At 41.9% G+C, this 69,902-nt stretch overlaps 6 protein-coding genes across 11 annotated transcripts; 3 read left to right on the plus strand and 3 right to left on the minus strand.

Moving 5' to 3' along the window:
- Positions 1-1,413: 1,413 nt before the first annotated feature.
- On the minus strand, positions 1,414-8,080 carry prlh2r (prolactin releasing hormone 2 receptor). The gene is made up of 3 exons (XM_050062306.1): positions 8,019-8,080; positions 4,345-5,243; positions 1,414-1,740 (listed from the first exon to the last, which is right to left on the minus strand). The coding sequence occupies exons 2-3, from the start codon at positions 5,239-5,241 to the stop codon at positions 1,414-1,416; spliced, it is 1,224 nt and encodes a 407-aa protein (XP_049918263.1). The 5' UTR covers positions 5,242-5,243; positions 8,019-8,080.
- A 6,144-nt stretch (positions 8,081-14,224) lies between these two features.
- On the minus strand, positions 14,225-16,956 carry ccdc32 (coiled-coil domain containing 32). Its single transcript, XM_050061557.1, has 4 exons — positions 16,823-16,956; positions 16,284-16,549; positions 15,476-15,629; positions 14,225-15,002 (listed from the first exon to the last, which is right to left on the minus strand). Exons 2-4 carry the CDS (start codon positions 16,534-16,536, stop codon positions 14,813-14,815), a joined length of 597 nt encoding a protein of 198 aa, XP_049917514.1. The 5' UTR covers positions 16,537-16,549; positions 16,823-16,956; the 3' UTR covers positions 14,225-14,812.
- Positions 16,957-17,013: 57 nt separating this feature from the next.
- pcmtl (l-isoaspartyl protein carboxyl methyltransferase, like) lies at positions 17,014-21,084 on the plus strand. Of its 5 annotated transcripts, none has more exons than XM_050062654.1 (9): positions 17,014-17,123; positions 17,422-17,557; positions 18,761-18,865; positions 18,995-19,026; positions 19,143-19,247; positions 19,343-19,463; positions 19,558-19,643; positions 19,976-20,145; positions 20,358-21,084. In XM_050062654.1, the coding sequence occupies exons 2-9, from the start codon at positions 17,440-17,442 to the stop codon at positions 20,392-20,394; spliced, it is 774 nt and encodes a 257-aa protein (XP_049918611.1). In that variant the 5' UTR covers positions 17,014-17,123; positions 17,422-17,439; the 3' UTR covers positions 20,395-21,084. The 5 variants fall into 5 exon arrangements, with proteins under 5 accessions (XP_049918611.1, XP_049918612.1, XP_049918613.1 ...); XM_050062655.1 differs by having other exon boundaries at positions 17,079-17,123; positions 17,390-17,557; XM_050062656.1 differs by lacking the exon at positions 17,014-17,123 and adding an exon at positions 17,129-17,215.
- A 1,363-nt stretch (positions 21,085-22,447) lies between these two features.
- On the plus strand, positions 22,448-26,638 carry rpusd2 (RNA pseudouridine synthase domain containing 2). 2 transcript variants are annotated; one of them, XM_050061672.1, is made up of 4 exons: positions 22,448-22,533; positions 22,674-23,135; positions 24,832-25,128; positions 25,518-26,637. In XM_050061672.1, exons 2-4 carry the CDS (start codon positions 22,683-22,685, stop codon positions 26,322-26,324), a joined length of 1,557 nt encoding a protein of 518 aa, XP_049917629.1. In that variant the 5' UTR covers positions 22,448-22,533; positions 22,674-22,682; the 3' UTR covers positions 26,325-26,637. The 2 variants fall into 2 exon arrangements, with proteins under 2 accessions (XP_049917629.1, XP_049917628.1); XM_050061671.1 differs by having other exon boundaries at positions 22,448-23,135; positions 25,518-26,638.
- A 1,076-nt stretch (positions 26,639-27,714) lies between these two features.
- On the minus strand, positions 27,715-47,775 carry disp2 (dispatched homolog 2 (Drosophila)). Its single transcript, XM_050062841.1, has 10 exons — positions 47,555-47,775; positions 40,616-40,760; positions 40,142-40,419; positions 39,978-40,007; positions 39,731-39,854; positions 37,515-37,630; positions 35,980-36,095; positions 35,073-35,170; positions 34,650-34,808; positions 27,715-32,488 (listed from the first exon to the last, which is right to left on the minus strand). Exons 1-10 carry the CDS (start codon positions 47,647-47,649, stop codon positions 29,195-29,197), a joined length of 4,455 nt encoding a protein of 1,484 aa, XP_049918798.1. The 5' UTR covers positions 47,650-47,775; the 3' UTR covers positions 27,715-29,194.
- An 8,251-nt stretch (positions 47,776-56,026) lies between these two features.
- Positions 56,027-67,868, plus strand: pkdccb (protein kinase domain containing, cytoplasmic b). Its single transcript, XM_050061387.1, has 7 exons — positions 56,027-56,749; positions 57,456-57,590; positions 60,396-60,667; positions 60,969-61,048; positions 61,352-61,459; positions 66,354-66,530; positions 66,882-67,868. The coding sequence occupies exons 1-7, from the start codon at positions 56,141-56,143 to the stop codon at positions 66,986-66,988; spliced, it is 1,488 nt and encodes a 495-aa protein (XP_049917344.1). The 5' UTR covers positions 56,027-56,140; the 3' UTR covers positions 66,989-67,868.
- Positions 67,869-69,902: the final 2,034 nt, after the last annotated feature.

Consider the following 69,902-nt stretch of genomic DNA (forward strand, 5'->3'; position numbering starts at 1 on the left):
AGCCATTGTGTGGGGCTTCAGGGATTATGTAAGGTTGTTTGAATTTGAATTTTTAAATACAGCATGTAATCCATGCAGAGCTTCATAAAAGAGGGTGTGCAGAAAATGCCTAATGGCTGGTTAGAAGATGCTGAGAAGCCCTGCGATGACGCATTAGTCACCAGAGTGCTTATTTCCAGGTAAAAGTGACTCATCTTCTAGTAAAGCTGCTCTGAGCTGTTGGGGCAGAAAGCCACCATCAGTTGTACGAGTGATACAAATAGAACAACGTTTAAACCAGCAAAACAAACATTTGTGACAGCTTCAAGAAAGCAAGGGGACACAACAGGAACATATGTAAAATATGTGCACGCAATTTGTAAAATGCACCTGCAACAGACTTTTAAAAAGAATTCAAGTTAACCGCTTTTACTCCAAAATCCGATCATGAGGTCATAAACGTTTTCATTTCCTCAGATTAATTCGCTCTTTACTGTTTCACACAACCCATTGAACGACACGGATGATGGTTTTTTTCCACTCACCGTCTAAAAGTTGACATTTAAACATGCTGCAGATTAGGCCTACCGTTGTGTTCGTCAAATGTCACAGCTACAGCGGAAAGTGAGAGAAACATTTGGTGGCTCAAGGCCAAACTGAATGACAGAAATACATTATTTATTCATTATTACAGAAACTCGTGAACTCGTTTTATCACTTAACCTACATTGAGTGAATGCAGAGGGAACAATGATTTGAATAAAGCTGTTTATTGAATGAATATCAACAAAATAGAATAGATTACACGTGTAGTGCACATACTGCTGTACAGATACTATCATACACAGTTCACTTAAAGAGGAAAAGAGTGGCAAATAAACATTTAGATTAGAGCAGCATGTTATTATATACATAAGCATGCCATAGAGTCATAGAAAAGCTCACAAATATGAACATTTAGGTAAAAAATATAAAATTGATTGAGTATTTCTGCAACGACAAGAGCAAACTCACTGTTTAAAGTACATTTTAAGCTCACAGCATCATATTTTTCAGTGCTGAATAGATTTTCTGTACACAAACCTTCATACGTCTGTTTAGAATATAAAACATGATACGCACAAATCCTTTGAATCAAAGCAGGCTAATGTTTTTACACTTGAAGCAATTGTGTCAAAGAGACAGAGCTGCTGTGTGTTGTCGTTTGTGACCGTGAGCAGCTGTGTACACTGTGGCTGTTTTATGAAAGCCTCTGCAACGCACTTTGTGAGCTTTTGAATCTCACTGTGCTTTAAATGAATTTCCTTTCCACTCAGGTTGCTTGTCAGTATGAAGGCTGAGAAGATTCAGATTCATTTTGCAGGGAAGAATTTACTCTGCGTCATTTCACACCAGCGGATACAATTCTTGCGTGTATTCAAGCAAAACAACAAATCAAGCGTAGTTGTCTTGAGGGCTAACATTATTCACGACAGCACCCGGTAAATCTGCCACGATGGTGGTGGTGTGAAGGCGCTGCACTCTGTGTGATATTGTCAGGGTGCTTGACCCCTGACCCCTGTCCTTTCCTTTGCTTCTCCTCCGGGACAGGAAGTGGCGACACAGGTAGGACAGTAACTTTTCATGCAGTGAGGCGTAAATAAAAGGGTTGTAGCAGGCGGAGCTCATGGCAAGCAGGTGAGTGGACACCTGTATGATGTTCACGTAATTCTTCCCTAAAATGGAGAAGTCTGTGTCCAGGTCACGGATCAGATTCACCACCTGTGAAGTTAAACAATATAGCATTCAGCAGTCATCCCAGGAATAGGTAATTTGATGATGAATTCAAGAATTAATTTCTTTCTTTGTTGTCTTACAGGTCCAGTGTGTAAGATTTAGAGGCATCTAGCTACACATTCTCACTCCGACCTCGTCACATATCGACATTTGGTCATAGACCTTCCAGGTCCAGGTACAACGTGAAAAGTACCCTGGGTGTGTTGGTTGTTGACGCTCTGGGACACGTTGTCAAGTTCTGCCTGTCACATGCTTTGTCTTCTTTCAAAATACACTTTCGTTTTCACTGGAAATTTACCGTTTACATACATACATACATCTTTCAAAATAAACACACTTCGTCAGTATAACACCAGGAATTGGCGTTTTTTTGCCTTCACCAATTAACCTACATGGTTAAGTTTAGACAACAAGAGCATGTGGTTGGGTTTATGAAAAAAGAACAGGGTTTGGTGAACACTGCTCTCATGGGTGAAAGTCGATGTTTGTTGGACCCATCCATCACCCCTCCCGCCTGCCCTACTCGGACTTTCGTCACCTTAACTTTCGTGTGTCCTCCTGACGCTACTAAGTGCCAATAAACTAGAACGGTGACTGGCGGCATATAAATATTTAGTTAGGTTAAATGTTCTGTCTGTTGCTGGTTTAAGCCAGTCATATTAATATTGAGGTTATTTGTTTTCTTGCAAAGAATAAACTCAGAATATTGACACCACCATCAAGTCTGTACGATGAAGATTAAGCTGCAGTCAGAGGCAGTTAGCTTAGCTTAGCACAAAGACTGGAAACAGGGGGAAACAGCTAGCCTGACTCTGTTCAAACATAACAAAATCCCCCTAACAGCACATATAAAGCTCACCAATTAACATATTATATCTTGTTTGCTTATCCTGCACAAAAATCAAGGTGTCAAAGAAAAATTACACTTTTTCAGGGTGCAGAGTTGGTTGCCTTGCAACTTCACTTTGACTACAAGACTCCTTGAGGTCACTACACCAGCTAAGAAATAGGGGCGCATTCACACCAGGATAGTCCGGGGGACTCGGTTCGATTGGGCGGGGAATGCCGAAAAACTTCACACCTTCATTTGGTTCATTTCACTTTCACATTGCACTTTCTAAAGCGGACCAAACCGCCTGGACGTTGTCACGCAGTTACAACAGCTGCTGGTTTGGGGGGGCGATATTGGCCGATACGACCACTGACCAGGAAGAAAAAAAGCATGAGGAAGAAGAAAACCCGGCTCATCGATTGGCCAGGACCGAAAATGGAACTCCATCCCCTTCAGTCAGAGACCTTAATATATTGCTGTGGCAGTTTTTTTTTAACCTTGATGCGGCACTGATCTGCTGACTGATTATTTCCGCGTGCCGCCATCCTCTCGCTAAACAATTTAAAAATGCTGGACCGCTGGATAGTCCGTTTGCATTTCCCACTGTAAGCTAACCACACCAGGGTTCACTTGCAAGTGAACCGAGACCCCAGTTTTCAAGTGGACCAGGGTTCGCTCGTTTGGTCCGCACCAGAGTTCGAATGAGCATTCACACCACTCCAAACGAACCAAACTATCCGTGGAAGCGGACCAGGGTTCATTTAAAGTGGACCAAATAGCGTCAGTGTGAATGCGTCCATAGTCCGGCACATAAAAATTGTAAAAATTGAACAAGAGGTTAATAAACATGATATAATCTTTTAGTTAGTGATTTTAAGAGATGTTACTGGGTGGATTTTGTTACTGTTGGACAGAGCAAGCAGTTTCCCCATTTCTATTGTCTATGCTAAGCTAGGCTAACCGGTCACTGGTTAGCCTCTTATCTAACTCACAGCAAGAAAGCAAATACGTGTATTCTCAAATTTCCTTTTGTGCAGGAACAGAACATATGTGTTAGTTGGCGACTGGCTGTAGTCTTTGAAGTGTGTTCCGGTGCAACTTATAAGCCGAGACACAGGCGACATGAAGCAATGCAACAGTTGGCCTTTGTTGCCACTGGTTCATTGATGTCAGTTCGTTGTGTTGGGGCTTAAAGAATTCATGACCTCCGCCAAAGGGATTACGTTTTCAGTGCAGTTTGTTTGTCTGTTTGTCAGCAGGATTACAGGCCTGATATTCATGAAACTTGGTGTAGGGGTGGAGCACAGGCCAAGAAAGAGGGCATCACATTTTGAGGCAGATCTGAATCAGTACACAAATTATTTTTCACTTTCATCAACATTGCGAGGTAGGGCATTTGCCTTTGGTGGAGGTCAGCGCTCTCCGAGTGAGCGTCGAGTTTATTCATCGTTTCATGTATCGTGGGGTGGCTGTGGCTCAGGAGGTAGTGCAGGTCATCCACTAATTGGAAGATCAGAAACCCAAATTGCTCGCAATGGCACAGATCGATGTGTGAGTGTTTTTAAAAAAACTGAGGAGCAGGTGGCACCTTGTGTGGTAGCCTTGGCCACCAGCGTATGAATGTGTGTGTGAATGGGTAACTGTGACTCATTGTGTAAAAAGGGCTTTGAGTGGTTGGATGACTAAAAAGGCGCTATATAAGTGCATTCACCATGTATCTGTCAAATCATCAGTCTCTCTTTCCCACTCATCTGTACCTGTAAGGGGAGCCACGAGAAGGCGAAACAGAGGACAGACACCAGCAGCAGATAGAAGGTCTTCCTCCTCCGTCTGCTCCACGCAGCCCTTGCAGATCTCAATTCTTGACACGCCGTCAAGCCCAACGTGGTCCTCTGCTTCAGCTGATAGGATATAGCACAGTAGGAGATGGAGACTGCAGCCAGTGGGACAAAGTAGGAGAAGAAGAGAATGAAACAGGAGTAGATGAGGCGGCCTCGCTCCTGGCCATCCCAGAACTCCTCACACACTGCCATCTGCAGCCCTGCAGCCCGCAGGTCCAAGTGGATGGTGTGTAGTGCTGTAGGTGTGGATAAAGCCAGAGAGGACAGCCAGATCAGGACCACCAGACCCCAGCAGAACTGGCCACCTGCTCTTTTGCGGATGGGATAGGCTACAACCACGTAACGATCCACTGCGATGGCCATGAGCGACAGAACCGCCGCGTAGACAGCTGCAGACTGCATGACAGTGACAAAATGACACATGTGGGAACCAAAAACCCATCCCCGCTTATCAAAAGCATAGGATGCAGTCAAAGGGACGCAGAAGATGCACATCACAAGGTCGACAAGTGCCAGGTTGCTGATGAGGAAGTTTGTGGTGTTGTGTCTTTTCTTGTTGTGCCAGATGAGAAAGAGCAAGAGCAGGTTGCCGGAGCAGGCGACCAGCACCACGGCAGAGTAGAGGGGGATGAAGACCGGCTTCAGGTCGGACAGCAGGTCCAGGCCAGAAAAGGCAGGGGCCGAGAGCGGGGAGGTGGAGAAGAGGGGATGAGAGGAGTTGCAGCAGGAGGAGGAGAAGGTAGATGAGGAGTCAGACATGGATGGAGCATAATAGCTCATTGCTGATTGGTTCAATGACTTCGCCCAGTCCATAGCTGCAGGGGTCAGAATAAATAAGAAACTGTTTAAAACCTGCTGCATATATGATCATATTTATCTCACTGTACATCATCATTTCATTGAAATATTTGCACAATTTATTGAGCAGCAATTTGATCAAACCCAAACTGATATTAACGTCATGATAAGATACCGAGATTGCCTTACACAAAACAACTTTTTAAGCGATTTCACCATGCAGACAAATTTCCCATATCAGAATAAAATCATGGCTTTGGTGTGCGCTCCAGTGATCTCGATTGTTGGTCAGTCTTTTCTCATCTTGATGTTCCAACAAAATCAAACATGTTTAATATTATTGTGTGTTTTAGTCTTCTTGGCTCACACAAATGGTGAAGTTCAATGATGTGAACATTTTCAAGAGCCAGTAGGTGTGCTCCCTCCGCCACAAAACAGAGAGCAGCAAGCTGGGTAGACATTAAACGTGAAGGGGATTCTGGGGAGGCGCAACAACGTGAACAAGTCTTGCTTCTCTTGATCTTGGTGGAGTTGTGGAGTGAACAAGAGTCTGTGTTTAATTCATTGTGTATCTGATCCACCAACCAGCACTTATTTTAGTGGGAAATCTTAATTTCTGAAGGGGTTTACCTCTAATTCTCACCGTCTCCTCCCACTAAAATGGCACAGCTAACCAACAGAGGTTGGAAGCTAGCCGAGGTGACAAAATCCAAAATGTAAAGAACACAAAAACAGTTTATCTTTAGAGATTATATTGATGCCAAATTGACAAGCACGCTATCCTCAAATGTAGCCTTTAGCTTCCTAAGTGCTTTATCGTAGGCAACTGGACTTGCTTGAGTTTCTTGAAGACGTTTCGCCTCTGATCCAAGAGGCTTCTTTAGTTCTAACGGACTAGTTGCAGGCTTTAAACTGTGTGGGTGTGAACCCTTATAGAGTCGTTGAGGTCACATGCAAGTCGTTGACCCACCCAGCCATCTTGTGTGACCTTAAGGACTCTGAAATTCAGAGCTCACGTGTTAGAACTGAAGAAGCCTCTTGGATGAGAGGCGAAAGGTCTTCAAGAAACTCCAGCAAGTCCATTTGCCTATGATATAGCACTTAAGATTACCATGACCTGAGAATCTTCACCGACATGCCTTCTGCTAGCTTCTGTCTTGAGTGTAATGAATTGTTTATATGTTGTATTTCTTAAAGGGAGTTTGATGTAACTTTTTCCACCAGGAGCAGGATGAAAAATAATCTCAAAAGGAATCTGGTTGTAGTCTTGCAAATAGTGACCCTGCACGATCCCCTGGCTTTGTAAACTCTCAGCGTGAAAGGACTCACATTATCTTTGGATGTGTGAAGGTGTCAGACTTTTCAAAGTCTTTTCAAAGTCTTGTCGTGTGTGGTGGGCATTAGTGTCCATCTTCAAAACTCACTTTCATCTGCCTTATCTTCACATCTTACCTGCCTCTCCTCCCCACTCTACACTTCTCACTCTTTTACCTCTCTCTCTCCCATTTTTTTCCATCTCATTCTTTGGAAAATATTTGAGGTTTTCATAACCAATCATCCGTCCAATCTACGTGAGCTTCTTTTTACCTCTTCTCTCCCTCTTAGTGTGGGTATGTGCAGCAGAAATGACATCGTCAGAGTCAAACTGATTCTCAGAAATTGTCTTCCTGAACATCTGTTGCAGCACCTGTACATGTAATCCACACTGACTTCACTGATATAGCTCTTGCTGAGCAATAAGATACTCATCTGCCACTGTACAATAAAATTTCGTGCAGGAGCGTTAATGCTGATTGATAATACTTTGACCGCAGAGGCTGTCTCTCATGGGTGCGATTTAAAAGATTTGCTTCATTAACAAAAACCGCCTGACAGCAATGAAGAGACTGAGAGCGCTTGAATGGTTCTTCAAATTTGCGAGATAAAATAAACATCTGTCTTCAAAATAAATGGGATGAATGGCATAATTATTTGGCATCATCGCTGGCTGCAGTGCGTCAGTGCATAGGCATAGATTTCACAGGAGGTGTGCAGGTGTAGCTAAGGACTTTGGTATTGGCAAAGATATTTTCACCATAACTTGATGCAGAACAGGCGAAAATGAGTGCATAAAAACTCACCAGAATGCAGGAAATTAAGGACAGAGGACCCTCAAACCCCCTGTTTCATGTGTCCCCCCCTTATATTAGAATAAAACCTGCGCTCTTGCTGCATTGCATCCTCATTTTGACAGTTTAATTTGTTTAAAAAAAAGCAACAAATTACACTGTATCTACACAAAAATCAAACAATATCTATTAACAAATCCTTTCAGATCAGCCAAATTCAAACTAGTCATGGAAAGAAAAATGGTAAAGCTTCATCTGTAAATGAAAAACCTCCCCCGACCTCCTGCAGAGCATGAGCAAGTGCTTATTAACAACCCACTTAGGCTGAGACCTTCTGACCGCACCATTTGTCACAGTGTCGCTGTATTTCTCCCACTAAATGATATGAGTTTTACAGGGACAACTGGTTAAATCATGTCAAACACAGATGACCACAGAAAATGAATAGGTCTGAAACAGCTCCTTGCCTCATTGACCTGATCAGTGATAAACTGATATGCACATATTTCACACACATCTGTTTGCTTTTTTAAAATACAATATATAGAAATCACAATAATACACACAATACATCTTAATGTTATAATTAAACAACCGTTTCTTCTCTGAGATAAAATCAGATGCATATGGACAGTTATCAGAGTGCGTGCATGTTCGAAAAGTAGGAATTAAAGGAATAAATACCTCCTGAGGGATTATCAGTCAGACATTTTTTAATGACATCCACAGCCCAGCACCTGTTTGCGTCCTCTGTCCACAGGGAGTCCCACTGTTGTGCAGCCTCACCTCCTCCCTGCAGCCGCTTCAGAATAAAGTGGTGTGTGTTTTCTCTCTCGCTCACAGCATACAGTACATTTTCATGTGAGTGAGTCACCTCCAGTAAGACGGCTTGTCTGTCATCACCCCTCCAGTGAACAATCATTATAATCTCCCATGATATTCCTCTTGGGGTACTATCGCCCTACTCTGGTAATAAATAGTGAATTTATAATGACCTTGCGTTGGTTTATGGTGTTTTAATGGCATGGAATCATTATAATCTCCCTGCTGAGACTTATAATGTCACTTTGGTTTTATACAGTCGATTTATAGTGACCCTGACACATTTTATAATATCATTTCTCTCATAATGTCACTCGTGTTATCCTAAATAACTCCATTAAAGGCGCCGCAACAGAATGAAAGAGCTGACTTTGACTGAATTACTATCTTATCCCTGAATCATTTTCCAGCTGTGAGGTTTATCACAATGAGGCCACTTTCGCAGGCAAACACACCCACAAACCTACATTAGGGAACAGAGCCGAAATTGAACAATTAAGGGACAAACCACGCTCTTTCTCCAGCGGTACACATCTTAAATATTCATACAACTTAAACTAATTTCAAAATTGTGAGTCTTGATGCCAGTGCTACCCCAAAAAATAAGAGTGTGACCCATGTGAATCGCCAAGTGAGTATCTGCAAAGGGTAATCCAGGACAAAATTCATTAGCCCAGGACTACCTGCAGGGAGCAGAGGACTGATTGTGAAGATAATGAACACGTCAATGAACCCCAGGACACGGAAAATACTTAGGGATTTGTAAAGCAGGTTTTTTTTAATCATTATTTTTCTGCAAATTTGGAATCTCAATAAGAACAAACTGAAGTTTGTAACAAATAATGGTCACGGTCGATGCAGCAAAACGTAGCACTCTGGCCTGCCTGCACCCTCCTTTGCATCTTGCCTCTGGAGTGTGCCTCACGCAGACAGCAACCTCACGTGTGTCCGTCTTTTTCACATGTGTAAGTGGGTCATTCATGTCTACTTCCCTCTGAGGTCTGTTTTTTTTAAGTGTTTGGAGGCTGGACGAAGGTAATCGTTCGTAATCTTCCTGCAAGTTCCAAGAGTCTCAATGTTCAGAATCAGAATCAGAATCAGAAAACCTTTATTGTCCCTTGCAAGAAGCAATGGAAATTCATGGCAAAAAGGTATTTTAAAAGTCTTGGGTTCGTGTAGAAGTCGTCAGTTAACATGCTATCCAGTTCTCAGATGTCCAGGTTTCACAAGGGACACAGGTGTATTACTGAACAGGCTTGTCAGGCCCAGGCCAATGGGCCAAGGAGCTCAGGGGCTCCTTGGCCACAGCCTTTTCATGAAGTTGTTGTTATTAACTTTGCATTTCTTGTCAAAAGGCTCAGTCATCATGTCAATACCAGCCCAAATAGTCCTGAAAGAAAAACTCAAGGACTAAATATAACATTTGGCGATGTCACAAAACAGAAACCATCATGATATATTTTAAGTGAGTGTTTCCACCCCCTCAGTTTATCTGCAGGACTATATATGCACTGAGTTCTCTGCAATATGGGCCCTTCAACTCTTTAGGAAGCAACAACAGCATGATATACCTGCCTTAGGGGGATTGCAGGGCCTTTTATGCGTCAGGGCCCAGGGAGCCATTATGTCATAATTCTAAACCTCAGTTTATCTACAGGACTTTATATGCATTGAGTTCTCTGCAATATAAGCCCTTCAACTCTTAACGGGGGAACAACAGCATGTTGTACCTGACCTAGGGGGGATAAGGGGACTTTTTATGCGTCAGGGCCCAGGGGCCCATTGTGGCATAATCTGCCTATGACTATGAGTCACGAGACAATCCATCTTCTGAAGGACAAGCCAACTCTTGGGAGTAAATGGTGTTAACTCTTTAATCACTGCTGCTGTCAACCAACACAGAAAGCTTACAGCCCCGTTTGATCGATTTTCCTTTCATGTGTCTCACCTATGCTGGTTTGTCCTGGTTTAATTGGGTCCTGCAGCTATCTTTGATACTTGAGGAGATGCCCCAGGTGGAAAATTTGTTTCTCTTATTTTAAGAGAATTATAGGTTGTCAAATTCTGCCTCTCTCTCCAGTCACATTTCCACTTACCCAGGTCGACTCTGTCGTTGCTATTTCTCTACCTGTCCACCAGATGCCCTAAGATTTTCACCTCCCACACATCCAGCTCCTCCCTCCTGCCCTCCTGTTTCCACTTTCCCCTCATCGGCCCTGCAGTTATTTAATCAGCCCTTTCCCCTGGTCAGTTTCCAGATCGTCTAGTTGCATTCAAGCCTTTGTTGTTCTGTTCTGCCTACCTGTGCTATCTCCTACCCAATTCCTGCTACCCCATGGACTCAATACTTCTTCTGTTTGGACATACCAGTAAGGGTATGTATGTTCACCTTGACAATAACGCCCTGAACTGCAGCTGTCGACCCACTGTCCATTGCCTGCATCTGGGTCCTTCCCTTGTTGCCTTGCAGCCACTTGCATGACAGAAATGATCAACCTGAAACCTGTCACGCGTCATCAAAGTTGTTCAAACATCCCGCAGAGAAAACTATCTTTTGTCATCGGTACCTGCCAATGTTTCCCAGTCCCAGGAGTGCTGCATAGAAGATGAGTGGTGTTGAGGTCAGACCTGTGATAGAGGTGTTTTTCCATGTCTTTTTGTTGGTGTTATTACGAAGGTTTGACTGTGGCTTCAGTGGGAAAAAGCTTGAACAGTAGCTGCTGCTGGGATTAAGTTTATGTCCAGGGGGACTTATGGGGAGGAATATCTTTGGTGGAGGAGTATCAGCATCCATCTGGGCCTTTAGCTGTCCCGATGGGGTGACTGTGATTGAGATCTTGTGGGTCCTTTTGGTCTCTGTGCACAGTCATGACCCGTACTTCTAAAAGGGGGGTGATAGATTCCAGAGCTGCTGCTGAGTACAGAGGGGGCAGCAGCAACAATTTTATCTATGCATTTCACATCATTGATATTGGATGGCGTAGAGTGGTTTAATTGTCATTCACAGACCCAACCTCTTTGCAAATTGCATTTAATTGTAAACTCTATGAGTATAAATTAGTAGATATGAAACATAGATTATTGCATTGATAGTATTTTCTTTTTTTCCAGGCATGATATTAAGGGTTAAACGGTTGCTAAAGCTCTTTTTCTCAGGAGACTCCCACGCATGGATTTCTTTAATAACCCCTTCCACAGATGGAAATTAACTTTTAAATGGGGATAGGTGCCAATCATATTTTAATTTCCTGCCATTCACTGCTTCACGCTATCTACTGTCATCATCTAACCTATTGCCACGAAGCACAGCTCTGTGAGACCTCCAGAGTCGGCAAGTCACTGACTTCACTTACTGAAATCATAATAAGCATCCTCCAGAATGAGTGAAATAAATCCCACTTTATTGAGTCAAGATCATTGGCAGAATTTTTCTGTTCTGACAGAAAAATGAAAACAAATGGTGTTTTACTTTTGTGCATTCAGTTGATTTCAACTCTCAGGCCTCTGGGTCCTGGAAGATCGACAGCAAGATAATTGTTTCCCTAAGGTTTTCATGTCAAGGTCCTCAACTGAAATTGATCCACATTTTAATCAGGAGAGACCCGCTCTTACAAAAGTAATATTTATTTTCATGTGCACATTAAGTGTAACCAGTGGACTCTAGTGTTGTCTGCATTGTGTTGATATGAAGAGGCCCATACCGTGGATATCGTTCAAAGCGATCTCCGTTTATTCCTGACAGCTGACAACAAGCGCAACCTTATAAACTACAAAAATGAAGCGACACAAAATTATGTTAGCATAAAATGAACTTCTTAACATAGCTTAACAGCGCTAAAACATGGATATTAACTACGAGAGCAATGTCGCTTACCTCTCCCATGGAGTACAACAGCAACTGGGGAGAGGTAAGGCAGGAGACGCCCCTTTATAGGTGGGGTACCCCTCAAAGGTGAACGTAGGGGTACAAAAACTGAGTATCACACGTTCCACATATTGACTATGCTGCATATTTGACCCTGTATATAATCAAGGAAGGTGGTAAAGAGGAAGTGGAGGGAGTGGGATAGAGAGAGAACAGTGACTGAATACAGCATAAAGAAAGTCTTCCTGACTGAACATAAACTGAGCTTCATTAAAGATTGGAGCTGCGGCTGCTATTATTCAGATGAACAGTGTTTGAGAAAATTTTCCCAGGCTGAATTGATTTTATTCAGAATAACACACAGTTGCCGACTTATTACATAAATCCAGCTAACATTAAAAGTCTATTAATGCAACAGCACTGTGATAAATCCTAAGTGAAGGTTATAGCGTTTAGCTTTGCTGAGTCTGTTTCAGAGTTGTTAATTCAACTCTGTGGTCATTTTAGAGAATCTAGTTTGTGGTGCAGCTGAACTGTAGGTTATTGTAAAATCATGGTAAACTTAACTGTTCTCGTATTACCAGTTTTCAAACTTTTGGGGGAGTTAGTAGATATTAAATTGAACTTTTCCTCATTTATTAAAGGTCTAATGTGTAGGATTTAATGGCATCTAAAAGTGAGGTTGCAGAACTGAAACAAAAAACACAAATGGCCCTTTCTAGAGCCAGCAGTAGGCCGGCCTTTCCAAAACCCTACTCACTCCCACTTTGTCTCAGAGTGTCACTGTGTTTGTAGTCACCTTCACAGCTGAAGGGATACGTGTAGGGGAAAAACACATGGATAAACCCTCTCTGTGGCATAAAGAGGAACTGTCCTAATTTTTTGTAACCATGAAGAAAAATAGAGCTTAATTCAATTTTTTGTTTTTCATGTGTTTGTAGCACTTATCTTTAATCTGTATGTGCTGCTATTGTTTACCTCAATTTTTGTATATTGTGTTATTAAAATAGATAATACAGATATCGATACAAACAGATATAAATAGATATAAATGAAACTTACTTTTTGTATTTTCACTCTGATGTTAAGAAGCTGCTTGGTTTTTGCCACAGTTCTTGTAAATATACAGCACTACAATCAAATGAATGTGACTTTTCTAGAGACTGGAGGAGGATATAAGATTAGGATTAATATTTAAGATTCAGAGGCCTATAAATGTCTGTCTTAGTTTGAGCAGTTTATGTTTGTTAGGGTGGTCGTGGTACTTTGTACAGAATGTCATGCATGATGAACACAATGTGGTGTTGCACATGGTCAGTAAATCAGTATTGGTGCAGGCTTGCTGTCGGAGGGTTTTATAACTCACTTCCACTCCCCACTAGTTAGTGTAGAGGGGCACTCAGTGTGGCAGACCCTCCACGTGAATGATAGGGAGAGGGTGTAGGTGATGGTTTGAGAAAGGAGAGGACCTGCTCTATATGTAGATATAAAAGCTCACTCTGACCCATATACGTAGAACCAATTATTTTCCAAACACAAAAAATATTTTAATGGTGGATTTCTACTCTAAATGCACTCACAAATTCTTAGCAAAAAAATAAAAAATAAAAATTGATTAGGATGCTTATGTTGTTTTTTGCGTTCAGCTGACAATCTCGGCCCTTAATCCACTTAATCGTAAAAATGACAATAAATGGTCTTAACAGACCTTTGTTCATTTTTCATGAATGGTTAACTCATGTCAGGGAATAAAGTGATACTTTAAACTACATAGCATAAATAATTTGCATTGTATTTTTTAATCACAACTCATTTATTAAGTGTCTAATGTGTAGGATTTAGTGGCATCTGGCAGTGAGGTCGCAGAGCTGAAACCAAAATGCAAATGGCCATAGTGGACAAATACACACACATTTGTACATCTGCATTTGTAATGACCCTCAATCACATAATGCATTCTCTATTCCTTATTGCAACTTATCCCCAACACTATTGTTTACAGAAAACGAGTAACGTCTAACATGGCTTTGCAAATTTATCCTCATTCACAAAGTCTGAATCTCATATTTGTTGCTACAAAGATAGAAGTACATGAGCACGCACACACGCACAAGAGTGCCTGAGTCTATTCTAAGATTTAATTACACCTCAGCCACATATCTAAATATAACAGCAATCTTGCCTTGCAGACAAATGAACAGAATTAATTCTACGTGTTTTTATTGAAACATGGGTAAAACTTCATTTGTAAAACCAACATGGCAAAAATAATGATGTTACACAATATGTTACAGTATTTCCAGGAATATATCACAAAGCATTTCTACTCTAGATGTCACATTTTTTTGAAAAACAGAAAAATAATGTCTGCAAGATGTCATAATAGTCTCATTTACAACATGGTGCTGCATGTGGTCCATCATTACAGCTTGTATTCAAAGTCGAGAGCCATTCTTGTAACAGATATAATGGGAGTCACTACAGACTAGATGCCAATTTTTCCGCTACAGACAAACAAGTCTAATTACAAGTTCTTTATGATATATTTTCCTGGTGTGATGGGGCTGGAGGGATGGATAACAAGAACTGCATAAGTACTCAACACTCAGTTGCTGGGGATACAGAGAATGATGGCAGGCTGTAATTGTTTCTTTGACTGGCTGTTAACAAAAGCTCCAGCCAAAACACTGCTATGACATAACAGCTCAAAATGAGCGTGGGGGGTAACAAGTCACCCTTATTGACTGCACGGCAAATTAGTTCTTTCGTCAGTGTTACTTTTTTAATGCACTCATTTCTCCGGGCTGTGGGCGTCATCTTCTTCGGAATTAGGTCTCTCTCCCTCTGAGTTCTCCTCGCTCTGTGTTTGGTTAGATTCAGCTGTTTCGTTCGTCTGTGACGGCCTCAGGAGATATTCCAGCTCTTCTGCGCTGATGGCCACCTTCTCAGGAATCAGCCACCTCTTGAAGTGTTCAAGAGCACTAGGGAAGGAAGGAACATGAGAAGTCATAAGGTATTAAGGTGAGATGAGGTCTCGAGCTCTGGGAGACCTGCATTTTTCTTCCTGCACAAAATGTTAAGTAATTCTGTCAAAAAAGTAAATTACACAAACTGCTACATTTAAAGCATAGTGCAATTTCCCTTCTCCAAAATGTTCATAAGTATGGGTCAAAATTTCTCCCATCAAGTCTGTTTTTATAGATCACAACTTTTGCGTGGGAAGTGGCGTACGTCTCTTTCAGGCCTTGTTTTGTGCGTACACAATATTCATAAATGAGACCCCTGGGCTTAGAGTAAATGAAGCATTTGTTGGCAGACCAGGATCTGGCAGGACAACCCTTTACCTACTGTTTGTGTCCTGGCAGAATTATGTGTGTGTGTGTGTGTGTGTGTGTGTGTGTGTGTGTGTGTGTGTGTGTGTGTAAAACAGCACAATCCATCCCTCCCATCCTACCTCTCATCCATGTCACCTCCTTGGAAGAGCTCTGAGGTCTGAGCGTCGTGCAGAAATCTATCCCAACACTCTTTCTTAGCTTGAGACAAGGAGCGCAACATGTCCCTGGAGGTCACATCACTTGATTGGCCCTTTAATTTCTTCAGGCGGTTCTCTGCACCAAAATGTAGACAAAAAAAAAAAATGTATTTCACATCTTAAAACATTTTTTTGACATTGATGAATAGAGGGTGAGGGGTGATAAATTACTTAAGAAAAAGAAGTCAAAGGTTTTTGCTTTCAGCTTCTTAACTGCGAGTATGTACTGGTTTTTTTACTCTTCTATGCCACTAAACTGAATATCTTTGAGCTGTGGGGGGAAAAAGACATCTGAGGACGTCATCTTGAGCTTGACAAACACTGATGGATATTTTTTTTTTTACCATTTTCTAACATTTTATAGACCAGACAACTAATCAATTCATTCAATCAACAGATTAATCGACAATAAAAATAACTCTTAGGTGTAGCCCTACATCACAGTGTTATATGGTTTTGTTTCCTGTCTCCTCATAAACAGTCCATTAGTTAATTAGTATAGGGTTAAAGGATTATTATTGATTATTCTGAAGACTTAATTGATTAAGAATTTAGTCTATAAGATGTTAGAAGATAGTAAAATAAATACCATCAGGACTCCGACACCCTATCATTCCTACAATCTCCCATACAGTTTGATTGATGTTATATGGGTGCTATATTAGGGTGGAGGGAGGATAAGGTGACATGGGGCCTGCAGCCATGAAAGGAGCAGGAAGTATGCAGGTACCTAAACTGGCTATGTAGATCTCAGAGTCCTCCATGGGTTCCCATTTGGCGCTGGAAGAACTGTTATTTGTCCCATTTGACTGTCCATTGACCTGCACTGGGACTGGGACTGGTGCTGCTGGCTGGAATGAGTCTTTGAACTCGGAGTTGATCTCCGGAGTTGCCTCAGCTTGTGTCCCCGGCAGACTGGAGCAGATTTCGGTCCACAGCTCCCCGCTGGACCGGACCTCCCGGCTCTCGAAGTCGTCAATCATCCTGGTGTAGTGACTGAGTTAGATCAGAAGTCAGCATTAGTTAGCGTTAGCAAAGTGCTGCTTATGGCCTTGTTGTTTCAGCAACATTAAAGTATGTTCGTGAGACACATAGATAAAAGACAGGAAGGACAACTACGCAGATTCCAAAGTACTAAGCGTAGTAAGCTTTATTTTACATCAACATACTGAGCTAAATTGCTATCACTCTACTGTTTTGACATTTTTTATGCTTTTAACATGTTCTTCAAACTGGTTGACACCATAATAAATCAAAAACATGTCTTACCTGTGTGAAAGTCTCAGTAGAATAACCTCTATTTCCGCTGCTGCATGAATAAAGATTAAATATTAGCCTCGCTAGCTAACTGTGTCCATGATCCACAATCTTTAATAACCGATAGCCCACGTCCGTATTTAGTGTTATATGATTGGACGTTGTAACTGCCCATCAAACTGTTATGAGTTGTGATTGGATGTCTGTGGTTTATGTTGGCAACGCCGCGTCTTATTGGTCAGACGCTGTTGCGTTCAGGAAGGAGTCAGGAAGTTAGTTTCAGCTGGAGGAAACGGAGGCGAACTATCAAAAGGTAAACAATCCCTGCTGACCTCTGTGGGATTATTTTATTAGAGAGTGCTGCATATTTGAGGAGCTGACATTAGCACTGACAGCTGTACAGTGGTATTGTGTGTTTATAATGCTTAACTTGTTGTTATCGCGGTAAAGTATGAAGCTGGGTCAGCTCGCTGGCTAACTTGCAAGTGCACTTAAATGTGAATAATTGTAATGATTCACAAACCTGCGAACACTGGCTATTGAATATACGTCACAGTTACGTGTGTGTCATGTATTCAGGTTTTCAAGCGCTGATGTTCATGTCACTGCAGGGAGATCCAGTGTAGGACATGCACGGAGCGTTGCGCTTGGCAGTAGTGGCAGTCCCGATGGGTGTCATCCTGTCCCGGACCATGGCGTGGATATCCAGCGGCAGAACACATCCAGAGCTCATCAGCAGGCTGAGGGGTAATGGGCTTATGACAAGGGACCTAAGCTCTGACATTATAGGATCTTTGACTTTAAACCTCAAGGTCCACATTGTAAACATATTTTCAGTGTGACAGCTGGTGCTTTTATACTGTATTTAAAATAAACTAGGAATTTGCAATGTGGACAATAGCTAAGCAGATAATGACAGTCATTATTAATTCAGTCAGGAAAATACAGCGGATAATTTTACCTAGCTTTAAAGCTAAAAAGAAAAAAAAGAGAAACTACTATACTTAAAATGTACGTACCAACAAAAGCCTAAAATGGCATGCACCAACAAATATTCAGCAATTTCTACAATCAGGCTTCCACCTCACCGTCTGCGTCGCCAATTTCACATCTCCAAAATGTTCGTAAGCCTTGGTCAAAGTTTTCCCCATCAAGTCTGTTTTTATAGATCACAACTTTTCCTTGGGAAGTGGCGTACGCTTCTTTCAGGCCTCATTTTGTGCGTATATAATGTTTATAAATGAGACCCCTGGGTTTGGCTCCTGGTAAAAACCTCCTGAATGTCTGTAACTTAAGTTATCAGAGACAACAGGTGAGAACAGATTAGCAGCCCATCTCTGACGTGCCAAACAGCATTAGAGAAACACAGATTTTTACCAGTTTAAACCAGAGTCCATTTGTTTCAGAGAGGAAGAGACCTCTGCTGATAATTCAGCTCCTGGTAGAAACTTCCTGAACTATGAAGGCTGAAGGAATTCCAACCTGGGGAAGTTTCAGCTGGTTGCAATCTGCAGTCCTCACCACTAGATGCCACTAAATCCCCCAAAATATTACACACTGCTCCTTTAAACATCAGTTGGAAAGGGTTCAAGGTGTTTACACTTGCAAAGTTCAGAAAACTGTATCACTGAATTGTAATAAGTAAAGTTTTGAAGATGAAGAAAAGACCACATGCATGCTATATCGTGATGTTATGGTGGCCACAGTCCCACACAGTTATCAAAATGTGACTCGTATACCACCTAGCTTTAAATAATGGCCCAATACAGTGCTTTAATTCTAATTTTTTCATTTGAAAAGCCGGTATTAATTAGTGTTTTCAATCACTTTAAAAGGTAAGGGGGAAACAAATGAATGGGGAAACTGGCTCCAATATCACAGTCTTCATCCTGTACACACTCACATTTTCCACTTCAGCTCAGTGTCATTACTTCCTCGCTTCTCCTCCAGATCATGGTGTGATCCGCAGCGACCAAGTGTTTAGTGCCATGCTGGCCACAGACAGAGGAATCTACTCCCTAGACAATCCTTATGCAGACTCACCTCAGTCCATAGGTATTCACTCACACACACACACTGATCTATCAATAGGCTTTCAGGCGTTTGAGTGAATGCATCGTTTGTTGTGTTGTTTCATGAGCACAGATGTGTGCTGTGATGTGTTGTGACCTTTTCTTATCACAGGCTACATGGCGACCATCAGTGCACCACACATGGTGAGTAACCAACACTGAACTGCTTTGAGATGTGAGCAGATGTCTTAAGATGAACTATAATTCACTACTATACATGCACATGTTTGTGTGTTTTCTCTGTGGGTCTGCTTTGACAGCACGCTCATGCTTTGGAGCTGTTAAGTGACAAACTAACTGAAGGGGCATCGGCGCTGGATGTGGGTTCAGGAAGCGGATATCTCACAGCTTGTTTTGCAAGGATGGTAAGCTTTGTATAAACGCTGCACGTTTCCTACCAGTTGGCGTAACATACAGTAAACGAGTGAGTGCAGTAGCTGCATTATTCTGTTGTTGATAGACAGGACCCAGTGGAAGAGTGGTTGGCATTGAACACATCGATGAGCTGGTTCAAATGTCAATAAAAAACGTGAAAGCTGACGACGCAGAGCTGCTCAACTCTGGACGCATCAAACTTGTAGGTGAGTCAGGAGATGTCTAAGTCATGCATCTATCAAATTTTGATGTTGCACAGCTACAAAAGTATATAAAAGTCACACATGCATATGTCCACAGTGGGAGATGGAAGGCTCGGCTACCCAGACGGAGGGCCCTATGATGCCATTCATGTTGGTGCAGCTGCACCTACGGTTCCTAAGGCTGTAAGGACACGTTTGCTTTTAATGTTTGAATATAGGACAGGAGAAATGATGCACTTATTCAGTCGCATCTAAAGTCTACAAGTGGTCAGTGGTCTCTTAAAATTATTTTCTGTGAAGGAACTTTGATATGCAGAGGACAGAAGTGTCTCCAGAGTTATTATAGTTTTATATTTTTTATTAGTTTTCATTTTTATTTTTTTAAATTGAGTTTAGTTTCAGTCAGACTCCAGAGTTGGAGAATTTAGATTTCAGTTTAGTTTTAGTTAACTATGACGATGCTGTGCTGAATTTGCCTCGTGATATTTCTGTTTTCTGCCCTCTCTCTGTTACAGCTCTTGGAGCAGCTGAAGCCTGGTGGGCGGTTGGTTCTCCCAGTCGGCCCTGACGGAGGCAGTCAGGTCCTGGAGCAGTACGATCGGCAGAGCGACGGGACCTTTCTCAAGAAAGCTTTGATGGGAGTGGTTTACGTCCCCCTGACTGACAAGAGGCGTCAGTGGCCTGGGTATTGCACGAAAACACTCCTTAATTTTTCATATTTAAACCAAAATCAGTGAAGGAAAAATCACTCCATCAGATGCCCCTGTGCTCTATAGTGTTCTCTGCATCATGACTCACATCCACCTCCATCCTGTAGCTTGTTCCTGATGATTTCCATGCTATCCTTCCTTCTCTCCCCAGAGGTGAGCTCTGACTGCAGTGTGGTTGCCCCCGCAGGAGGTGGCGTTGGTGCTGCATCTCTGGGGCCCCATAGCACTCCTCGTGGTTTCACTGAGCTCCGGTCTTAACGGCCACCTGCCCCGCTGAGTGGTCACCTAGCAACGTACAAGAAGGATCTCGCTCTGTTTGCCCGACCGGATTGTCTTCCAAGAGTGATAAAAAGAGTGAGTGACGGCTGGACTGATGACCTTACTCCCAGAATCCTCTGAGTCAGTTAGAGAGCGATAAGAATGTGGTGGATGACGAAGAAAGGTTGTCTGAGATCTAAGTGATTTGCAGTAATTATGCAGAAGTCAGTTCAGCTATGAGAATAATGCAACTACAGCTGAAGGAGCTACAGTATGTGTTCTTTGGATGCTTGTGGGACGTTCAGATGAGCGGTACATTTGTGATTTTGTGTGTAATCTTATGTGAACGCTTTGACTATGGATGCAGTAACACATCAAGAGAAACCCAAATACAAGCCAAGCGAGCGAAGTGAACATTTAGTAAATTAACAAAGTAATATATATTTTGTGGTAAGAACTCCTTCTTGATGGTTTCATTTATTGTATGTTTAGGATATGTGCTGTTTGACATTTGTGTCTGTAGAGCAGAGGGGGCAGTGTGCCAAAAACTGATTAATTGAAGCACTTATTTTTTTTGGAACTAAACAACTATTGAATTATGTGTACACTTATACGATTTATTAATAAAACCCACTAAATTTACACTTAATTGTTTTCATTTTCCTACTGAAAATTAATACATCAGGGTCAGAGAGAGCAACAGGAAAGACAAGGAAGGAATGTTTAATATTTAGAACAACAGTAGGACACAGGAATTTAATAATGTTCTACAGTTAATCACAAAAATCAGAATCCAGTTTATTTGGTAAGTAGGTTTTCACATACAAGGAATTTGCTCTGGTGTATCAGTGCATTGCCATCCATCCATCCATTTTTGTCCACTTATCCAAAGCCGGGTCGCGGGGGCAGCAGGCCGAGTAGAGCATTCCAGACGTCTCTCTCCCCAGTGATGCTTTCCAGCTCCTCCTGAGGGACACTGAGGCGTTCCCAGGCTAGATGAGATATGTATCCCTCCAGCGTGTTCTGGGTCTGCCCCAGGGCTCCTACCAGTGGGACGTGCCTGGAACACCTCCAGCGGGAGGCACCCAGGAGGCATCCTGATCAGATGCCTGAACCACCTCAGCTGACCCCTTTCGACGCAAAGGAGCAGCGGCTCTACTCAGAGCTCCCTCCAGATGTCCGAACTCCTTACCCTGTCTCTAAGGCTGAGCCCAGCCTCAGAGACAGGGTAATGCATTGACATATTCGGAGAAAATGAAATTAAAAATGAGGAGGATAAAGAACATAAATTTAGAATAAAAAACTGTAATAAAAATTTGAAAAAATACTTAAAATATATCTGAATTTAAAAAGAAAAAAATGTCTTGTATGCAGCAGAAAATAACCTCTTTTTTTCAATGACTTTGAATAAATGAAAGCAAAACAACATTAAAGTTATCTTTTAAAAAATGGGATCAAGAAACAAATTTAGAGTGAGAAAAAGTAATAAAAATATTTTTTAAAATGCTACAAAAATATGTAGAAAATGTCTGAATTTAAAAAGAAAAAAATCCAAAAAAATGTCATTGTTTGCAGAAGAAAATATCCTCATTATTTTTTTCAATAACTTAGGTGTAAAATACTGGGGAAGCAAAACATTACAGTTATCTTTTAAAAATAGTTTTTACAGATTAATAATAAAATAATCCCATTTTACCCTCTGTATTACCTTACTTTATTATCTTTCAAGACACTTATCACACATAATTTTATTAATTTTTCCAGGAAATTCCACACACTTCTCACATAAAAACAAACATTTCAAAACATGAATCAAATTAGGATTATGACTACAACCTCATGTTAGTTTGTTACTCTAGAAAATAATCATCAATGAATCTAAATACACATTATGAACAGTTGGTGGCGATAATGCCTCAGTAAAAAGGTGATTTGCCCTTGAGTACAAAGAAAAAGAAGAAGAAACAGTAGGGTTTAGCAGTTCGAACTACAAATTGGGCTCATTTGGACTACATGTTTACGTCATCATTATGCGCATGTGACGAGAAGGACCCCTCGTCCAAGAGCAATGCACATGAGGTCGTCGGTTAGAAATTTTAGAAAATGTAATGCACTGTTATTCCTCTTTCTGGGTCAAACGGGAGTTAATAGTCGTGTAATTAATAAAACACAGCGCCATTGTGTTTCTTTCATTGACGTTAATTCTATTTTAAATCGTCCTTTTTATTCTCCGTGGTTTCAACAGAGCAGCTTCATGATGCAGCAGGCAGCTGTCGCCGCCGACACACCGGCGGAGGTGTTAGAGGAGAAAACTACAACCAAGGTGACGGCAGAAAGTGGCAAACGAAAAAGCGACGAACCTGAGTCAAGTGGCCGAGGCAAGAGGCGGAGAGGAGCGGGAGGGAAGAAGTTACGTCCCGGTGAGAGATACGTCCCCCCTCCGCAGAAGAGGAACCCTGGTGTTAGCTTCAGCCAGGAGCACTTCAACGAGACCTCCTACTACTTTGAAGGCGGCCTGCGCAAAGTGTGTCCGTATTACTTTGACTTTAAAACGTACTGCAAAGGTCGGTGGATTGGGAAGAGCCTCCTGGAGGTGTTCAAGAGTGAGTTCAGAGCGGAGTCCATTGAGTATTACCAGAAGGCTGCCAAAGAGGGTCGTATCCGGCTGAACGATACTCCTGTGGAGGACCTGTCTGTGGTGCTCAGGGTCAGTGTCACCAGTTCATATGGTTTATGTCTGACATACCCTGTGTTATCACTATGATTAGCATGGTGTAATGAGAATAATTCAGGTTCAAATTCAAATCAGTTGAAGTTTAAAGGCCCAGTTTGTAAGATTTAGGGGGATTTAGTGGCATCTAGTGGTGAGGACTGAACATTGCAACCAGCCGAAACTTCTCCAGGTTAGAACTGATGAAGTGTTCATTGTTCAGGAGGTTTTTACTGTAAGCCGAATTATCCACAGAGGTCTCCTCCTCTCTACAACAAACCGACCTGGTGATTTAAACTGAGAAAACACTGTATAAAGCAGTTTCACTTTCCAAATCAGTGTTTCCCCGACATCGTTTGGCATGTTGGAGATGGGCCGCTAGCACAGCACCTGCTTAAGTGTGCTCACCTTTTTTCTCTGATAACTTCATGTGTGCTCCCTCTTTATCTTTATACAGATGCTAAGGAAGTTTTTACCGTGAGCCAAATAGTCTGCAGAGGTCTCTTCCTCTGCTTAAAACTAGTGAAAACACGAAATAAAGCGGTTCCGTGGTCCAAATCATTGTTTTTTAGATGCTGCTCATCGTGGAGTGGCCGCCAACTACAGTGGCTGACAAAAATATGGAAATAGCCCTATCTAGAACCAGTGTTTGGTTTGTCCATTCAGGGCTACTGTAGAAATATGACGGTGTAAAGCAACCTTATACCATAGAACATACTTGTGTGGCAGACCCTATGTAGTAGCCTACGCACATGGCCTACGCCGTAGAGAACATTTATACCTGTGCGGTGGTGTGTCTGTGTCACACTGCAGTTGCACCTCCAAAACACTAGTCGGCGGCGTAGGTTTCTGTGCAGTGCTTTAAAGTTTAGTTGATTCAAAACACACATTAAACACACATTAAACATGGCTTAATAGAGACAGTTTCAAACACAAGTACACAAATCAGCTTCACTATAACTCGCAGCATTCACAGACAAACACGTGTCTTTATCTGGACACATTTTCCCCACAAATACAACATGCTAATGTTTTTAGCACAAGCCTACGGCATTTTACATTGTATAAATTAGCCTAGCAGCTAGTGGACTTTTCCTCTACTCATATGAAGCCAGGGACAACAGCAACATTTAACAAAGGTAACGCATATGGCTTAGGTTACAGCATAGGCTCTACGTGGACATGGAGCCTACGCTGTAGCTACGGTGTCGATTCAACGCAGAGGTACAATTCAGCTCCCTATGATTGTTATTTTCAGGTGATTTTACACCAAAGAAAATATCCTTATTATATTCCACTTCTACTTATATATCCCTCTAAGTCCTACACACTGGACCTTTAACGACACTATAACTCAGGATTAAATTAAAATCAGTTCAAGTTTAATCTAATAAAACTGGGACCTATATAGTGATATAAGTATGTTCGCTGGTTAATGATTGATTTTCTTTTACATGACCTGTAAATATGTCTCTAGCTTTTCTTGTAAATACAGAATACTTTTGTCACACGGCAGAAGTACAGCCAGAAGCTCAACAGCCATTCCTCTCATTAAAGATGTAACCCAACCAAATGCTAAAACTGATGGATTAAATGCATGTTAGAGAAACAGTCATCTGATACTGAGTGCTGTTTGGTTCCAGGTGCGACAGGAAGTGATGAGTAACTATTCTTCTTCCCTTACCATCCACAGAATAATGACCTCATGAGGAACACAGTGCACCGCCATGAGCCCCCTGTAGTCAGCAAGCCCCTGGAGGTTCTGGTGGATGACGGTGAAGTGGTTGTGGTCGACAAACCTGCCTCCATCCCTGTCCACCCCTGCGGTCGTTTCCGCCACAACACGGTGATTTTTATCCTGGGTAAAGAGCGGGGCATCTCTGAGCTGCACACAGTCCACAGACTGGACAGACTCACCTCTGGAGTGCTGCTGTTCGCCAGGACACTGGAGACGTCGAAGAAACTGGACCAGTTGGTGAGAGACAGACAGGTATGTCATTACAGCTGTGCTCCATTGACTCTAATGCAATCGTTTCCTTCATTTTCAGGCTGGTTTTGTGGATTTGGAGCTAAATGTTGTGCCTGGTTCAGACTACAGAGCCTCTGTCTGATTTTTTTAATAACCTTCTTAAGTATAGACACAACTCATAACCCTCAGCTACAGTATCAATGTAAGTTCTTCGTAGTTACTATTCCAAGCAGTGGAAATAGTGGATGGGGGAAATATTCGAAGTAGCTGCGGAAACTCTGCCCATCAAAATACAAAGAGCTCCGTCGCAAGACTCTGAGAGGACGATGTCTGTTTTCACTTTAATGCATCAGAATTGCATTTTCCATACAGTTCTAAAAAATGTCCTTTACATTTGTGCTTCCTCACAGGTTGAAAAAGAGTATGTGTGCAGAGTGGAGGGAGAGTTTCCAGAGGGGGAGCTGATCTGCGAGGAGCCCATCCTGGTCGTCTCCTTTAAGGTCGGCCTCTGCCGAGTCGACCCAAAGGGAAAGGAGTGCAGGACTGTTTTCCAGAGGCTCAGCTTTAATGGGAAAACCAGCGTGGTCCGCTGTTTCCCCCTCACCGGCCGCACACACCAGATCAGGGTCCACCTCCAGTACCTGGGCTTCCCCATACTCAATGATCCCATCTATGGGGCCTCAGCCTGGGGTCCTCACAGGGGGAAGGGTGGGCTGGTGGAAAAGAGTATTGAGGAGCTGCTGCAGGCTCTAGTAGAGGAACATCGCTCTCAGGAAAGTCTTCATCTGTTGGATATTCCAGACGACGGGATTGGGATTGAACCAGAGGCAGAGAAACACAAGACATCTGAGAAAGTAGAAACACTAGATGGCACCTGTGAGACTAAGGAAAGTGGAGACAGCCATCAGATTGACACACAGGTGCAGACAGGCTGTAGCACAAGCAGTGAGACAGTGAGTCAGGGCTGCACAGACCCGAACAGTAACAGTGCCTCACTCACATCTCAACCTACCAAATCTAGTGGGAAACAAACAGAGGAAACAACCTCTCCAGAGACAAGAGACCACCTGTGCAGTGAATGTAAGCTGGTACGACCAGATCCCACAGAGAAGGAGCTCATCATGTATCTCCACGCTTTACGTTACAAAGGACCTGATTTTGAATATTCCACACAGTTACCTGATTGGGCCAAAGAGGACTGGGTTCAGGCTGATTAGAGCCGACCTAATAAACACTTTTAGGTCAGTGTTTTGTTTTTTTAGACAGTCCGAACAGAAATCATTTAAGAAGTTTTGCTCTGAGGCAGTTTTGATTTTGCTGTGATCAATCTCTGTTGGTTATTCCTGAGTAACGTCTCTGACTGTGGTTTAAAATGCATCAAAGTTTGTCAGCATAACAGGTTTCACATAATTGAGCTTGCAGAAGTATGATGTCCTACCGGCTCCGAGCTGTTAAAGGATAACTTCGGTGTTTTTCAGCCTGGGCCCCAAGTGTATGTGTGCGTATGATTCATAGGTACAACTTGTTTTAAAATTGGTTCAGTATTGAGGGAGGCGGATGCAGCCGGCAGCCGCGAGGTAGATATGGGGGCAAATGCGTCCCGTACAAGTTTGCGCATTAAAAGTACTTTTTTTTTGCCACTGACCGGTTCAGATCGCCAGTGCTATCTCTGTAAATAGCATACTAAGCGTTTTGAACATTGTTTATGTAACATTACCTCCACTGTGTCTGTAGCTCTCTCTACTCGTGGGACAGCCGTTTTCTTGAGGAAGAGGTGTTTCAGGATTGGATGTCTTCTCTTCTTCGGCTGGCAGTAGTCATCTTGGGAGAAGTGAGCACTGCAGACCCGATGGTCTGCAAGGCGCAGTGTCTGGAGAGGAGTGTTAGCATCCATTTGTAGCACAACTAGCCAAAATTTCAGCATCTCGCTGTCCGACAAAGGCAGCCTATGAAAGCTGTGCGGGGTGTTGCACGACATCCTGTTCTTGCAATTCGGATAAGCACAAACACGAACCATTGTTTTCAATCGATGCAGTAAAACTCTCAACTGTACTCCGGGACAACCAGCGCCACTCTGAGCAGCGCTCAGCATGGCTCCTCTGTTTTCTTCCGGCAACAAGCAAAGCTCTCGCGAGATGACGTCACACACAGCCAGTCAGGGAAACGCTTAGTATGCTATTTACAGAGTTAGCACTGGCGATCTGAACCAGTCAGTGGCGAAAAAAGCACTTTAAATGCGCAAACTTATACGGGACGCATTTGCCCCCATATCTACCTCGCGGCTGCCGGCTGCATTCACCTCCCTCAATACTGAACCAATTTTAAAACAAGTTGTACCTATGAATCATACACACACATACACATGGGGAAATAGGGCCCAGGTTGAAAAATACCGAAGTTATCCTTTAATGCCTTAAACATAAGTAGAAAATGGAATTCATTTTCATTTTACCTAGGGGACTGTTGTGCTATCAGAGATATAGTTTAAATTTAATTTCATCCTTCAAGCCTGTAATTTCCCTGTACTCCAAACAAGATTTGAATTCAATAAAAACCCAGTCTGCAGGAAAATAAACATTTTATTTTATTTCAGTTTTGTGAAAAATTAACAACATAGACACCTGTAAATAATAGTGGTGGTGACCTGTACTGTCTTCCGTTCATAGAAAGCCTGCGATGAATTTCATTCATCTCTAAGGCAGGTTATTTTCTGCTGAGTGGTTTTTAAGGTGAAGGCTCGTTGCAGAATTGTGATGATACAGTCAAGATGTCAAAAGCAAACACTTCTTACAAAGAGAAAGCTTGAAAATAACCCTGCTCGTAGGCACATCAGACACAAGTCTCTTCTTGTCCAGGTCTTTGTGCTGAACCACCATCGCTGCACCTGTTTTTTTAATATACTTTAATATCATATTAAGGACCATAAACTCTTACTTAACTTTTTTAAAGGACACACCCTTTGCACAAAACACACAGTTTCCGTTGTTTCAGAACTGAAACAACCTGTTGAAAGACATTTGGCACATGCTGCTCATGTCATAAATACTGTAACCTGCACATAAAAACAGCTGATGTGATCTCAGCAGTAGGGTGGGGTGGGGTGTAGATAAAGGCTCTCTGTTCCGTAGATTTTCAGTGCTGCAAAGGTCTATGTACAAATTGTTTGCTTTTGAAGCATTGGCATGTGATGGTATAATAACTGCTGCTTGGAAATAGAAATGAGAGCTTCCTCCTCCTCTTCAAAGGCTAAGGCAGACACTGACATCCACGTATCCTGGAGTAGTACGCACCTTGATTTGCCAACAGTGTATAAACCCACGTATATCCGCATTAGAAACCCTTTTTTGCCTTTTTAGTACAGTAAGTAAACATTACATTTTTGGCACTGACACTGGAATAAACAGCATGACACGAAATGCAAACAAGCTGTGACGCTACGAATGACACATTACGAACTGCAGCTGTCTAGTTTTCTACATCATTGTCACACACTGTACACATAATCGCCAGAGTGCAAAACTGACTGTTGTTGAGTGACAGTTTGCTACTTAAATGCAGCTCTTTCTCTGTATATCTCATATTTATCTTTTAATATTCAGAAGTCCGTGAATGTATATGGCTCATTGAGGTCAGATCCAGCATGGAGAAAGGCCAGCAACGACACCGTGTTTTGTTACAGCCCAGTCTGTGAAGATGGTAAAAAGTCCCAGGCACAAAGTAAACTCTGCAGCAGCAGGTAGGTGCAGTACTTGATTTTTTTTTTTTTTTTTTGGTAAGAAAACTTAATTTTTTTTTTATTGTCTTCTGTGTGAAAATGCCGGTTTTTAAGAAGTCATGCTTAGATTTGACCTTTCGCTGAAGAGACGCTCATGCTCTGATTCTGTAACACATAACCTTAACGGCAACATTAGACAAACATGCTGTCACATGTTGCATTTACAGTTGGCTTATATTTCCTGTGAGTAACACAAAAGTGTCAGTGCTCCTTTTGTAGCTTCTATATGCTTGTCTAAGTACAGTCTTTTTATCTATATGTAAATTTAGAGCAATTAATGCACAGTGTTTGCAAATATTACTCCACTTTCGCTCAACATGCGTCCTCCCGTTGTCCGTCTCTTTTTATCCAAACGTCTGGCAGGTCCGGCTTACTGTTGGGCAAGATGACAACTTCTTCACTCTGACTGGTGCGACCCTTATTACAACTCTCGTAAACTGTTTCTTTCAGTGAGAGACGCAGTGTGTCTCTCTTCCCGTTTAGATGTCCCGGCTGTAACTCAGCTTCTTCTCCTTCCTGTTGCTGCGTGTTGGACGGCCCTGGTTCGATGTCACTCAGACATGTTTCATTAGAGTCCTCCAGACAGTCGCAGGAGCTCTGAGACTGGGAGTGATGGTGGGGATGGAGGCCCTCGTTTGTGGTTTGCTCGTCTTTGCAGAGAGATGGCTGGTCAATGGTCTCCAGTGTGTGGCTGATGATGGTGTCCTCTATGCTGGAGGATGAGGAGAAGGATGTGTTGCTCCAGTGCTTCACCCCACCACCAGACTGGCCTCTGCATGTTTTACACAGCAGCTTGTCCTTCGCTGCGTCGTCTTGTGCCAGGCCGACTGGTCGCAGGGTGTTTTCTTTGTACGGAGATGAAGTCTGGAGGGCCTTGTGTTGACGGCTGCACATCTCCTCGCTGTCCCCGTCCATGCTGCTCCTCCCGCAGTACTCGATCTCATCAGAGAGCACAGAGGGCCGGTTGGACAGCTTACTGGTGCAGGTGCTGTTTTCAAAGCTGTCGCTCAGTCGATAGGCCAATGGCTGCAGCTCGTACTGCTCCGGCCCTCTGCTCCCGCCTCCTCCTGCTCCGGTCTGCTTATGTCTCTGCTGACGCTGGTGGTCGGGGTAGAGGTAGCCACCTGCTTCTTTGTCATAACTCCTCCTCACTCTAGATCTGCCAAAGGCTCCGTTAGCAGCCGACGCCGACGATGAACCGGGCTCTGCTGTCGAGCAAGACGACAGCACGCCGTCACTGTGGTCTGAAAAACATGGCAGCATGATGTTTCCGCAGTTTTTCTGGGGCCCACAAAAGCAGCACAGGGACTGAAAGAAGAAGGTTGCGAATCCACATGCTACACATTTCACCAGAAACAGGAAAATCCCCAGTTTTCTGAACAGCAACACCGTGGCAGGCAGCATGATTATCCCCATGGAGAAAAATGCACCAGAAACTATTGCTACGGGACATCCCATCCTTTTAGTGGAGTGTGCTACTTTACCAATTTTGTCTGCATGAGGAGCCAAGCTGTAGGAAATGCAGTAGTTGGCAATAAAGTCAACAGACAGCCCTGCCGCTGATGATATAAACAGAGCCTCAATGCCGCTCAGCTGCCATTCAAGAAGCACAAGGAGGCCGATGGTGACAAAAACACTTCCTCCTACAGCTACAGTCCCGTATATGCTCAGTGGAATATTCCAGGTGGTTAAGAGAAGCAAAGCAAATGTGAGAGCTACTGAGAAGCCAGCTACTACGAGAGTCTCTGAGCTTAAGGCTTGTTGTAGATCAAAAAGAGACAGATGACTGATGAACCAGCCGTTCTCCAGCCCCTGTGGTGCCCCTGATATTTCTCTGTTAAACCATGTCAGCGTTTCTCTGTAGAAAAGACTGGTTCTGCTGAAGTTGAAGCTGTAGAGGTATGTGGTTTTGAATGCCAACACGAGGGCAGCGACCCTGCCATCTGGCTGGAAGTACAGGCCTCCGCTGTGGGCCAGATGGCCCTCAGCATACCTCTCTGCCAGCATCATACTGAGGCAGTTCTCAAAAACGCTGGGAGGGTAGGGGAAAGGGATGTCATTACAGCAAAAAGGGAGGGAGTCGTCACTCTCGGAGCACCGTCTGACAGACACCCACTGTATTAGCTGCTCCACAAGACAGATATTGTCTGTCATGACATCCTTATCCTCAGGTGACGGAGGGGAGTAAAAGCTTTGGTTCTGAACCCGTCCACATAAGTCTCTCAACCAAACCTGAGCGTCTGGCCGGCTCATGTTGAAATCTGGGTCAAGAACCAAAGAGCCATTGCTCTTGGGGTTAAAGTGATCCCCGTTATCAGTGGGTTTGACACCCCAAACAAGCATTATCGTAACAGGTTTATCCTCTCCATTCCTCTGTCTCTCAAACATAAACATGTGACGATACTCTGCGTCGTATCTTTCAAACGGGTGACTGGAGCGGAAAAGCTGGGCAACCCTGCTGTCTAAGGTGGGCAGCTTCATGCCTGGGTCAATGCAGGACATGTATGTGCCCCCGGCAGCAAGCACTGCAAACCAGCACACCCAAATGTACCTAAACTTCACCACTCCGCAGGGCAGGATTTTCAGAAATAACAAATTGGAAGTATCGCTGAGACCTCTTTTTAATTCTCTCAGCTTCTGCCCGAGAGTGAAAAGGCATCTCTTGCGCGAGCTCGTATCCCAGAAGCCGCCCGTGTTCTTGGAGCAGCATGGTTTCCATCCCTGCACTGCTGCAGATGCAGAGGACGCTTCTGTGTAGCGCTCGCGCAGAATGAAAGAGCACGGCAGCCACACCAACGCCAAGATGGAGCTGATAAATGAGGCAGTTCCTAGAAAAACAGAAAAACATCTGATTGCTGTGATGCTGCTGAGATAACCGGAGAAAAATGCTGCGCTGGAGGTCAGCCCCGAAGCTAGAATCAAATAGCCGACTTCCTGCAAAGCTCTGTTTACTCTCTTCTCCAGGGAGGCCGAGGGGTTCTGCGATAGCTGCAGATTCCAGAAATCAGCAAAGATGAAAACCTGATTGGAGCAGCTTCCTAAGAGAATAAGAGCTGCTGAGAGGTTGACCAGGGGGAAGAATGTCAGGTGAAATGCTACTTTATAGAAGAAATAGGAGGTCAGGAGGGAGCCTGTGATTGCTATAACAGATAATGCTACTATGAAGAGAGAGTGGAGATAAAGAGCCATAGTGAAAAGAAGTGATACAACAGCCAGGACAGGGTAGACTGAATCTCTGGCCAGGTAATGCTTGAAAAGCTTCTGCTTGATGCCAAAGTCCATGCCAGTTATAGTGGTGTTGTTGTACGTCAGATCCCTGCTCTCGAGGCTGTTCATGTATATCTCCATCATGTGTTCTCCTTTGTCGACGGGTAGGAACAGAAGGCTGTACTTCAACGTTGGGATTTGGTATTCAACAGTCTGCGGGCTGAGGAAGTCTTTGTCAACCAGGAAGTGCAGGATTTGGAACACCACACGGGACTGTTTACAGCGGGACGGGACGGAGGAGCAGCCGCCGTGTTTGGGTCTCTCGACACAGGCTTCCACCAGATGTCCTTCGTGATAGTATGGGGCACATTTCCGGAGGAGGCTCAGAGACTCAGACACCTGATGTTGAAGGGAGAAAATGGGAAACGTCAGACACCTAAACAGAGTTGGCTATAAATAAGTGTTGTCAATGACATTACCCACTTTCCCTCAACCTGCTACTTCAACTTCAACTCAAAGGAAAAATTTAACATTTTGAGAAATAGATCAGATGAGAAGATTAGTACCACTTTCACGTCTGTATGACAATTAAATGTTATAAGCCCTATTCACACAGGACTAGTATTACCTTAGGATCTTTAGTAATTTATAATAATTGCAGAGGTCGTCTATGATCGTAACTCTGTGCTAACTTGTTATGTCCATAACTTCTCAAGTAAAAATTTCACTGCAAATTACCCACCATATTTCACCAAATATAGAGATCATGTGATAGTATTAGTCCTTATTGAATTGGCATCTCAGTGATATGGGGTCATATTTTTTTGTCTTGTCTGACGTTTTTTTCTGGTTGAGAACTATGGAGGCAGTGTTGGCAATTATAAATGAAAGTTTTTACAGCATGTTGGGTGCAGGAGGTCCTTACTATTTATTGGCCAGAACCAGTTGTCAGGCAACCCGTGGAGAAGTCACTGCTCCCAGCCAAGAAATAGTCCTGCACATAACCCAGGCCTTCAGGAAGTGCACCAGGCGTTTGAAGCCAATTTTCAGAGTGGCCAAAGAGTGAAGTTATGGGTCTGTCATGAGATGCCATGAGGCCCAAAAAGACTTTTTTCTTTAGACTTAAACTGTTAAAGAGATGCCCATAAATCAGTGGATATATTTTTTTAGGAGAGCAGCTCGATTAAATTAGTTTATCACCATGTAAGTTAACAGAGTGCTAAACTGGAGGTAGCCAGCTTGGCCAGTATAAGTGTCAAGTGCATTTGTTTTATGGGCCCAAAGAAGCGGACGATCCTGGTCATTTAACACCCAGGAAGTCAAACCTTTTAGGCTTCACACGTCGCTTAAGCCCTGTTTCAACCAGACACTTTCAATACGATACCTTTGGAACCAAAAGTAACCCTTCAGACATGGTACTTAGACCCTAGCGTTTCCACTGCAAACAGTACTCTTAAATGTGGGCAGGGTTGTTGTCACTCACTGCTCTGTCTAGCTCTAACTGTATTTCCTTATAGATTGAAAGTCTGCACCTCGTTTATTGTCCGTAGAAAGAGGTTGCACACCAACATTTTCAAAACAAATAATACAGGCTGCAGTGAGACACTCTCAATGGGATATTTAAAAATAGCGGCATGTAGTCCTTCAGTTGGCCGAAGGCCACAGGAAGGACACTCTGCGATGCTTTTTTTCCTCCAAGTGAGGATTTGAATGAACACAGTTTACATAATCAGGTCGAAATTGATATATATTTTTGAACATTTGAAGATCCACTCATTACTAAAAGTGTTTGTCATATAAAAACTAAAGTAATGGTTAAAGTTGTCACATTGAAATTTAAGGTGTGCTGATGGATTCACATTGTCAACTCATGCATTGAGTAACATTATAAGTAAACGTTCCACCTTAAATTTTGCCGGCAGTCGGTCCAGGCAGCAAAGTATCCTTTCTTTTTATAGTTATAGTTTACTCGTGGAAAACTTGCGACTGAATGAACAGTGGTCACAAAACCAGCCACAACTCAGCCCTGAGCAGAGTGACCGTCCTCTATTGACCAATCAACAGACTGCAGTGTTCACAGCTCCACCTTTTAGTACCAGATCTGTGTGCTAGGTACCCCAACAGAGGGGGGACCAAAAATGGTAATGGTATGGAACGGTTCCATTTGAACCATCCACAACTTTTTACAGTGGAAACGGAAAAAACGCGTACCGAACTGAACTGTACCGTACTGCTTGGTGTAAACAGGGTTTTTGTTACTGTTGCCCAGAGCTGGGCTAGCTGTTCCCCCGTTTCCAGTCTTTATGCTAACATAAGCTAACCAGCTGCTGGCTGTAGCTTTATATTCATCTTACAGACATGAAAGTGGTATCAATCTTATGTGATTCTCAACAAAAAAAAAAAGAAAATAAGATTTCCTTTCTTGAACATGCACTGTGGACAGTTCACTGACTGTACAGTACAAGACGGGCTACTGCAGTGAACTGTTTGCAAAAACCTAATTATAGCTTATATCATCATTTGTATGTTATTTTTTTAGATGAGAAGAAAGCTGCAGAACCTGGTGTGAGGTGAGGCTGAGGCAGCAGGAGGCATTAGTGAGGACAGCCAAGTAATTCCCCAGAGACCAGCTCGGACAACAGCCGCCCCTGGACGTTCCCTCGGCCTCCCCCCTCACATGCTGCTGGCACAGGTCCTGGAACTGAGCCTGGGAGCGAATCTGTATCAGACCAGCAAAAGATATTTGAACACATGCCCAGTTTAGAAACAAATTCATAAAAAAAAAACTGAATTAATTTCAGATGAGGCAATGGACATAAAGTAGTGCTTTTAATTTCAGCATTTAAATGTGGGTCAAGGCATTAAAGAAAAAGAGAAGAGACAGAGTGAGGCTGACAGACGACGATGACGAAAGAGATGACAGATGAAGGGAAAGTCAGAGGAGCAAAAGGAGAGATGGAGGGCTGAGTAGATCAGAGCGTACCCTGGACTGCTCCATCTCACACATGGCGTGGATGGCCTTCAGACTCCAGAGACTGGCTGAGTTTTCTGATCGAAACACCAGCTGAGCCAAACGCTCGCCTGCACAGAGAGAAACAGATGGACTCAACTTACAGGAACACGATGATCACTTTGTTGTGATGGTTGAGGAATGTTCAGAACGGCTGAGCTATTGTCGAAAGTTTGAAATGCACAAAGGTGAATCCAGGCCAGAAACTAAATTCTTGTGTGTTCTATCCTCCTCGTCTGTTTTGAATAAAAATTTGGCTTCATAAAACGAAAACCTCAAGGCTTGAAATTGCTAATAAATCCATTTAGGGAGCTATCTGTGTATTTATAAGGCAAACCTCGTCTTTGATCTGCCAGCATGCAATTTCAAAGTTGAGCTTGAAGAAGAAAATAACCTGCTCAAGGAAATACATTCGAACTGTTCTCTTTGAAGCCACACTTAAAGCTATTATTCACGTCCTCATATGATCTCACTGTTTATTGTTAATTTGCATTGAACCAGTAAGCTGTTACTTTTGTTTTTCTGTTGTTGTACTGTTTTCATTAGTTTGCTGGGAGTGCTGATTGTTCCCTAACAAGCTGGAGGGCTTTGCCTTCAGCTCACAGAATTTGCAAGTTGCTCAACTGCTGAATAAGCACTATCACATTTACATTGTTTTAATAATATTTCCACTTCATTGTCTGTTCTGCTGAGGATTCTGGTGCCAGCAGTATTGCACATCCCTCAAACCTTAAGTTCTGTTAATGTGCAAAAATCTACAATTAGAGTTATGTTTGTATTTTTACTGTCATTATAATCTGTGTAGCAAGTTTGAGAGATTTATTTATCATCATAAATTAGCAGTTTGTTGACAGGGATGAACTGTTTGCGGCCGACCCACCTGGAGTATCACAGAGAAACGTGTCTGGAGACAAGTCTCGAGCCAGCATCCTCTTGAAGCGAAGCCTGGAAGCGTCCTGGCTGCTGCTGCCGTCTCCACTGACAGCACCGCCAAAACTAGCACAGATACAAGCGCACACTCAGGCACGTTTGCAGCCTCATTAAACACACATTTTGTTCCAGACAAGTATAACATTGATCAGTTTCACAACTTAATCATTTAAAACCTGCTTTAACAACACATTCTCACATTTAGTCCTTGTCACATATTGACGTTTGGTCATGGACTTTCCATGTCCAGATACAAAGTGTGAAAGGTACCTCAGATGCGTTGGTTGTTGACGTTCTGGGACACCCTGTCAACTTCTGCCTGTTAAATGCATTGTCTCCTTTCAAAATACACTTCCGTTTTCACAGGAAATGTACCATTTGCATACAGCCTCTTTCAAAATAAACTCACTACATCGGTACAACACCGCGAATTGAGGGTTTTTTTTCCCTTCAACAAGAAAGGCACGTGGTTACGTTTTGCCTACCCAAGCACGTGGTTTTTTCGTCAGTGTCTGACACCGGAAGTCACTGAGTAAGTGCAGAATTTTGACAACTTTGGAGTGAGTCCAGGTTGGCATTAATTGTTTTGTCTGCCTGATTGTGTGTTGGGGTTTGTTTTATGGCCACTTGGGGGCAGTGCAACAAACTGTAAACACAACACTGACATATTTTCACCTTTTCAACTTGTTATGCTGAACTTCTTCGCAAATTATTTGGATTATTTACATATCCAGCGGACACAGAGCAACAATGACTCGGAGTTGTGTTTCTGGCCACCCGGGAAATGTAAGTCCAATTTTTCTCATTACTTTTAGCTCTGTTTTTGGTCTCCACCAACTCTCGGGGGCAATATCTGTGTCTTTAGCTGCTAAATGCTCCACTAAGTTCATCACATATTTGTTAACTCTATTCATCTACTTTTAATTCGGTGTTGGGCATGTTGTGTACTTCATAAAGGCTTCTCTGCTGAAAACACTGGTGCTGAGATTAAATCAAAACAGTAAAGACAAAGGCAGTGAAACCAAAACAAGGACAACAACACGCCAAAAAAGCACTGTAAAGCTAAGGGGAAACTATGGAGTCTGGGGTTTTGTTTTGTGTTTTCAGTTTGTTTGTCACCACAACCACCTTTGTTGTGTTGGTCGTTTGATCACTGTTTATATAAAATATATGTTGATGACAGAATTTTTAATTTACATTTTTTTAGAATGTTTTTACTTTACATGCTTTTACCAATATATGTGTATCAATATTCCTTATTAAGTTACGATCTGCTTTAATTTTTATTTCTATGTTTTTAATACGTTTGTGACAGTCACATGTTCAAAAGCTCATATGTTGTATCAGAAATCAGTTTTACAGTTACCCAACCCCGACCAGCCATACACTCATATCTACAGTATTTGTCAAGCATCTGTGTGCATTGTTCAGCAGTGCAGTCCTCCTGTGTAGAGCGCCTGCACTCTGCTGAATCCCTCCGCTGACCTTTTACTGAGCTGCTGTGGTAAAGGAGACAGTTTTCTCCCCGGGCCAGTGTTCTCCTGCAGCTCAGACAAGCTGGACTGGCGAACTCCGATGTATGTTCCCCGTGGCTCAAAGCCCTGAGGAGAGAGTGCACAAACACACATCAAAGCTAAAGACAGCATGGACGCTCACTGCAGCAGCTTACTGAATAAATCAGCATCACAAGCACCATATAATGTTGTCTCAATTAGTTTAGCAGATGAGTGTTTGATGTGATCTTAAAAGGAAGAGAGCCCAGCACTCACGGTATAAAGCAATCTCATTCTCATGTAAATCTGTTTAGACTTGTCATTAATGATGCATTGTTGTAAATTACATGTTGAATTTTCAGAATAATGTTTTAATCAGTGTTTATCCTGTAAGCATGCACATCAAAGGTGAGAAGATGTATTTAATTAAGATGACAGCGAGCAGGAGCTCATTCAGTGCAGTGCGTTGAATCTGAGATAAGACTGACGTAAATGGATCCGGTTGAGATCATAAGTCATTACAGAGACAGTAATTAACGCTCAGCCTAAGGTGGTGACAGAGGTTTGTACTGTCGACCTGACAGATGGGTGACAGAAGATATACAAGTGCTGCACAAAGGGAAACTGCAGGGTTACATTTTACACACTTCATGCTTCTGTATACGTGTGTATGGGGCGCCAAATATAAAAATTTGGTTACAATTTTCTAGCTGATATATTTTGAATATGTAGCTCACTTTCTCCACATTAAAGACAGAAATTTATGGAAAACAATATGTTATATTTCATTGCTAACAATATACACATATGTAAAAGAATACATGTTAAATGTTAAATCCAAATATTAAATCTAAATGTTTAGAAAATATGGAGAAAATGTTAATGTTAAATCTAAATATAACCACTAAAACTAAAGGTTAGGTTAAATCTTAAAGCTAAATGTTAAGTCTAAATCTAAATATTAAATCTAAAGGTTAAATCAAAATGTCAAGAAAATATGGGGGCGAAAAAATTAAAGTTAAATCTAGATATTAGCCCTAAAACGAAATGGTACACACACAGGTGTTAAATCTAAAGCTAAATGTGTTGTCAAAATCTAAATGTTAAATCTAAATGTTAAACCTTGATCTAAATGTTATGTTAGAAAATATGGGGAAAAATGGAAATATAAATATTTGGTTACAATTTTTTGCTGATATATTTTGAATATACAGCTCACCTTCCTCACATTCAAGACAGAAATGTATATAAGAGAAAATGTTATATTTAATTGCTAAAATATATTTATAAATAAAAAAAAATACATGTCAAATGTAAAATCCAAATATTGCATCGAAATGTTTAGAAAATATTTGGAAAAAAAATTGAGATATTACCACTAAAACTACATGTTACATGTTAAATCTAAAAATAAATCAAAATGTTAATTGTAAAATATAAACATTAAATTTAAATGATAAACCTGAATCTAAATGTTTAACCTAAATATTAAATCTAAAGATTAAATGAAAATGTGTAGAAAATATGGAAAAAAAAATTTAAATGTTCAATCTAGATATTAGCGCTAAAACTAAATGTTACATGTTAAATCTAAAGATTTTTTTTTTTTTTGTCAAAATCTAAATGTTTAATGTTAAATCTAAATATTAAATCTAAAGGTTAAATCAAAATGTTTAGAAAATATGGAAACAAATTTGTCTTTAATCAGATAAGAAAAACTAAAATGTTATATGATAAATGTTAAGTCTAAGTCTAAATGTTAAATGTTAAATCTAAATATTACATTTAAGTGTTAAATCTAAATCTAAATACAAAATCTAAATGTTAATTGTAAAATATAATCTAAATGTTGAATCAATGTTTAGAAAATATTAAAACAGCCTACTGCAGGGTTTCATCACAGAAGGCTGGAACAATGATAGACGCAATGTGGGCTATCTGCATATTTTCTAAACATTTAGATTTAACATTTACATTTAAAATTTTGATATAGATTTCATATTGCTTTTACATTTAATATTTATTTTTTACATTCTACAAACATATTGATAAGTTACTCACAACATGTTGTTTTACATGAATTTCTGTCTCAATTGTGAGGAAAATTAGGTAAATATTCAAAATATATCAGCGAGAAAATTGTATTCAAATTTTCACATTTGGCACCCTATACGTATGACTGTGTGTATGTGTGTGTTTGAGACTCACCAGCAGCGGATCAGAGAAGTCTGGCAGTGGACCGATGAAGAGTCCGGCCAGTGAGCATCCCAGCAGCAGCACGGCACAACTCACTAACACTGCCAGTGGGTAGTCTACTATCAGCTGGGAGTAACTGCCACATAGAAAATCACAGGAGAAGATGTGACACTGGCTAACTGGGGATAATCCCAGTTGAAAAGAGGGAGACATGCATTATCTTTGGATTTTTATAGTGAAAACTGGTTTCAGTACTTACTTTCTGAGGATGCAGTAGAGTCCTCCGTCCCTGTTAATGGTCGAAAACTTCATTAGAACATTTTGAGAAGGATAACACACAAAATAGAAGATTGATACCTAACTCTGCGCCAGAACCCAAAGAAACATATTTCTCAAAATGTCAAACTATTCCTTTAAACACACCTTACTGTCACCACATGTCGCTGCATCGGTTTCTGTGTCCTGCTCTCATTTGACCCATGCAGCCAGTGACACCTCACCGCCCCGTGACGAGACGTCTGATGGGCAGAACCATGGTTATGTCCAACTTTCACCACAACACCACCTTCACCATGAGGACCTGTTGTGTTTGTGTGACAGCTGCGGCAGGTGTTTGGTTTGATTGGACCGTAATGGCTGCAGTGGGGACATTTGCGGACCTGTGGTGAATCATAGGTCCCAGCCTGAGGACCCTGGGGGACCTAACAAAGGAAAATAAGGATAGAAAATACATAAACAAGGCAAGTTTTTTTGGGATCATTCAAGTCTTTTGAGTGACACAATGACTACTTTTACCCCTGCCTCCCAAATCCTGGATCTGTGTCTAACATTTTGTTTTAATGAGTCCCCAGATATCTGTCCTAAACAGCACACAGTGCAGTGGGTGCTCAGGTATACCTGGTGATAAAGCTGGCAGGAGGAAGAGGGTCTGCCGAGGCTGCTGCAGCTGTCACGTAGCTCCCCTTCAGACTGGATGACTGTCAACTGGGCCTCGATTGAACACTCGCTGTCAGGAGGGCACAGAGACACCGCCGGGATCTCGCTGAGGAGAGGAAAAGACAGACAGGAGAGGAGGGAAAGGTGGGTGAGAGAAGAAGAGAAGAAATGTGAAATTATGGTTGCAGGGGAGGAGAAATGATTGACAGGTAAGCACCGAAGAAAGAAGCAAAGTTCTTTTAAACTGAAAGTGCAAAAGTTCAGTCAGTGACACAGTGCAAATATGCAGAGGGTAATGTAAGTAAAACTTAACAATCTATCTCTCCCACTGTACAGTGACTGACGTCTCAGTACCCTCACTGCTTTCTTGGACTCATCTCATATTCAGCGTAAAATCCAGCGGGCCAGACGAGCTAATGAGGTAAGGAATGGATTTCTGGGTAACACACTGTGGCTACTGGAAGTAAGGAGGCCCAATTAAAAAAGAAAGGAGGGTATGAGAGAAAGAAGAATCATGTCACAGACCCCATCATAAGAGAGGCACAGTGTCTGTCCAGGATAGATAACATGAGACTGAGTGATGACGACTCCTGAGTAATGGCAGCTGTTGGAAGAACCCTAGAGTGACACACGTAATCAAATCCCTCTCCCATTTAAGTTGGTAATGTATTCCTTCTCATTCCTTCTCTACATGTTGCAGGCAAAGGAAACTTGATTGCAGAAATATCTACGTTTAGCAGCTCGCTCCAGAGATGGCAATGTTGGTCCATCACATAGATCCAGGTTTCAGTATAACAGACATTCATGGTTCCCAGTGGATGATCTTCATACTTTTCCATTGGCACCACCATGGGATTGACATTTGTATTTTTGAGTGAAATGTCTCAGCAACCATTGGATGGACTGATATGAAATTTCAACCCTGCCTATTAAATTTACCTTTGTAAATTACTAAATTGCGTTCTTAATTACGTAATTGTGGCAACATAGTCACTGCCTGGATTATGTTCAGAGATAAGATATGGTTTCTTTCAGGTAACAAAACAGAACATTCATGTACGCTGTAGGCTTCAAAAGGAGGTGGTTGGAGAGGACAGCGGCCATACAGAATCAAAGTCTCTTGTCTTACGTTTAGGCAACAAATGCACTTTGGTTAATGTTTGTTATCGGGCTAATTTGCTTAAATGTTAATAAAAAAGTCATAAAATATGATGCTGTAGTCACTACAAGTGGATACTGTATTGCAAGATTGCTCTTCTGGTGGAAAACAATTAAAATACATTGCGTGTTAAAGTTTTGCTGATATGTTTACTATCAACCTCTTTGCGACTTGCCAGGTATGTCAACAATTCTACGCAACATTTTCTTAACATGTTAGAAGAAAAGTGATTCGCTCGGTGTTACGTTTCCCTCCAAATGTATTTACCGTGTGAAATCAGTTTTATATAAACTGAATTCCTAGGAGACTATGGGCTGGAAACTTGGTGCAGACATTTATGTATATATCCCCTCAGGACGTGATAACTTGTGGCTTTTATCTCTTCACTTCCCAGGACCTTAGTTAATTAACAAATATCTGCAAATCTAATAACATCCCTATAGCACCTTTTAGCATGCTAACACGCTACACTAAGATGGTGAACGTGGTATAAACATTACCCTTGATAAACACTGACATGTCAGCATGCTGATGTTAGCATAAGCTCAATGCCATACAGCCTAACAGAGTTGCTATCGTGGCTGTAGACTCTTGCATTCTGTTCCATTCCTTTTCTATAATATTAACATATTCCAAAATACTCAAATAGTTAACTACTACAGAGCCTGGGAGTAACCAAGGAGATAACAAATAAATAAATTGAGGCTATGATTTTTTTAATCCTGTTACGGGCTCACCCTTTTTCCTCTTTAAGGGCTGTGGCCTTGTGGGTAACCTGTGACTGTGTGACATGTGCTTTGTTGTATGTGGTGTGGGAAGCAGCTCTCTCTCAAATATGTCATGGTGAAGACCGCATGCGGCAACAAGTAATGAGCAGAAAACAGTGTCTAGACAAACTTAGGGCTACTGTTCAACCTTACGAGAAGGCCATGTTTATTGTTTTTATTTGTGAAGACTGCGATAAATCCATTGTTGTTAAATGACACCCGAATGCCTCATTATCCTTCCGTCAGAGGAGTGGTCCGGACCGCTAAAAGCTAGTTATCAGCTAATAACAAGCAACGCTAAATTAATGTTAGTAAGCCAGCGTGTTCCCAACCACAGTTAGGAGCAGGTAAGCTGTCACTGAGAGCGGTAACAATCTGTGCACATGGGAAATAATAAATTATCTCAATTTAATTAAATTGTTACCAAGTTTCTGTTAAATCATGCACAAAAGATAAGAGAGCCAGCACAGGTCACCTCCACCTCACTCTGTTGCTGCTAGTAGGCTATTTCACTGGGAGTCAGCGGGTGCAGCAACTCAAATTCCCGGGGGTCACAGTGGGCTGTTGGCCAGCGGCAGCACTGAGTGTAACCTGTGTAACAGCAGCAACAGAAGGTTTCCAAAAGGGAGCCAGGGTGGTCTGGGATCAGACCTCTGGTGCCAGGACAAACTTTCTGTTGCTGCTGTTACACAGGTTAGACTCAGCGCTGCTGCTGGCCAACAGCCCACTGTGACCCCCGGCGCTTGGTTTGCACTGGCTGAATTCGAGTTGCTACAGTTGCTGACTCAAGTGGCATTCCATACGGAGCTGCCATCTGTTCTCCTGTCAGAGTAGTAGTCCCCTATAGCAGCAGGGAGTGAGGCTGAGGGACTGTGTATGTGGGATGAGCAGTGCTGGCTCTCTGTATATACACTTAACACATGTGCACAAATTAACTAAAACATGGGAACTATTTGGCTAAATTGAGGCAACAAAGATATCTCATGTGCATAGAATTAATAAATCATGGCCTGGATTTTCTTATTTTTTCCTCTATGACCACCCCTGGGCTCAGTAAAATATAAATACAGAGCTTTATTTTGAATTCAAGTGGATATCCTGAAGTTTTAAAGATACCAAACACATTGGGCTGCCATAAATGAATATGAGTATTTCACTCAGTGTAAACATGAATCTTAAATGAGGAGCTGGAACAAGCTGATACAGATAATACTGTATGCAATATAGTTAGACAACGTAGAAAACAATTTTCCAAGCTTAAACCTAAATGGGGAGAATGTATATTGAGGGTTAAATTAGACAATGTTTAATCTATTAAATCTGAGAACAGTCAGATGGGATCCTTTGTTGTAGTTTTATTTAGACTAGTTCCAGAACTTTACTTTTAAGAAGTGTTAAAGTCTCATTATGTTCAAGCTAAAATAAATAAACAGGCCAAACTGAACTACTAAGCAATGCCCTGGTTGTATCTCAGTAAATGGGCCGTGAGGTCTGTGTCGTCTACCACATGCTTGTTTTTCCACAGTAGACTGGATGCAACCACACTTCCTGCCTGGTCACCATGGCGACGGAGTAAGTCAACAGAGCCTAAATGACCTCACACAGTTTTATTTGCATCCCATAATAAGGCACACAGATGATGAGTAGTCTGTTGAATACAGTAGCAGAGGTATTAACGGTGGAGCTGAGCGAGGAGCTGAACCTCAGTATTTTGTCTTTGTGTTACAATAAAGCTGTAATATGATCTAAATAATAAATAGCCCACATTATACTACTTGTGCTCTTAGGCACATAGCAAATGTTTGTCATCTAGTTTAGCCTATTTAGGCGCCGGAGTGAGTAAATACACTCATAAAAAGTACCTGGAAGTCAACACTGTCAACTAATTTAACACTGTTTCTGTCTCTGTAGCATGATAAACTCCATCCACGACTCAGAGCAGGTTAAATAGATGCCGAATCATTAGTACGTACTATGTAACTCGTGCCTGGCAGCCTCCTCACATCAGGGTTCAGGATGAAGAGTAATTAAGCCCATTACTCCTCTTTGATGGTTTTCACAATCAATCTACCAATGTAAGCGCACACACACACACAAGAGAGGATCAATTTGTGGAGCTCATTAATATTTCAGTGGATGAATACAAAAATATATCCAGGAAGGTGTCACTGAGTTTCTCGCCACACCCGGGATATAAAAAGGAACACTTGAATTGTCCACTGACGTCAGAATGACCTCATAAATCTGAGAAACATCAAAACAACAACGGCGTAATGAGCTGAAACAAAAGTCGCTCTCATTTCATTTTACATACAGTCGTTTCCCAGTTTATTTGGTACACTTAGCAAAATGAATTCAGTCTTATACAGCCGCCATGCAATATATATGAGGTTAGAAATAAAGTGTTAGAAACACCTTGCATTACAAAGTACTATAATTTAACAGCATCACAAACATCAGCTTCCTAAATGACCAGAAACTTGAATCAACATCTAAAACTGAATGCTGCAAACTTTATTTATGTCTGGAATATTGTATGAGACTGCTTTAGTTTAAATTGTATACAGTGGTGGATAGAGTAGGTAAAAATAGCAACTACACAGTATAAATACAAGTAGGCTAAAAGTCCTACCTAAAACTGATCAGTGCAGACAAGACGACCCCTACAGATGTCACACAACTGTATATTAGATAATCATTACTGATGTATTACTGTGTACGTAGCATTTTACTGTTGTAGTTGGTCAGTGGAGCTAAATTTAACTGCTAGCCTACATGCTGTTTAACAATAAAAACGTCAGAGTAGTAGAGGACTTTTATTTTGACAGACTGCTTGAACCCAACTCACGGGCGCAACAATGCCTCTGGTGGAGTAGAAGGTGGCGGTGTACAAACTCGAAAGCAATGGTTGCAGTCTGCCATAAAACAAAAAGTAGATACAGCAACTTGTACAGTTCAATATGAGATGTCCACCATGAGTTGATGCCGAGCAACTGCAGCAACTTAAGTGCGTGAGGCTGATGACACCTACACTCCCTGCTGATAGGCTATTTTTCCCCCAAATATTGAAACAAAATGCCCTTGCTATGACCTCAGTATCAAATATATAGTTGAATTAATATCTCTTTGGGAGTGTCAACAAAAGCTGAACATTATAATCTTCCTGAATGTAGAATTGTGGCAGATGTTTTGTACTGGATGGCATTTGAGGAGCGGTGTGTAGGATTTCGTGGCATCTAGTGGTGAGGACTGCAGATTGCAACCAGCTGAAACTTCTCCCATGTGCCAAGTGTGAACTCTCAGTTAGGATTCCTTCAGTGTTCATTGTTCAGGAGGTTTTTACCTGGAGCCGATTTATCCACATAGGTCTCTTCCTCTCCAAAACAAACGGACGCTTTGATTTAAACCAGTAAAAACACTGAATAAAGCAGTTTCATGTTAAAAATCAGTGTTTATCCAGTGCTGTTCGGCTGCTAACTTGGGTGACCAATGCGTAAAAAGCAAATCGCAAATGGCCTATCTAGAGCCAGTGTTTGGTTTGTCCAATCTGGGCTACTGTAGAAACATGGCAGTACGACAGCTGGCATGCTCTGTGGATGAGGACCTGTTCCCTATGTACATAGAAATGGCTCATTATGAGGTAACAAAACCACAATGACTGTTATTTCCAGGTGATTTTATAATACAGAAAACGTACTTATTATATTGTGTTCCATTTCAGCCAATATATCCCCCTAAATCCTGCACACTGGATCTGTAAATTATAGAAGTGTACCAAAAATGTGGCCAGGGGGTGTGTTGAAGAAGGCAAGAGTGTATTTGACATAATAATATGATGAATAATGATAATAACTGACTTTTATACATATAGTGTCAGACACCAAAGGTTTCAGGGCTAAGCCCTGTATCTTCACTGACCCTGAACCCTCCATGCATTAGAATTTTACTTCCTTCAAAGCTAAGTTTGACTGGCTGAGTTAACGCTGGTGACACTAATCTAAGATGTAAGAATATTGATTGGGGACAGCTTTAAGGTATTCGAAAGACTCCAGCGAGGAGAATCAGAAAATATCTGACAGGCTAGAGACTGACAGCTCATAGTACACTCTGCTCCGTCGGCCTTTAGGTCTCTGTCTCTCTCCCTTTATACAGCACGTCTCCCACATCAACTCTCTCGATGCCAGTCAATGTCACGTCCTCAAACATCTCCGAAACCGCCAATCACACACACACACACACACACACATATATAAGAAAAAAGGCTCAGGCTGTAGCTGTGCGCAGGAGGCAAACTGTTAACCTTCCTAAAAAGAGAGCTTCTCTAGGGTGTTACTAAGAGGACAAAGACTTGAGGGTGTATGTGGCCTGTTGCTGAGCTGAAGGGGGTGACAGGCCTCAGCTGTTTGAAGCCCCACTTTCATGTTTGAAGCCCCTGGGCCAATTTAAATTTTACATTTTTTTTAATATGCAGCAGAGAGCGTGACAGGGTGATATCTGTGACCCAGCAGGAGTTTAATGACTGAACAGATCTTACAGTAAAGTCAGCTACAGTGTCACTGTGAGCGAGAGACTGTGTGTGTAGTATTCTAGCTCTTGTTAAAATACAGTGTGATATTAAGGATTAAATAATGATATTTGACCTGAAAATATTGTGATTACCAAACATAAAAATCTTAAAAGTAAGTTGGCAGCATGTCTTGGTTTCATCAGCAGTACAAACAGAGCAACATAATCAGGAATTAATGCTGTAATAATGTTAAGATGCCAATTATAACAGTGTAATGGAAAAAATAACAGCAGCAGAATTCATATCCTGTGCATAATCCCATTGTCTCCAGCATAAACACAGCTGGATGAACAATACTCACACCGTCCACAGGAGGGTAAGACACATCCACGTCCACTACTGTAAATCTCATTTATTTTCCCACACTAAGCACCAGAGAAATCCACAGACAAGGAAAAGCAACCCACCTTTGGCAAGCTTCCTGAATCCCCCTCTCATCTATGGGAGAATCATCCATCACTATCGCATCCGTGCTCTCTCCAATCATCGAGCAAGCCTCCATCTCCCTCTGATCCCGCTGTGAAACTACATGCACAAAATAACTATCAATTTCCTGTTGTTCTGAATCGGGTTAACCAAACAGTCCCCATCTGGCCAGGCTGAGTCCACGAGGATCAGGAGCTTGTTTCTGAGGCTGCTACTACACAGCAGCACCGGGGCTGTTTGGGTTAATCTGCCCCCGAGCTGCGTGCTGATTGGCGGAGCCGCGGTGATGCTGAGGACGCTGCCTGGTCGCTGTCCAACCGGCCGCGGTGCTGGAGCACAAAGTGGCGGATGGTGAGCATCAGTGTCCACGTAATTGGCTCGGACAGGAGCTACAGATGCTGGTTAATGTTCGTTATGAAGGTGCACAGGCAGCGATGCTGGGTTCAATTAAAACAATTATTTAATTGGGAGCTGCAGCTGCTGGGAGCCATGCTGCTGAACATGGTGGAGCTTCTTGTAACTGGTGTCAGGGCTGAAGAGGTTAACTCAGGTGAACGCTTTCATCTCCAGTGACATTAAAATCAGTATTATTCAATAAGAAGGAGAGATCAAATGCACAAAAATATCGAATTTAGTTGTATTACAATGACAAAAAATAAGACACAATGTTCTCCTGAGATCCGACCTTTTATTTGGTGTGCATTTTTAATTTCTCCTAGCTGTTTGGGATCAGTAGGACCCCGTAAGTGTAAAAACCTAAACATAATTAATGATAATTAAGTCCCTTTGTCCCTAAAATGAGACCCTAATAAAGTCCCAATGGCCTCAAATGAGACAATAATGAAGTCCCAATGTGCTCAAGCGAGACGTCAATAAAGTCCCAATGTCCTCAAATGAGACCACAAAGTCCCAATGTCCTCAAACAAGACGATAATAAGGTCCCAATGTCCTCAAGCGAGACGTCAATAAAGTCCCAATGTCCCCAAGGAGACGATAATAAAGTCCCAATGTCCTCAAACAAGACGATAATAAGGTCCCAGTGTCCTCAAGCGAGACGTCAATAAAGTCCCAATGTCCCCAAGGAGACGATAATAAAGTCCCAATGTCCTCAAATGAGACCACAAAGTCCCAATGTCCTCAAACAAGACGATAATAAGGTCCCAATGTCCTCAAAGAGACAACAATAAACTCCCAGTGTCCTCAAATGAAACAATAATGAAGTCCTAATGTCCTCAAATGAGTACTTCCTAATTAACAGTGTCTTAGCTTGTTACTGTTGCTAAAATGGGTCAAATTGCCATATGAAACTACAAAAAATATTAATTATAAATAAACAAGTCTGAACCATAAAATCTGATCAGGTTGTGGACCTTGTCCACTTTTGTCTCAGGGTCAGCTGCAGACTGACTTGGCAGAGATGGCAGCCATCTTGTTTTTACACCCCACAGAACTGGTAATTGCGTCAGTTCTTCACAAAATCTCTTGTTAATGCAGCGAAGGCTCGAAAGCTTGCAAATGATCTTCTACCTGAGGGTCCTCTGTTGCCTGTGACCGTTATTTTCTCACGGATCTGACGTTGAGTCAATCATGGAGACTGGCAACATTTCATCCATGTCATATCCAGCCACAAGCTTCATTATTTCTTTGTCACTTGTAGCTTGGAGCTTTACATTGTTGTGCTGTCGGTCATAGTAGGTGTTTCAGAAGGTTTGAGGTTGTGTTGAGTCTTAGTTCCACTACATGGAATGATGTTCTTGTCATCTTTCCCTTAGATAAAATTAGAGTGATAGGAATATTTCCAGCCAATGCAGACAGACAGACATAAAGTAAAATACTATAAATGACTAAAATGAATCAGGAGATTGTTGGAATTTAAATCAGTACGTGGTGACAACAAAAGTTTGGTTATACTGAATTATTTGTTTTAGGGGTAACAGTAATATTATCACTGAAATTGTATTAGTACGCCTAATTAGTAATTAAATAGTTACACTACTTGTTACTGGAAAAAGTAATTTTATTACTGTAACACATTACTAGTAACATGTAATGATGTAATGTCTTAGTAATGCGTTGCTACCCAATACTGCCTTTCATTTAGGAGAAACTTATTCACAATAATTACTTGATATATCAAAATAATGAGAAACAATATTAAGTCATTATTTTGAGATATTAACTCATTATTACAGAATAGAATAGAAAGACCTTTGTTGTCATCATTCAACATATGTATGACGAAATTAAAACAGCTGCCTCTGATGGTGCACGGAAAGCTAGTTATAATGACTTACAGGATTTTTTTTTTCATTACATTGGTGGACATGGGCTTCCATAGTAACCAGTGGCTTTGTTAATGATTAAACATTTATTGATGCTTTATAGATCAGTTATTAGCCAGTAATAAAAACAACTTTTGGGTTGCCAGGTTGTGAAAGTGGCTGTGCCGTTTCACCACTCAGCCCTACTTGGACCAAAAAGCATTAAAACAACATTTTCAACATCAGATTTGATGGATTAAAAACCTATAAATAATTACTTATTAACTCTTCAAGGTGCAGGCCAGATGGCTTATTAGGAAGTGAGCCTGTAATAAGGTTTTACTAAAATTACTACTGCATGAATAGAAAAGTCGAGCACTAATTTTTTTCACAAACCCTAACATTCTTCAACATAAAAGCTCATAACGGATCTATTAAGGATTTGTAAATGATCACTTTACCACTAATATACACTATATAAAGGGTGCCTTATTAGTCTAGTTATTCATCATCATATTATTATCTTATTTATGCAAAATGTTCACCTGTAAATAAGCCTTCAGTCATTATATAGTGAAGTATTTGACTCTGAAATGTAGTGCAATACAAAGAAGGGCAAGTATTAGATCAAATGCTTTTTAATAAATCAACTTAAGTTGTTTCCTACAGAGACTCAGACAAATGATTTTGAAGCTTTGGTCTGGTTAAGACATAGATTTTGCATCACAGTACTGTTTCCCAAGACAAAATGGAGTAAACTGAGTGCTGGTGTCTTCAGAATATGTTATGTAATAAAAAAGGAAAAAGCCGAATATGACTTTGGGCTTTCTATTCAGAGAAGTGAGAGCCAAAGCCGAGCGGCACAAAAGAAAGGAGAAACTGTGACACAGCAGACCTGTGTGCTTCGCTGCTAATGAGGCGGCCGCTGGTCTGTCTCCGGTTATAAATATGAATCATGGCGCTGGGCTCTTGTGTCTGAGGGGGCCACCTTGGGGGGGGGGGGGGGGGGGAAGAAATGATTTATCAGATGAAAGGCAAAGATCGAGAAAAGGACGGTGTGAGAAAGTTTGGTGGGAGAGATCAAAGTGCTATTTCATGATTTTTAATGAGAAGCAGAGACAGTGGAGGGGAGTATCTGTTTTTTCTATCTCAATAGTGCAGCCTAATTTATAGTGCTTCAGTGAGTCATGATGTTCAAATCTGATTTATACATAGTAAAATGGGTTGACTCATTGAGAGCTGCTAGATGAGAGAGGGGATCAATCACAACTGTGTTGGAGAGGAGACTCATCCTTCATGTTCAAAGGATGCAGCTGAGAGCTCTGAAAGCTATAACTGACCTTTGAGCTCAGAGACTTTATTCACAAACTTCATGCTCGAGTTTGTTTGTGTGCAATATTAGTCCTCAGCTTCAACAAAGGCTGCTGTGTTGGTGGTTGGCATGGAGTTTCCTGAACAGCCTGTGTTGCAGCTGACATGGCTAATGCCTTGTTGACTTCAGACATTGATTAACTTACACTGTTTAGCTGCACACACACACACACACACACACACAAGGAAAAAAAAACACACCCAAATACACACGTATCCAAAGCCTGACAGGCACGTACTGGATACACCAGACACACACGTATAATGAGAGGCTGAAGAGAGGGGGTTTGGCTTCTGGCTGGTACTGAGGTGACAGCCATGGTAATTTCCTGTGGCAGATCTCTGCTAGTGAGTAGTGATGCGAAGGGAAACGCTTCATTACGGCTCCAGTGCTGCCTTAAGATCCGTGGAACAAACACAGTTGGATAAATAAAGATACAGCAGGAAATACAGAAAAATGTCTGTGTGGAGACAAAGAGCAGAACACTGTGTTTCTGTGAACTTCTGCAATGTAGTATGTTACTGCAAGGCCTCTGATCAGTGATATATTTAATATTTTAGCAAAACATTAACAAAACTAAAGGAGCCATCTAAGCTAGGCCACCTCATCCGATATGTGTCACGTGTAAATTGGTGTTATATTTGATTAGCTCTGTCAGTTCTGATGTTAAAAACAGTTACTATCAGTGAACAATTTCCAAATTCAAGCCAATTCTGTAGTTTCATGATACGGAAAAAGTGTTTTACACCTTCATTACATCAAGACTGTTGCAGTTCCCTGTATGTAGGTCTTCTCCAGTCTTTATTAACTGTTGAAAAATGTAGCTGCAAGGAGGCTGACTGGTTCTCAAAAGAGCGAGAACATTACCCTGGGACTAGCCTCTCTTCTGGCATTGACAGAGCCTTTGCAGTTGCTGCTCCACAACTGTGAAACTAGTTGCCGTCAGACCAGGTGTGTCCAAAGTCTGGCCCGCGAACCAATTTTCCCATAGCTAGGGTGCGTTCCGAATCACATACTTTTTCTTTTGACTTTTAGTAAGTATTGCAGCTGCCCTTAAAAAATACGTACTGAACTGATCTTTGACCCTCTCCATTACCTTGGACATAAAAGAAAAACACCTCTTACTGAGTTCACCAGAGACAGAGATCGACCTGGAGAGCTCTGCTGTTGTTACTTTGCAATGTATGTAGTTTACCTTTAAAGTTATAACTGTAAGATTGTAGATATTATATTTGCGACAGTGAAATTACTCTGTCACTGTTATTTTCATCGTCATTTCCTTTTGTTGTTTGTAATATTTATGATTATTTTGTTCACTTAAATACTCAGTATTCCTATTATTACAATTCGACTGGTCATCACTTACTTAAATGCCCTGTCATCAGCCATTGTGACTTCTGACAATCAGCTGTCATCTGTTTGCGGCTCAGTCCATGTAACATATCGTCCGCTGTACAGAAGATTGTGGGTAAGAATAGCCAGAAAAGCATGCTGGCTCGCATACTGCAAAATTAGACCAGATGTAGTAGAACATCCTGGTATTTTTGGCATACTGCATTTGACATACCAAGTATGGACATACTAAATCTTTTTGGGTATTGGAACACACAGCTCGTCTAGCACAATATACTATATTTGGCCCGCCACACAACAAGTCTATTGGTTAATCAAGCAAGATCATTTTGCATTTTTCCCATTCACCTCAAGATGGCAGAACTATCATACAGTGTGTAGACATGCACCAAGTAGGAAGTACGCAGGCAGAAGTAATGTGTTTCCATAAACAGACCGTAAACAAGCAAACTAACGGTTACCTAACAGCAGACATTTCCTACTAGGTAGCAGATGTGATGTGGCCACAGTAAAGAAGCGAAAGACAACAGTGAGTAGGGATGCTGCTTTCAGGAGCGATGGAAAGTTGAATACTTTTGCATTGCAAAACAAAACAGTTGCACTTGTGCCATTTATATGAGGTGTGGTGTGTCTTCCTCAAGCTCGGTCCTCTACCAGAGACCTGGGAGTTTGAGGGTTCTGCACGGTGTCTTAGCTGTTCCTAGGACAGAGACCTCAGATGTTGTACCTGAATCTGCTGAAGCCACTCTCCTAGTTTGGGGGCCACAGCCACAGGTGCTCAGATTACCACTGGCACCACTGTTACCTTTACCCCCCACATCTTTTCTAGCTCCTCTTTCAGCCCTTGGTATTTTTCTAGCTTCTCATGTTCCTTCTTCCTGATGTTGCTGTCGCTCGGGATCACTACATCTATTGCCACTGCCTTCTTTTATTGTTTGTCAGTCAACACAATGTCCGGTTGGTTGCCATCACCAGGTTGTCGGTCTGGATCTGGAAGTCCCACAGGATCTTAGCTCGGTCATTCTCAACCGTCTTAGGAAGTGTCTTCCATTCTGACCTTGGGACTTCCAGCCCATACTCTGTGCAGATGTTCCTGTACACTATGCCAGCCACTTGGTTATGGCGTTCCATGTACGCTGATCCTGCCTGCATCTTACACCCTGCTATTGTGTGCTGAACTGTCTCAGGAGCATCTCTGCACAGCCTGCACCTGGGGTCCTGTCTACTGTGGTAGACCCCTGCTTCTATTGATCTTGTACTAAGTTCCCATTACTGCTGCCATGATTAATGCTTCTGTGCTGTCTGTCAGTCCAACCTTTTCCAGCCACTGGTTGGATTTCTTGATGTCGTCCACTTATTCTGTTGGTTGGTACATGCCTTGCAGAGGCTTGTCCTACCATGAAGGGTCGTCCTCCTCTTCTACATTCTCGGGTTTCTGCTGCCTGAGGTATTCACTTAGCAGCTCATCTTTGAGGGCCATCTTCCTGATGTTTTCCTGGATCTTGGTTGTTTCGTGTTGGACAGTAGCTCTGATGCTCACCAGTCCTCGGCCTCCCTTGCTACACTTAGTGTCTCAGGGTGCTGGATTTGAGATGAAACCCTTGCATTGTGAGAAGCTTCCTTGTCTTGATATCAGTGGCCTCCATCTCCACTTTTGGCCAGCTCATGATCCCAGCAGGGTATCTGATGCCTGGCAGGGCGTACATGTTGATGGCTTGGACCTTGTTCTTTCCATTCAGCTGACTTTTCAGGACCTGCCTTACTCTGTGTAGGTATTTGGCTGTGGCTGACTTCCTTGTGGCCTCCTCATGGTTCCCATTTGCCTGCGGGGCCCCAAGATATTTGTAGAACATCCTGTCCTGAACATCTGCAATGCTATAGCCTATATGATGCGAGATGCAGCTGGCCTCCAGGCAGTGGTGTAGTGGTAATTGATGAGGTGGGTGTACTACTTGGTAGATAGGTAGGTTACTGATGAGGAAGTGGGCATACTTTCCTATTACAATGGCTTTTTAGCTGATAGGTGGGTATACTGTAACTGGATAGAAAAAGAAGTGGGTATACCCTGTATATCTGAGTATACCCTCCACTACATCACTGCCCCCAGGTATTTTCACACAATCTGATCTGGCCCCCCATTTTAAAAAGAACTTGGACACCCCTGCATTAGATATCAGATGTGTATCAACAATGTCTGTTTTAAAATCTTGGCTAAGCACATGTTTTTATTGACCTCCCTTTTGGCTCTCCAATCCTTCAATCTGTTTTCATAACTCTGTATTTGTACATTGCTGTTCCTTCCTACTATGGTTAATTGATTTTTTTTCTCTACATCTTACCATTTTTATTGTTGTTGTTGGTCAGCCATCTGTCTGTCTCTGTCTCTCTTTATGTCTCATTTTGTCATACGGATTACTTTTAATTTATTATATTGATCTGTTCTGTATGACATCTATTGCACATCTGTCCGTCCTGGAAGAGGGATCCCTCCTCAGCTGCTCCTCCTGAGGTTTCTACCATTCTTTTTCCCCGTTAAAGGTTTTTTTGGGGGAGTTCTTCCTTATCTGCTGCGAGGGTCCAAAGGACAGAGGGATGTCGTATGCTGTAAAGCCCTCTGAGGCAAATTGTGATTTGTGATTGGGCTTTATAAATAAAATTGAACTGAATTGAATTGAATTTACAGCAGACTTTATTTTTCTTATTTAACTTTTTGTCTTTTTACTGTCTTGTATTGCTGTTTATAACTCTTGATTGACATTGTTGCTACTTATTTGTTTTTATGGACTTTTTTTCATCATTTCCTAACAGTTACTATCATATTTTTCTATCCTTCTAGGCCTTTGAATGTGACCTCAGGGCATTGCTGTAAAAGAGATTAATGCTTAGTCAATTCTCCCTGAATAAACAATGGTTTGATTGATTTGACTGAACTATACTTAGTAATAAATCAGTTTGTATGAGTGTTTGTGTGTGAAGACAAGAAGGTAATTTGCTGCCACCTGTTGGACAGATTGTGAAGGTGACAGCAGTCCTCTCCCTCTATCTTTTAATAATCTAAATATATATTGTAAAGATATGTTTAAATCATGACACTATAATTAACTTTAATTCTAAATTAAATTAATCAGCATGCTAATTAAAATGTCGGGGTTTTTTTTTTAGCATATTTTAAATTTAAATGTAAACTTTTTTTTTTATTATTTAGCCTGTTTATTTATTTTCCTTTTTTGTGTGTCCGTGTTAAATAAATTAGTTTATTATCTGGTCACTGTATTTGTTCATGCACAGACGCATCGTGTTGACTGCAGTTGTAAAATCAGCTGCTGAGAGCCTGTAACACGCGGATTGAGTGACAACATGAGGTCGAGCTCTCCTGCGAAGTTGTTCAGCGGGTGTAAAGTTACGAGCGCACAGGACACACCTCTAGAGGGAGTTCCCGGGGAGGTGGAAACAAGGAGCTGATCACTTCTCCTGCAGAAAAGTCAGGAGTCCTTTCACTCGGAGCTCAGCGGTCATCCGAGCCTGCGGCCGTCCGTGCGTCCTCCGTCAGCTGCAGTGTCTCCGTGCAACGGAGAGGGAACATGCCCGGGATGGGCAACTCTTTACGCGCGGCTGCCCTCTTGGCTTTCGTGGTTCTCTCTATCCTAGTGTCACTCTTGATCAGCAGCGTGCAGCAGTTTGGAGCGAGGTTTTCTCACTTTCCCAATGCAACTGTTGCTGGTGATGAGGAGGAGCTGGCGTCGCTCCGCGGGGCGTTGATTTACCAACTCAACGAGAGGCGCAGAGAAATTATTCCGCTGCTCCAACCTGATGATGATGATGAGGAGGAAAACAGACTACCCGGGGAAAGTCGACATGACCAAACACTAGACACGAGTGTGGATTACAGTCTGTGGAATGAGATCACGCACGGCTCCAGGAGAGCGCATTTGGATGAAATGGGTTGTGAGTCTCTGGTGGACATGCGGGCGCTGGAGGTCCTCGGGTCTGGATACACCAAACTGGTTGTCAAAGTGAATCTAGCCGGGGGTCAGCATGTGGCCTTAAAACTCGTCAACGAGCAGGGGATCGACATGGGGAAGTGTGTGGAGGATTTTAAAGACCCGCGAGGCTGCCGCGAGCTCGTTTCTTATAAGTTGAAGAAAGAAATAGTGCTGTTGCAGAGGCTGCAGCATCCAAACGTCATCAAGGTAAAGTGCTCCCTCTGTCTGCCTTGTGTGCATATATTAAGACTTTTTAAAAAGATTTTACACACTATAAAAAATAATGGTTGCTCTCCAAATGCTTAAGCAACAGTATAGATAATATATGTTCATGCAAAGTTGTCTGAATGTGGTGCATAAACCCTGGAGCTGCTGCTGGATTATCATAACTTTCCATAATCCATGATATAGCCCTGCTCACATTTTCCTTTGTCTCACACACAGTGCACTGGATGAAAGGCCTCACTGCCTCTGCAGGACCTTCCCATGTAATTAAATTAAATTCACTGACCCTCTTCTGACCTTTGGGTCCAGTTTGGCAGGAGCAGACAATGTGCCTCTGTCCCCTGCACTATCCCCGGCTGCATCTGAAACCCCCACAGAGTTTATTCACTCAAACCATTACGGCCCAATTTAGAAGCAGTTTGAATTAAACAGGGAAGTTGGGTTTCTCCAGCAGTGTGTCCAGCAGCTGAATCGATTAATTTCACAAGCGTACACACAGAGCACATTTCCCCTCCAGGCTAAATGTGATTTCACTGTCACAAGTCTGAGCGGCCGAGAGCACGGCTGGCAGAACATCATGTCCTCTCAAGTCACCCTGAGAGCTTACAGACACCTTCTGTGGAGTTCAAATGCAAAAACAAACAGTTGCACATGATGTATGTTTTTTTGCTCTCTGACTAACCCACAGCTCAAAGGTCACTGTGCAGGAGATGGAGGAGGAGGAGGAGGAGGACAGGACGGACATGTCACAGTCATTCTGGAGCAGGGGAATCCTCTCCAGATGATCCAGCTGCTCCAGAGTCCCTGGGAGGACAGATTCAGGGTAAGCGACTTAGTTTCAGCTATCGATACGCATGCTCTGTCCATTTACCCTTTTACACCACACTGCACACTGGGAGGCTGAAAGTCTCCCTGTGCAAGCCCTCGCTCCCCCCTTGGCAAGAGAGACGAAGGCTGAGAGATGAGGGAGGTGGACATATGAAACTCCTGGAGGTCTGACATCTGTCCCTCAGTGTATTTGATCAGGCCGTGGTTGGAATGGAGATGGGTCCTGGAGTTAATCCACTGCAGGCTAGGAATGTCATGTCATCCCTCACACACACACACACACACACACACACACACACACACTGTTTTAGTCAACCCCCATCACAGGTATGCTCACAGTGGGAGTCAACAGAGGCTGAATTTACACTCCAGGGATCAAGCATGTGTGTGTGTGTGTGTGTGTTTGCGCACGGATGAAGAGACAGAAAGAATGGGTGAAAGAAGGGGAAAAAATGTCAGGGCATGCACGCTTTGTTTTTGGATTAGCAAAAGTAACATCGCCGTCTGCGAGTATCATCTCAGCTATGGGGCCTCATTTTGCTGCATCACCCAAATAGCCGTTCATAATACCCCCCTGGAGCTGCTCGGCCCCTTTCAGCTACGTTGCATCTGCGCAGGCTACAGTAATCCGGGGGTGTTCGGTTTCACTCAGCCCTGTTATTACTGTGCTTCGATCCCACCAAGTGACGTCCAAGAGACTCGGAGCATTACCTAACACCGCAGCTATGTTTGTAGTGTGACAGAATCATTTCATGCTCTGTCAGTGCGTGGCTAATGCCTTTATTTTGCCTTTAGTCGCCTACTTATTTTCTCTTTCTGTTTTTATTGTAGGATTTAAAGGGAACTATAAAAGTAGTCTCAGGAAATGGCTCGCAACTGTGGCTGCCGAAACGTCTTAAAAGCGAATAACTCGGTGTTTTTGCAAGACTGAGGGTGTTTATATTTCACCATTTTTAGCAATATCATGAAACTTAATTACATCGTTCAATGTGTCACCTTCTTAGGAAGAAAACAAGTCAGTGTGTAGCTTGACCACCAAGAATTTTTTGGTTATTCCAGCATTTTCTAAAGGATTTTATTCGACAACAAGTGGCAGGAAGTGATGGGGAACATGCACTGATTGTGTTTAAACACAAAAACTGGAAATCTGATCACCCTCCGATAGTATTACACTGGTTAAATGAAATGTCACGCTACATCTCATTAGATAAACTCTAGTAGCCTACAACTTTGTCAAAACTGGCAGAAGCATATAGATCTTATTGCAACAAGGGCAGCTTCAGGGACTAGTGGTTGACATGCTGGGATTGTTTAGATTTCCAGAGCAAATCTTAATTTGAGATGGCGCAACTTCCTTTCTGTAACCATGTAACTCTTTGAAACTTGTTTTTCTTTTCTTTATCTTGTCAAAGATAGGGTGGTTGTGGACGGTAGTGGTTGGGTGGACAGAAAAAGCTGTGCACAGTTGTATAATGAACTTTCATCAGTCAATTTTGTGAAGCTCAATAAAACATAAAATTAAAAACACTAAAATTAAAGGCAATTTAGGAGCTAAAAGTAGAGCTGCAAGTAGCGATTATTTTCATTATTGATTAATTTGATTTTTTTTTTGTATTTTATCAGACAATCACTTAAGGCTTTATTTTAAGCAAACATAAATCCCTGGTTCCAGGTGTTCTAATGAGAATTTTCAAATTTTCTGTCTTCTGTGATAGTAAACTTACTACTATTGGGTTTAAGACTGTCAGCTTGGGTTTTAGGAAATCATATATGGCATTTTATTAATTATTTATTGTCTGGACAAATTATTAATCCAAGAAATAGTCATCAGATCATCAAATGACAATGAAAATAACAGTTAGTTGCAGCCATTATTTAATCTATAAAATGTTCAAATGAAAGCCTCCAGAGCCCAAGGGGACCTCTTTAAATTGCTACTTTTGTCTGACCAACATTACAAAACTCAAAAATATTACATTCAAAATCATATAGCACAGCAAAAATTGAACAAATCCTCGCAACGGATGGACAAATCTTTACGTACGATGTTAATTCCACAACAGAAGAGACTTGATGATCACTAAATTAGGTAGAGAAAAAAGTGGATATATCGATGTCAGTATCGGTTATCCGTCAAATGAGTTGTTACATGTCAGCATTATGGATCTCGGCAAAAAAAACAATATCATGCATCCCTAGTTTTGGATATGTCAGCTTGGGCATTAGTAAATTATCATTGGTGTTTTATTGATACTTATCACATGGCCCAAATAATAAAAAGAAGAAATGTATTCAGATTAAATGACAATGTAAATAACCATTAGTTGAAGCCATAACTTTATTTGTGCACCTTGTGTGGTCCCATTCCCAATTAGAAGCTGCAGGAGCCCAAGGGCACCTCTTTAAACTGCTAGTTTTGTGTTACCAATATAACAAAACTCGAAACTATTATATCTGAAATTATATAAGACAGCAAAACCGGGCCTAGTGAGCGACCCTGACCTGGGGAACCCAATGGTTGTTCTGGTTGTGAATGTTAAATTGTGGTTACTATAATTTGAAGCATTCTCTGGCACAAGAATCTCCTTTGGGATAAATAAAGTTTTACTGAATTGAATTGAAAAATGGAAAACTCCTCACACTGGAGAGGTGGAACCAGTGAATGTCTGACATTTATGCTTTATAAAATACTTCTAGTCACATATAAAGAACAATATGATGATCTTTGGCTACATGTCTGTGCACTTCAGCAGTCATCAATCCAGTATATCAGGTTTTGGCATGTCTCATCTCCTCCCAGATTTGTCTGGACCTGGTCCGGCTGCTCCACTTCCTCTCCCAGTCTCCTCTGGGTTCTGTGGCTCTGCTGGACTTCCAGCCCCGGCAGTTTGTCACTGTGTCTGGCGAGCTGAAGCTCACAGACCTGGACGACGCCAGCGCCGAGGAGACGACGTGTCAGACGGACGCTGACTGCACCCTCCAGTTTCCAAACAGAAATTTCACCCTGCCATGCTCGGCGCAGGGAGTGTGTGAGGGCTTGAACGAGAAGAGGAACATTTACAATGCCTACAGGTGAGACAAGTGACAGTTTTACGACATGATGGACGTGTGATGGATGGATGGAGGAGCTGCATGGATGATTGTTTAAACACAGGCTCAGCCGACTCTTGATGGTAAAGACTGTGATGTGTGTGATGAATAAATTGGTAGTTTCAGTGGAGAAAAAAAAGTCTTTTCTGTTTAAAACCGACAGCTTTATGGAGTGTGTTTGTTTTAACACCAGTGTGAGACAAGTCATGTTCTGTGGGAACTATGTGACGGGGCTTGTCTGTCTTTCCGTCTGTGTGACTGAGCTGTCTTTGCCCGGCCCCAGGTATTTTTTCACCTACCTGCTGCCTCACCAGGCCCCGCCCGGCTTCACACACCTGGTAGACCACATCATGAACTCCACAGGTGAGGACGAGAGTCGTCTTGACATGACAGGACGTTCAGTAGCGAAGATCAGACAGGGAATCATTCCATTATTTCAGTCGTGTAATGACATGCCTCGGTATAAGTGCTTCTTTTAATGAGCTCGACAAGATGCTTCATGACATGTTACAAGGTAATGAATACAATTTGTTATCTGTAGAGATCACACGACAGGGATTAAACAAGAGAGCATAGCAAGGGGAAAAGCAAATCATCCATATTTGATTGGAGTATGGCTTCGTGCCTGTAATCGGTAAGAGATCTGAATGCATTGTGTGTGTCCAGGGGAGCTGAAAGCTGACATCAATCAAACTCTGGAGGCCTTTGAACACATCCTCCTCCTCTACAAGTCTGGCCTGCACCTGGACAACCTGCCTCCATCAATAATCAGAGGTAAGAGCTCGTGGAATGAAGGCTGCTTTTTATAAAGTACAGTGGGCCCTCTTGTAGGCCCTTTTCTTCCTGGAGAGAATGCATGGCTTTTTTATATCCTCCCCTTTCTTAGAGGAAAGTAAGACAGTCTACACCTCTGTTTTCATTTTGTATCTTTAAAAAAATGAAAGAGAGAGAGGGGGTTGGGGTTCTCCCGCTTGGGCTGTTTTGACAGGTTTATTAGGCAGCTGGAATGAGAGGACAAGACCAACAAAGTGGGATTAATCCTGCATATCTCTGGCTCAGAAAGCACAGTCGGTGTTCATTTAAAAAAACAGTGCTGGGATTACATCGAGCTATTCTGTTTAACCTCTCAGGATAATCATGAGATTTTTTTGTGAACGTTTTGTCCAACTTTGTAATTCTTAACATTATAAAAACTTAGGTAAACATACTTTAAAGTACTTTTTTGCAAACTTTTTGTCCTACTTATATAAGCACTGAACGTCCTTCGCTTTTCTTCTCCCCAACTCGCCTCCGCTCAGTCCACTGCAGCCCCCGTCAGTCCCCTCCTGCCGTTCCTCTCAGCTCTATGAAATATTAATAACAGAATGACTGGCTGCGTTCCTGTGGTGAGATTTTCCGTCCCCCCAGATGCTGGACTGTTTATATAGCAGCGCTTTGTGAATTTAATCACAGATTCAGGGTAAAGAGGCCGGGGCGATGAGGCTGACACCGGGAGGGAATGTATAGCTTAACAAGGAGGTGCCATGAGTCAACCCTGCTGCCGCTGCTGCTGCTAAGTGTGTGTGATAAGACCCCAGAAAGTGTGTGTGTGTGCATGTGTGATAAGACCCCAGAAAATGTGTTTGTGTGTGTTATGTGAGTTTTGTGTAAACAGAGGTCACTTTTGGGTGGAGGAAAAGCTTGGTAACATTTTTCTATTTAGTTTAGTTAACCTAGTTTAGGTTTCTTTATTTTACAGTTTGACATATTTTATGTTCCAGTTAGCTTGACTTATACAGACTGGGAACAGTTAGCGTGGCTCTGTCCAAAGGTTACCGTAAACCTTCAATTAGAAGCCTAGTCCCAATTAAACGGCTACACATTTTGACAAATAAAGGCCTGTCTCTATTAGAGGCCTGGTCTGGTTGCCAAGAAGTTCTTCAGATGTATAAAACCAGGTTGTTGGCGACTTCAAATTATGTGTCCATTACCCTGTAAGTTATTCATATCCCTCAGATCAAAAGAATCAAAAGGGTTTCTCATAAAAAAATAATCCAAATAGTGAGTATTGTTTTAACAGGATAAAGAGGTGGTGTGTCGGTATGCCGTGGGCCGTAACTCACTCTCTCTCTGATGAGTCTGTCGGAGCTATAAGTAATATTCACACCGGTTTAAATAAACTATTTGATTGTATTTCCCATCTTTGCTGAGCAACAATTTTGTGCGACAGGAATTAAAGGCCTGTCCCAAATATAGGCCTGTTGATTTCAGGGACTTAATCAAATAATAGCCCAGGCTACTAATTTAAATTTTACAGTAAGTTGCATTCACGTGCTCCTCGAATGGTCCCATTTCCTGAGTCAAGAAGTTATTCTTCCATCTTTGGTGCATTCAGAGCTTTTAAGCTGTGATGTGGAAACAACATGGACACCACAAAAAGGGTGTGTCAAAGGGTGTGACGTCAGTAGTTGTTTCCAGTATTTGCATGACCACAAAGACATACTATCATCATTCCTTAAACTAAATCTTTTTTTCAGCCAAGGACCCTGAACAGGATATAGAATACACCAGGGACCGCCCTCATGTATGTCCCTTTAAATAATTTGACGTAGCCTTTTTTTTTTTTTACCCTTTTTATATTCTTAGTTACGTGAAAGATTGGGACACACAGGAAAATAGTCAACAGAATCTATTAACTATTTTTGGTTTAAAAATAAAATATTATTTGTCGAGCTATGAAGGCTTTTGTAAAAACTTTATCTATTTTTTTATATCATGATAATTTGATGAACTTCAAAACTTTTTATGGACTCCCTGACAGGGTGCCACAGACCACACTATGAGAATCTATTCCCCCAAACCACTAAGATATTACTTTACCAAACCTTTTACCAGGGTTAATGCTAATAAGCAACTGTTCTAATTAATATAGGTCTCTCTGTATGGAGAGCAACTAACGCTTACAACCTATGCCCTACAACAAATTACATGTAAGCAAAAGAAATAGATATGCAATACATGAATTGATAAAAAGTTTTTTCATCCACCATCAACTAACATTTACCTTAATCCGCCATGTTTGTGTGTATGTGACGTTTAAGTTGGCTAGCCGTGTACCAAATTTTCACTTACTTTCGGAGTTGATGTGAATTTTTCTGAATTTTCTGACACCACATGAATGCACTATTAAAGAATCTGTCCACCAACACCTTTTAAAGCTCATCAGTTAGCATGTTAGAGAGACTTTGTTGAAAGTCTTACGAAGTTCTTGCTAACGGCTAAGATACAGTGCCGCGTCTGAAAGCATCTCATTTTAACAATTCAAATTCTTTACTAATCAAAGGAATGAGATATAATATGTTAATTTTTTATCTTAAGACGTCGTAGGTGGATTTTTAAATTGTTGGACAGAGCCCGGCTAGCTGTATCCCTGTTCCCAGTCTTTGTTCCAAGCTAGGCTAACCAGCTGCTGGCGTTAGCTTCACATATAGCGCGCAGACATGTGAGCGCTATTAATCTTTTCCTCTAACTCTCACCAAAAAAGGCAATAAGCACATTCCCCAAAATGTCCAACTGTTGCTATAATGACTAAACAACAAGAGGAGAGAAACAAACAAACAAAGATTGCGCAATTGTGTATTAAAAAACACAGCTGCTCATTAATATGTCTCCCCTATAAGAGCAGGGGGAAAGAGAGCATCGCAGCCAAAGACGCAACTAAGCTTGATAAAAGAAGCCAAATGGCAACACGGCTCAGAGACGAACACAGCCAGTGTGTGTGTGTGTGTGTGTGTGTGTGTGTGTGTGTGTTAGTGAGAAAGACGCTCATCAAGTCTTAATTTGAAATTGCTGACAGATGGAGATTCATTGGTAATGTGGATGTAACTTTTCCACAGCTGAGATCATTTGTGATTTGATGGAGGAGGCCAGAGTCTGGTAAAGACGGAGGTTCTTAAAAACGCCTGCTGCTGCAAGTACGAATTTTAGTCATGTGCTAAAAAGCAAAGAGTGAATTCATTCACTAAAGGAACTAAATTTTAGGTCCTGAGCTCTGTAATAAATTAATGCTTTATATCAAAATGAAAGGAAGGCTGTCTTCCCGCTTCCTGTCCTTCATCTTCGACACAAAGAGCTTATATTCATTCGTCTCTGTCTCCTCAACAGCTGAGGTCTGCCACCCTTTAGCTTCCCAACAGGCCTCATTTCTCCCTCCCCTGAGAAGGATCCTCGAAAACACTCCTTCTCCTTGTTCCCTTTGCTCAAACCCAGAAGGCAGATCCTCGTGTCCTTTTCCTCTTAACAATACTCCCACACACACATATACCGGCTCCTGCCATTTAGGAAGGTTAACAGTTTGTAACAGAGTGCCTCCTCCGTACGGACTCACAGACTAGGCTTTTGTCCTGCTCTGGTGTGTGTGTGTGTGTGTGTGTGTGTGTGTGTGTGTGTGTGTGTCTGTGTGTGTGTGTCTGTGTGTGTGTGTATGTGTGTGTGTGTGTGTGTGTGTGTGCGCGCGCAAGTGTGTGTGCAGGCACATGTGTGCATGCTTCTTTCTCATGGCTCCTGCTAATGTGTAGCAGATGATTTAAGGCCAGATCCACAAGAAGTCTGACTGAAAGAGTTATAATGATGAATGTAACACAAATGTTGGGCAGGAGGAAGGTGGAGCGAAGGGATTTTTTCAGAGTGGAGCAACAGTTTGTCGGAGAGAAGCTCAAAATGGTGTCAGACTATAATACACGGAAGGCTCTAGGCTGGCATTAACACGTTTTTTAAAAAAACAACTTGAGTTTTTATACTTTGGCTAAAATACCCAAGTTTTTGTGGTTTCAGGTTTTTGTTGTGAGGGCTTTCTGCTTTTTTTTTTTTCAGCGAAAATTTAAAACCTTTAAGATTTTGTACAGACAAAAGTAGATATTTAAAGACGTCATTTTGGATTCTAGAAGACGTGACTACAAGAAAATGTGATTTTTCTCTTATTTTCTCAGTTTTTATAACCCATACAGTTGAGAAAATAATAGTTAGATTAATCAATAATGAAAAAAAAAATAGTTAAAGCCTTTTTTGTCATATAAACTGGCAGCAATAATTAAAACGTGAATCTAAAGGTTCATATCAGCTTTTTTTGGCTTCTTTTGAACATATACATGCATCAGATATAGCAAAAAGTTTGGTTAGAAGTTATTTTTTGGCACATTGAAGGGCTGTGAGATGTCCAAAACATACTATATGTTAATTTTTTTAATGTAATATATTCAAAGAACACACAAGTCTACATAAATTACCACTTTTTGTATTTTTTTTATCATGATAACACACAATCTGTCTTTGGTAAACAAAAATTCAGATTGCTCTGTTGCTACCACTGCCAGGAAGTAGCCACTAGACATTAGAATTGTTGGAAAACTGCCATCTTTTACCTTTAAACCTGTCATTCATAACCACATCAGGAATCCCTTTGAGTCGGTAAAAGCTCTGTAGTTGCATGACAAAGACACTGCATCTTCACCTCCAACCTGCTCCCTACGCTGCCCTTCCTCATGCTCTTATCTGTATTCTCTTCATTGGATGCTTCTCAGTATCAGTTTCCCCGCAGGGATCATTAAACTTTCATCTTATCCTCCAAGAGCGCTTTAAAATCTTTCAGTAGCCTCATGTATTGAAGTGGCGTCTCCTCCTCTGTGGTTAGATTACACCGTGATGCGAGGTATGGGGACCTCTGGGAACGCGGAGTACCGCTGCTGGCCGTCCTACAGTCAGCAGGGCTGCGTGCTGTCGGTCCACAGTGCCAAAGAGGCAGCGTACATCTGTAATTCCCATTCCCAGTGCAACAGCTTCACTCTGAGCGGGCAGAAGACATGGACGGGTTAGTGAAGCTTTTGCTTTCTCTGGAAGTTTGTCAAATGTTATTTTTTTTATCACATTAGTGTTTTTTTTACATGTTTCCAGCTCACTTTAGTCTGTGAAAGTCATTACATAAATTAAATCAGCCCAATACTGAAAGTACTCTGTAATAAGCGTGTATAATTACCCATAAAATCATGTCTAAGTACGACTGCTGAGTAAACACACTCAGCTGCTGCTGTTTTTATCTCGTGATGTAAGCTTTTAAATGTTGAAATGCATACGCTTATTAAGGATATCAAGTCAAGACGTGTGCTTTATTGGTGTTGTAGATGTGTTTAACATGCCTCTGTTTTTTTCCCATGCTGTGCAGGTCGCCTCCTGGCCTCTTTCAGGAGCAGCTTCAGTCATCTGGTGCCTGATGGGACATCAGAGGTGTATGTGAAGAAAACCAAAGCTCCCGAGACTCCCACGGTGTGACACAAACAGAACAGTCTCGTTCTAATGGAGTGGGATAAGAGATAACGCACAACACGCAAAATGCAGCGCTTAGAATGAGAACTCCTCGAGAACATGTCGAACGCCGCTCAGCTTTGTGGATTTGCAGGAGGAGCGTAGAGGCCGGGTCGAGGAGGCGTTTGAAGTGAGGCAAGTGAATGTGATGTATTTATAGGGCTTCTGCTCAGTGACTGTTTGATCTGCCTGCCAGCTCACTGCCTCTGCCAACTACTATTTAAAGGGATTTCCCTTCAGGTACAATTAAGGAGGGAGAGCCTTGTGCCCTCGACATGTTTTTTTTTTTTTTTTTCTCCTCGCTCTCTCTACCTTGTCTTTATTCGCCATGTGTGCTGGCTTTCGTTGTGAGGCCGGGTCCCCGTAGTAGGATTTTTAAGCCAAAGAGGTAATAAGAACAGCCGCTGCAGCTCAGCGTTTGAAGCCTGAGGACGAGAAAAGAAAACAAGCTCTTATACAAATACACTTTGATGTTAATGCGCTGAGGTTGCGGCTGTTTTTTCATGGTTCCCTGGCTTAGCTGCGCTGTGGTATGAGATGGCAACAACCATGTAAGCATTTCCACATCAACAATGAGCAAAGATGATTGAAACCATTCCAGAGCAGTCTGTTTTTACATACTTTTGTAAACATAGTTCTTATTGCGTAGTTCATAAATATTTATATGATCGAATGAAATGTAATTGTTCTTACATGATTGTGCATTATAGCTTAAGTGCACCTTGTGGGTGAAACTTTTATTTTCAATGAAAAATTATTCACGTCAGTGTTTTTTTTATACTTCACTTATTGTAAATGTACAGTTTTACAATTTTGTAATTATATAAATGTATTGTTTCTACTTGCTGTTGTGGTCATTTGCATTTTTATTTTAATGAGCCTGACTATAACTAACAGCCTGTTTATTTCTCATTAGCACCTTCATGTGTGTTTCTGTGTGTCAGTGGGGGAGGTGAAACTTGCATGTGTATACTGACCTGGTTTTGTGTGTGTTTTAAATCCTTTATCTGCTCGCGTGCCCCCACACCTACAATCTGTATCCCATCTGAATGGGTGAGACCGCAAACCCTTGGTGCTCCGCAGAGTTTGCACAATACCAGAGGAATGCATTCAAATGCCCCGTCATGCCGAGCTCATTATGAGCCTTAATTAATACATGTAAATTAGCTTACTTACCGACCCTTTCTCATGGTGAGAGGGGGCATTACTTTAAGACAAAGGCAGCCATCGGGGACAATCAGAGCTCAATCTGTGGTTTGCACACGAATGGACTTGCCATCTGTGCCTGCCAGGAGGGGCCGGGTGAGGTTGAGATAAGGGCAGGACTGCAGGGTGGCAGGCTGAAGGATTTGTAAAGTCAGGACTTGTAGCAGCCGAAGAGTCTGGAGGGAGAGAAAGAGCAGACCAAATACCAGTGATGTCCTGATATGAGCCAGAGACTTTTAACATGTCATCCCCCGCTCTTCACATATTTCCTGCTGCTGTTAATAAGGCGGAAATCTTACTGAAAAATTACAACATTTTTTGGAAGAAGAAAAAACAAGGTTCCTAAATGAATGTACAACAAATGTCTATGAATGTGGTGACTCCTTTACCATTCAGCCATACCACTACCACTAACTTGAAAGGGCACGTCCTGTTTATAAATTACACTTTTATGGCTGAGACAGCGGGGCCTCAGGGTCCTCTTCGCCTCATGTTGGCCCCTTGTTGTCTGGACAAAGCTGGCTGATTAGAGTCTGATTGTGGAGATAAGAAGTCTGAGTCAGACTAGATAAGAACAAACCAAGTCAGTGGACCAACAAAGCAGGACTGACTAGAAGGACTGGTTGGATTGTGGAGATATAATCCCCCAAAAGATGTGTGTGTGTTTTATCTGCGCTATAGTAAATAGAATTAAACCTCAGTAAAAGAACTGCAGATAACCACAAAAAACTTAAGCACAAAAATCAACAGTGGATTTGTTAAAGGAATAGTTAAGGAATTACGCTTATTTGCTTTCGTGCAGAGAGTTGGATGAGAATATTTATACCACTCTCATGTATGTACAGTAAAGATCAAGGTATCAAAAGCAGCCGATAAGCTTATGGTGCGTTCAGTTTGTACTAAGAAGTTGGAATTTCTAAGTCCCCACTTAGAAAATTCAACTGAAGTCGGATTTCAGACCCAGAAAGTTGGAGGAACCTCACTGGCCCTGGCCTCAAAATCCAAGATGGCTGCTCAGTACATCAACAGTTGTAAAAGCTGCAGTAAAACAGTTTATTAGCACTTCTGTCTTACTTGTGTCTCATTAAAACAGTCGTTCACAGAGTACTGTCCAATTTCTATCTGTGGACATGCTGCTACGTTGTTTGTGTGCGTAACATCCAGTGTAATGTGTTGTTATACACTGGTGTGGGTTACAGTGGTTAACCTGGCAAGAAGTGATTTTGCTAACAACATCTTGGTTTTATGTCTTGTACTGGAACGTGGTCAACACGGGTGTGACTTCATTCCCTGTTCTAACCTTCGACTTGCTAGGTAAACTGAACACAGCATTAACTCAGCACAAACACAGCTAGTTCTTGTAGTTGTTGACACAGTTAAAGGAAAAATGCTTAAAGATGTTAGCCTAGCGTCGGATGAGAATATTGATTGAGAGTGACATCAATATCTAGCTCTCAGTTAGAAAGTGAATCTTTCCAAAATGTCAGACTATTCTTTTAAATCATTTTGTTTCACCAGTACATAGATGCAAATTAGGACTCAAAATCAACAAAAGTAGCTAGCTGATGGATGAATAGCTGACGCCTCATTTCCACTGCATGGTTCATCTGAGCTTTTCTCACTTCTAGCACAAGGTCCTTATCTGTATTTCATTTTCCGCTGCGGATAGTACACC

This window comes from Epinephelus moara, chromosome 14 (assembly GCF_006386435.1).
Source record: "Epinephelus moara isolate mb chromosome 14, YSFRI_EMoa_1.0, whole genome shotgun sequence".
Classification (NCBI taxonomy): Eukaryota; Metazoa; Chordata; class Actinopteri; order Perciformes; family Serranidae; genus Epinephelus; species Epinephelus moara.

Bases quoted from the DNA above. Each gene is read 5' to 3' on its own strand.
- rpusd2 (XM_050061671.1), top strand. From the start codon at position 22,497: ATGCACATGAGGTCGTCGGTTAGAAATTTTAGAAAATGTAATGCACTG. The intron at 23,136-24,831 runs GTCAGTGTCACC...TACCATCCACAG, and splicing joins ACCTGTCTGTGGTGCTCAGG to AATAATGACCTCATGAGGAA. The intron at 25,129-25,517 runs GTATGTCATTAC...GCTTCCTCACAG, and splicing joins AGTTGGTGAGAGACAGACAG to GTTGAAAAAGAGTATGTGTG.
- pkdccb (XM_050061387.1), top strand. From the start codon at position 56,141: ATGCCCGGGATGGGCAACTCTTTACGCGCGGCTGCCCTCTTGGCTTTC. The intron at 57,591-60,395 runs GTAAGCGACTTA...ATCTCCTCCCAG, and splicing joins CCTGGGAGGACAGATTCAGG to ATTTGTCTGGACCTGGTCCG. The intron at 61,460-66,353 runs GTAAGAGCTCGT...CTCTGTGGTTAG, and splicing joins GCCTCCATCAATAATCAGAG to ATTACACCGTGATGCGAGGT.
- pcmtl (XM_050062654.1), top strand. From the start codon at position 17,440: ATGCACGGAGCGTTGCGCTTGGCAGTAGTGGCAGTCCCGATGGGTGTC. The intron at 18,866-18,994 runs GTATTCACTCAC...TTCTTATCACAG, and splicing joins AGACTCACCTCAGTCCATAG to GCTACATGGCGACCATCAGT. The intron at 19,644-19,975 runs GTAAGGACACGT...TCTCTGTTACAG, and splicing joins CACCTACGGTTCCTAAGGCT to CTCTTGGAGCAGCTGAAGCC.
- disp2 (XM_050062841.1), bottom strand. From the start codon at position 47,649: ATGGAGGCTTGCTCGATGATTGGAGAGAGCACGGATGCGATAGTGATG. The intron at 34,809-35,072 runs GTACGCTCTGAT...GGTCTGATACAG, and splicing joins GTGAGATGGAGCAGTCCAGG to ATTCGCTCCCAGGCTCAGTT. The intron at 32,489-34,649 runs GTTCTGCAGCTT...CTTCAACATCAG, and splicing joins TCAGCCTCACCTCACACCAG to GTGTCTGAGTCTCTGAGCCT.
- ccdc32 (XM_050061557.1), bottom strand. From the start codon at position 16,536: ATGATTGACGACTTCGAGAGCCGGGAGGTCCGGTCCAGCGGGGAGCTG. The intron at 15,630-16,283 runs GTACCTGCATAC...ATTTTGGTGCAG, and splicing joins GATCTACATAGCCAGTTTAG to AGAACCGCCTGAAGAAATTA. The intron at 15,003-15,475 runs GTAGGATGGGAG...TTCCTTCCCTAG, and splicing joins GGAGGTGACATGGATGAGAG to TGCTCTTGAACACTTCAAGA.
- prlh2r (XM_050062306.1), bottom strand. From the start codon at position 5,241: ATGGACTGGGCGAAGTCATTGAACCAATCAGCAATGAGCTATTATGCT. The intron at 1,741-4,344 runs GTACAGATGAGT...TTAACTTCACAG, and splicing joins TCTCGTGGCTCCCCTTACAG to GTGGTGAATCTGATCCGTGA.